This window comes from Panicum virgatum, chromosome 1N (genome assembly GCF_016808335.1).
Source record: "Panicum virgatum strain AP13 chromosome 1N, P.virgatum_v5, whole genome shotgun sequence".
Lineage (NCBI taxonomy): Eukaryota > Viridiplantae > Streptophyta > Magnoliopsida > Poales > Poaceae > Panicum > Panicum virgatum.
The window spans coordinates 58,492,193-58,553,179 of NC_053145.1; the positions used below are offsets into that span (position 1 = coordinate 58,492,193).

The following is a 60,987-nucleotide window of genomic DNA, read 5'->3' on the forward strand; positions in this document are numbered from 1 at the left end:
CTGTTCACCCGTTGTCGGGGCGTTTAGATACTTCGTGGTTCTTATAGATGTTTCTACTAGGTGGAGCCATGTATGCCTGTTGTCTACGAGGAACCATGCTTTTGCAAAACTTATTGCCCAGATCATCCGATTGCGTGCTAGTTTCTCGGAGAACCGCATCAAAGCAATTAGGATGGATAATGCTGGAGAGTTTACTTCAAAATCATTTAATGATTATTGTCTTGCTCTGGGCATCAACGTGGAGCACTCCGTGCCCCATGTACACACACAAAACGGGCTTGCTGAATCCTTAATCAAAAGAATAAAATCAATTGCCAAACCGCTCCTACAAGATAGCAGACTCCCCACCAGTTGTTGGCGACATGCAGTGCTGCACACTGCCGCCTTAATCCAATATAGACCATCTGCATATCACTCTGCTTCCCCTCATCAATTAGCGCGTGGACAACAACCAATAATTTTCCATCTGCGAAAATTCGGTTGCGCTGTATATGTACCGATATCACCACCTCAGCGTACCACTATGGGACCTCACTGGAAGTTGGGATTTATGTGGGTTATGACACTCCGTCCATAATCAAATATTTGGAGCCTAAAACTGGGGATCTTTTTACGGCTCGGTACGCTGATAGTATCTTCGATGAAGATAATTTTCCGGCATTAGGGGGAGGATTATACCTTAATAATAAAGAATGCCGAGAAATAGAATGGAGTGCCAGTAGCATTCAATCGCTTGATCCACGCACTAAAGATACCGAACTCGAAGTTCAAAGAATAATACACCTGCAACAATTAGCGAATAATTTGCCAGACGCGTTTACTAATATAAGAGGAGTCTCAAGATCGCATATTCCTGCGGTTAATGCACCGGAGAGAGTGGAAATACCCCTGGAGGGCATGTACTCTATCCAGGTCCCTAATCCTAGGAAAAGGGGGAGAAATCCAGATAACTTAGTACAAGCCAAGCGGGGACGCCGGCAAAGGCAAGTTACTAAAGAAAGTGCATTACACTCCCATTCAGTAGTCCCAGCAGCGACACACCATGAAGGTGAAAGTCCTAGTGCAACTGTGCGCACAAATATAAACAATAGCACTAGGACAACGGAACAACCAGACTCGAGATGATTCAATTGAAGAAATTGCCACAAACTATACGGAATCTGGAGAAGTACATAACATAAAGAATACAAATGTCGACATTAATTTCGTCTCAAAGATCGCAGGCGCGATTGATGATGATCCTGAACCAAAGTCCATGGCAGAGTGCCGGAAGCGCTTAGATTGGTTCAAATGGAAAGAAGCAATAGAGATGGAATTGCGCTCGCTTTCTAAGAGGCAAGTATTTGGGCCAGTCGCCCGCACGTCTCCCAAAGTATTCCCTGTAGGATACAAATGGGTATTTGTCCGAAAGAGGGACGAGAATAATACAGTGGTGAGATATAAAGTGAGGCTCGTAGCACAAGGGTTCACGCAGAGACCCGGCATCGATTATGATGAAACCTATTCTCCGGTTATGAGTGGCATAACGTTCTGATATTTAATATCTATGGTAGCAGGTTTAAACTTAAAAATGCAGATGATGGATGTAGTGACCGCATATCTGTATGGGTCGCTGGATTCGGATATATATATATGTATATATATATATGTATATATATATATGTATATATATGTATGAAAGTTCCAGATGGACTGAAAGTTCCGAATATTAAATCAAATCGCAACATGTACAGCGTTAAATTGCAGAGGGCGTTGTACGGGCTTAAACAGTCTAGCCGGATGTGGTACAACTGGCTAAGTGACTTCCTCCTGAAGAAGGGATATGTTAATGACACTGATTCTCCCTGTGTGTTTATTAGGCAATCCCAGAAGGGTTTTTGCATCATCTCAATCTATGTTGATGACTTAAATATCATAGGCTGCACAGAGGACATTGAGAAGGCGAGCACCTACCTCAAGGCGGAGTTTGAAATGAAAGACTTAGGTAAAACCAAGTTTTGCTTGGGCCTGCAGATCGAGCATCTCCCAGAAGGAATTTTTGTACACCAGTCGACCTACACAAAAAAGGGTCTTAGAGAGATTTAATATGTCAAAGGCTCATCCTTTAAAGACTCCTATGGTCGTCAGATCCCTTGAGAAGGATAAAGATCCATTTAGACTGAAAAGTGAAGATGAAAAACCTTTAGGACATGAAGTTCCTTATTGAAGTACTATTGGCGCACTAATGTATCTTGCGAATTGCACCAGACCCGATATTGCATTTGCAGTGAACTTACTAGCTCGTCATAGTGCAAACCCAACCAGAAGACATTGGGTAGGCGTTAAGACAATACTTAGGTACCTAAAGGGTACCCAAGACCTTGGCCTATTTTTCCTGAAGAACCAGAGCTTAAACCTGGTAGGCTATGCAGATGCTGGATATCTGTCAGATCCACATAATGCAAGATCTCAAACTGGTTTTGTCTTCCTCTGTGGAGGTACCACCTTATCTTGGCGATCGTGCAAACAAATTTTGGTAGCAACGTCTACTAACCACTCAGAGATCATTGCATTATATGAAGCCGCACGTGAATGTGCTTGGCTCCGGCGTATGACCAATCATATCCAGAAGTCATGTGGTCTTAGTGTTGTTGATACCCCCACCATTATCTATGAGGATAATACTGCATGTGTTGCACAAATGCAAACATGTTATATTAAGAGTAATATGACTAAGCATATATCTCCTAAATTTTTCTATACTCACGAACTCCGGAAGGAGGGTGAGGTCAATATCTTGCAAGTCCAGTCGTGTGACAATCTAGCAGATTTGTTCACTAAGTCTTTACCAACTACTACATTCATAAAATGTATCCATGATATTGGCATGAGACAACTTAGAGACTTGCGGGATTCAGGGGGAGATCACCCCTGAATATTTTCCCTTATTTCTTGGTCCAGAAGATACTAAGTTTATGATCCTGAAGATCGTAAAGTGTCCTGAAGATACTCGTTGCACTCTTTTTTCCATAAGCGGGTTTTTGTGAAGTTTTTTCTCGTAATGGTTTTTAATGAGTCAATAAGTGCAATACATTAAGCGACACCATGCACTCTTTCTCCATATTTTTCCCACTGGGTTTTTAGGAGTTTTAATGAGGTATGAGTAGATCGCGGTATTCGCCCAAGGGGGAGTGTTAAGATATCCCTTTAATTAAGGGATAATTATGGGCTCATACCAAAACTACCCCTGAAGGGTCATGGCTATAAATAGGACTTGTATATGATCAATAATAAAAGAGAACAAGTTCCATCTACAATATGTCTACTCTGTGTCAATCTTGTGTGCTGTTTGGAAGGGATACGGGTGATCTTCTACATCTTCCTCACGCCTCATCTGCTGTGGGAGGGAAAGGAGAAGGATCGGGGATCCGCAACAGCGCCGTAACTTAACACTTGAAACAATGCGCTTCGTAAATTTGCCATTCCAAACATCGACATCGTAAAAATAGAATTACAAACATGAGTCACTTGATTATACTGCCATTTAGTGTATTTTTTATCATTTGTCTTTTCTTTTGCATATATTTAGAGTATGAAATGTCCCGTTTGCCCTTCTTCACTCACGCGCTGGACCTCCAAGCGTTCTCCCTCTCCTTCTGGCATCACTCCTCCACTATGTAGCTGAGAGATCCCGTGGCGCCATCGGTCGGCCTCCCCCGCATGCAGGACTTCGAGGTCTACTGCGAGGCGCACCTTGGCGTCCACCGCGAGCCCTCGGACGACGGCGACGATTGGCCCCCGCCGCGCGGATCCGACCACCTGGACCCGGCGGCACGGACCTCGCCGTCTTCGAGCAGTTCGAGCGGATGGTGCTGGTGCGTTGTCGGCTTCGCTACCTCGCGGCTCTCTACGCGTTGCTGCAGTTGTTGATGATGGTTTTAGTTCGTCGTGTTGGGAGAATTCTGCAATTATTTGCTTCCCTTGTTTCGATTCGCAGGAGAGGAAGGTGGAGGCGCGGGGCGGAGGGCCGCGGCTGGGCGGCGTCCGGCGGCGGGGCGGAGTCCGGCGGCTGGTCGGCGTCTGGCGGCGGGGCGGAGGCTGACGGCGAGGCGGAGGCCGGCGGCTAGGCGGCGGTCAGCGTCTCGGCGGTGGGCAGCGGCGGGTCCAGGTCTTGGAGTGTGGGTATTCGAACGTTTTGACGGCATGTAGCCTAGTCTACCGGCATATATAATTTATTATAGAATTACATGCCATATCAATAATTTTTAATATTTAGGACATATAAATTGAGTATGCACAACAAAATCACAATACATTTAACATGGAATTGGACAAATCTTGAAATTATCCAACATACTAAGTACTAGTTGTTTGGCATCCTAAAGCAAAAAGTAACATAATGATAAGAAAGCTTAAAATTTATAAGACAACTTTCCCATCCTTGGTGCCTTGAAAATAAATGATGATATCCGCTTGACTTGCAAGAAGAATTCCTTTTCAATGACCAACAAGTCAACAACATAGAGCACCTTAAGTCCTTAACTAAAGCAATTATTCGTCAAATCGCAAAATAAATAAAGTAGGAAGGTACATCACTCACCACCGGTTGCTCACTGCTCACTTGCTCAGTGCTTACTCTACTGCTCTGCTCCCAGTCCCTGCACTGCGGTCTGCGGCACGGCGCAGCACGCCAGCACACAGAGGCAGCACCGCTGCACCGGCAGGCGGCAGCAGCCGAGGCGCCATGCGACAAGGCCCTGGCCGCTCTGGCCCTGCGCGTCCGCAGACCGCAGCGGGCAGCGGCGCGGCCGTGCGGCGTGCCGGTGTCCCTTCCTGCCTGTGCGCCCGACGCGGCCGGGCGACGGCGCCCTGGCCCGCGCGCGCGACGCGGGCGAGCGGCGGCGGCTGCCTTACGTGCCCGCGCTGCGGCCGGCGGCGGCCCTACGCGCACACGTTGCGCAGACCTGGCGCTGCGGCCGGCGGCGGCCATCGGGGCCTGCGTCCTGCGAGCTTGCGGCGGCGCGGCCGAGCGGGTTCTCGGGGGCGCGGTTTAGGGTTGGGGCGCTGCGGTCGGCTGGAAAGGGATGAGGATTAAGAGAGATTGTGGCCAATGGGCCTGCTGGGCCTCGTAGTTGCTACTGGGCCTCGCGGGAGAAGAAATGGATGCTGATTGGAAGCTTATTTGGCCCAAATATGCAGACGTCCAGTCTATTTCATATTTACCAATGTATACATAGCATATATATGTATATATAAAAATTTTTGCAAAAATAATGGTCATTCAGCTGAATACCTTGAATTGAGGTGGACCCGCCCCTGGCGGTGGGGCGCTAGGTCCCGACCACGAGCGCAGGAAACGGGATCGCCGGATCGGAATAGGATCGAACAGAATAGGATACGATCCATGTATAAGGGTAAAAGGAACATTTCACACTCGAAATACATGCAAAAGAAGAGATAAATGATAAAAAAATACAGCAAATGAAGTGGTTCACGATTGGAGACTTATTTTTACTATGTCGATGTTTGAAATGATAAATTTGCGAAACACATTGTTTCGCATCCCATTTTTACCATTTTCTTGTGGGAGGCGGGGTGCGCCAGAAGAGCGGCGACGGCGAATGAGACTTGGCGGCGGCCTAGCAGACCCTAGTTGTTGGGCCTCCCGTACTCCACATAGTGGGTCCTTTTTAGGGGGGCAAAAGTCTATTTTACCTCCTCCAACTATCACCAAAATTTGGTTTTCCTCCTACAACTATAACACCGGGTATTTCACCTCCCTCAAATTTTCAAACCGTCCATTTTACCTCCCTCGAGCGGTTTTGAAGACTGTTTGCTACAGTAACCGTAGTTTTGTCTTTTTCTTTTTAAAAAAAATTTCAGTTGAATCTTTGAAAAATCATAGTAAATCACAAAAAAATCATAAAATAGAAAATCCAATTTTGTTGGACTCCACATGAGTAGATATACGCAGTGAATATATTATATGGTATACTTTAGTACAATTTTTTTACTGTAACTTTAGATATAAACTTTTCTGTAATTAATTTATAGCTACAGTTTTCTTCGTCCCATTATGGTGAAATTTTTATGGTGGGCTAATCATTATATGATTGAGCTATAGTAAAAATTTTATGATTATTAGATCATGTATGACTGAGTTATAGATTTATCTATAGATTCGTCTAGATTTTTCTATAGATTTATCTAGTTTATATAGATAAATCTATAGATCAGTCAAACATGATCTAATAATCATAAAATTTTTACTACAGCTCAATCATATAATGATTAGCTCACCATAAAAATTTCACCATAATGGGACGACGAAAACTGTAGCTATAAATTAATTACAGAATAGTATATATCTAAAGTTACAGTAAAAAAATTGTACTAAAGTATACCATATAATATATTCACTGCGTATATCTACTCATGTGGAGTCCAACAAAATTGGATTTTCTATTTTATGATTTTTTTGTGATTTACTATGATTTTTCAAAGATTCAACTGAAATTTTTTTAAAAAAGAAAAAGACAAAACTACGGTTACTGTAACAAACAGTCTTCAAAACCGCTCGAGGGAGGTAAAATGGACGGTTTGAAAAGTTGAGGGAGGTGAAATACCCGGTTTTATAGTTGTAGGAGGAAAACCAAACTTTGGTGATAGTTGGAGGAGGTAAAATAGATTTTTGCCTTTTAGGGGTGGTCAGGCGCAGCCCACCAAAGCCGATGTGCAGCCCATCTGTCGCCGGCGCCGCCCGTCATCATCGCGACCTCGCCGCGGTCCCCTGCCTGCCCTCCGGTAGTCCGGTCCCCAGCGTCGTCGTCCCCTGTGCCAGCAGGCGAAATAGCGATCTGTGCCATATACGATCAGAATCAATGCTTCCTCCTCCACCCGTGGCCGATGGAGATGATGCGGCGTCGGCGGCAGCAGACGCAGTGATCAGTGATCGGAGCAGGCGGCACAGAGCCTGGGAGCCAGCCGCTTCTGTGATCGCTGCTTCTGATGGGAGCAGATACACATCGCGCAACACATGCCCGATTTGTTTGTTGTTGCAGCAGCTCCGAAAACAGTGGTGGCATGTGCTTCGCAGTCGCGACGCAATTACGAAGTTTCAGATCTTCCGTTTGGTTTTCTTAAGTAGGTGCCACGTCAAATATTCAGATGTCAATTTAAATGTTTGGATATCAATTTAATATAAAACTAATTGCATAAATTACAATTAAAGCTCTAGACGAATCTATTAAGTATAATTAATACATAATTAACGAATAGTTACTATAGCAATTAGTAGTCAAATTATGGACTAATTAGATTTAGTAGATTCATCTCGTGATTAAATCACTACTTATGAAATTAATTTGATAATAAATCTATGTTTAGTACTTCTAACTAGTGTTTAAACATGCGATGTAACGGGATTTATGATTGAAACTGAAAAAACCAAACCTGCCCTAAGCAGGTCCTTTTAGATGAGCTGTAACGTAACAAGTCTCCCAGCAGAAATTTGGTGGCTGTCGCGCGTCTAGCCGTCTAGCACCGTATATGCTCTGAAGTCTGAACTGTAAAATAATTGGAATCCAAGAATACACCTCGTCCCCCTTTGCCCATCAGCGAGCAATACATGCGCATCTGTACTAGCATCTGTGGAGAACTGGAATGATGGAGTATGTCTATATGTCACGGTCTCACTGACTGACGACGGAGCAACGCCAACAGAAAACGGGGGCTAGAATACTGCCACGAAGAACATGAGCTTGAGCTTCAGTTGTGCTCCACGGTCCACCACTCCCCCGCTCATCAGCAATTCTAAGACTGACTTTAACAACGCAAAGTAAAATGGAACATGCATTCCGGTGTTTGCATCCTCTACAGTAGATACGTTGCTCACGTATTTTTTGTCATCTCCAACAACTGACCCAAATCGGCGGGAGAGCGGCAGCCGCGGGCGCTGGGTGCTTGGGACGCGGCGAGGTAGGGGTGGAGGTTCTCCTGGTCCGCGGCGCCCTTGTAGGGGTGGAGGTTCTCCTGGTCCGCGGCGCCCTTGGCGGCGGGCGACGCTGGCGGCGAGGTTGGAGCAGAGGCGACGGGAAGGGAGGAGACGAGAAGGGGAGCGAGCTCCATGGACGCCGAAGCTCAGGCTCGCCGTCCTCCACCGCCGTTGGAGCCATCGTCCCGCCGCGCGCCGCCCACGAATCGAGCACTAGCTCGCACCTACGCCTCGCCTCCTCCCCGGAGGAGATGGAGGCCCGCCGCCGTCGCAGGAGGAGGGGATGGAGGCCCGCCGCCAAAAGAGATGGAGGCCCACCGCCGGAGGAGATGGAGCGGCCGGCGGGGGAGATGGCGGCCCGCCGCCGGAGGAGATGGAGGCCGCGCCGCCGGAGGTGAGTAGGGGCCGCGCCACTCGCCTACCGCCGCGCCACCCGCTCCCCTCCCTTCTCTCCCCCGTCGGCACCTCCTCCACTGCCAGCGGCGGGAGCTCGAGGCCAGGGCGGAGGTGGTCGGTCAGCCGCGGGAGCTCCACACACGGGCGGAGGTGGCCTGCCGGCTCTCCACGCGCGGGCGGCCCCATGGAGCGGCGCGACGGGTCCATGGGGGGCGAGCTGAGGGGCTTCATGGCGGCGGCCAGATCTGTGCCACTCGTCGGCTCCTCACCGCCCGCGCAGGCGCCAACGCCGCTGACCGCGCATGCCGAGCCACGACCGCCATCGCTGGCCCCTCACCACAACCCCGACCCACCCTTGCGGCGGCGACCGTCCCGGAGAAGATGGGGTTGCGCGCGGCCGCTCGATCCGCTCGAGCTCGACGCCATGGCGCCCGATCCACTCGCGCGGAGGGAGGAGGAGTGCGCTGTGGTGAGGCCCGCCGCCGCAGGGACCGACCGGGGAGGAGGGGCACAAATGCGTCGGAGGAGAGAGGGAGCGCATTTTTCCATCGTCTCTCTCCTCCGAAGCATTTTGTGTCTCCCGTTTGCCTCCTTTTGTTTGAGATGGATGCCTTCGCCACAGTAGCCGATGGTGAGACAAAAATGGCTTTGCCTCCCCCGATGGCTCAGCTGTTGGACTCAGTCTAACCCCGTTCTCTCGACCACCAACAACTCCCACGGTCAATACTGACAGGAACTCAGCTCGGTAAAAACAAATGCGTGAAACTTGAGCAGTGGACTATAAAAAGCTTGCAAAGTTCAGGTTTTCAGCCCTGGAACTCTGGATGGCGTTTTTCTTCTGAGGGTGTGTTTAGTTCCCACGGAATTTCCAAACTTTCCATCACATCCATCACATCTCCTATCACATCGAAACATTAAATATAGCAAATAATCCATGCATGGAGTACTAAATGTAGTTAAATAAAAAAACTAATTGCATAGTTTTGATGTACGTTGCGAGACGAATCTTTTGAGCCTAGTTAGGTCATGGTAGGACAATATTTACCACAAACAAACGAAAAGTGCTACAGTGTGCTACCGTGACTGATGTGACTTTTTCTCCCCTTTTCACCTCGTCTAAACACAGCCTGAAGGTAGATTGGCGTGCAGCTGCTGAAAAGCTCTACCTTAAAGCTAGGCCTATGATGAGCAGCGGGCGAATCATGACAAAATGTTCGAGGGCCACCACCGGGCTGCCGTTTGGATGATTGGCTCCTCCTTCCTCCCCCATGTTCGCATGTGAATCCTTTTGGTGCGGCCGCAGCTACCCCTTTTTAAGTAAACGCTAATCAAACATACACAGGTCAGCCACATTCCCTCATTCAATCAATTGGGGTAATCATCAGAACTTCAGTTGTTTTATTTTCCTGTTACTGGAATCCTGAAAAGGGTTCGGCAGAACTATACTAGCAATTGCTGAATTGTTGGAGGCACTGCGTCTTCAGGACACATTGTCTCGGAGCTCCTTAGGGCACCCGCACTGTATCTAGCCGGACTCGGCAAGAGCGTGGGCCCGAGGAATAGGTGAAGGAGTGATCTGCTGTTGGCGCAATGTTGATCCGGTGGTAAGGCGGGGCCTACAGCATGCAGAGTAGTAATATCATGGAGAGAGAACGAGGGAGGAGAAGTCTGCCGTACGCACTTTATTTTTTTATTTGCTCTTACCCGGCAGTAATGCTACTACCCCCGGTAGTAGTTATTGCCGATGCCCACGATGAGTCTGTTCGGCTGGTAGAATGAATAGTGTTCGGCTGATAGATTGAATAGTATTGTGTGAGAGAAAATAAGCCCGTAATAAGCCCAGTCAAGCCAAGTCTAAATCAGCCGAGCAGACTCAATGTTTCTTACCGGCAACAAGGTGGTTTTTATTCCTTCTTACCCCCTTCTTACCTCCCATTGCGGAGACCCTTAAAGAAAAATATGCATTTTGTTCCATCGAACTGCAGTAACAATTTCAATTTTCATATTATTAGCCCTGCCCGATGAACAAGCTTTTCTTACCACGATATCTGTTGCTGGGTTCACAACTTTCACATAGTGTTGGTGGCATTGGCATGAGAGATGCTGAACATGGTCAGAGGTTCCGAGCTGGTCGGAGAGCACGCCACTTGGTGCACGTCGAAGCCATGCCAGGTGGCTTTGTACAGGCATACATGACACACCGCACCGGCAGCTGCCACCCATCATTTTTGCCAACACGGCTCCAGTATATCTGAGCTGCCTGACTTAGAGAGAGAAGAAAAAAGAAAACCCCTAAAAAAATGCAAAAATGTTCTAGTAGCAGAAGTTCACAACCTACCGCGAACTTTCAACTGCACACCTCGTTCGTGTCCCCCTCATGCATGAATAAAGCCAGCCTGTCCAAGCGGGGCCGCGGCTGCTGTGGCCATCACATACACATACCTCGCCTTCCTCCTCCACCCCCCTGTCCACACCAAAAGAAGTGGGGGAGAGATCTGGAGAAGAGAAGAGGAGGAGAAGGCCATTGACCCGTGACGGCTTGAGCTTGTCTGCTCTTTTCCCTCTTCTCTCTCGCGTGCTTTCTTTGCTTCGCTTGGCTGAGGCGCCGGCCATGGCCACCATCCTGGAGAGCATCCAGAAGACGAGGTTCCTGCCGACCAGGCCGCTCAAGGACGAGCTGCCCACCTTCCAGGGCGGCCTCGGCGGCGGCAAGGAGAGCCACCTCATGGGCCTGAGGAAGCGGCTCTCCTCCTTCTCCGGCAAGATCCAGCCCATCTCCTCCGCGTCGGCCGAGTGGGCGTTCCGGCGCTCCAAGTCGGCGCCGTCGCTCGGCGCCGCGTTCGCGGCCGGCGGCGGCTCCCTGAGGCAGTGGTGGAAGTGGGGCGTCGGCTGGCTGCTCTCCAAGAAGCCCGGCTTCGCGGGGGACCTCGAGATGAACGAGGAGGAGGTCGCCGCGCTCGGCCGCCAGAGCCGCGGCAGCTGGGGCCACATCCTCTACAAGATGCGCGCCGGCGTCCGGCGCCTCGTCATGTCCTCGCACTCGCTCCCCACCACGCAGAAGCAGTCGCTGCCGTCGGCGGCGCCGCAGCACAGCGCCCACTGCAAGCCGGCGGCGGCCTTCGCCTACGCGCAGAGGCAGAGCTTCCACCTCAACGGCCACGCCATGGCGCACTAGGCAGCGTCGCCGCCGGCTGCGGACGGCCGTCGCCACCGGTCTCCATGAGATCTAATCCAAATGGGGATGCCCAAGAAGAAGGAGAGGATTCAGATTCCAGGTGCGTGAGACCGATGGTGAAGATATCGCGATACGAATACAAGTGGGAACAAAAATTAGCCCGGTGAGTTGAAGTTGATGAATGGTTCAAGTGAATTGTAGCGTTGCCGTCCCGTTCTGTGTAGATCTAGTGCCCCTGTAGAGGTGAATTTGTATGCTCGTTCTTTACGTTCTTTTTGGGTTCGCTGGAGATTGTAAATGTAAAATGTTTGGTTGATCTTTGTATTGCCTTTTTGCCCCACGCGGTAAATAAAACTAATGCAAAGTCGTGCTCCTCTGTTCTTGACCTTGAGAAGATGGCCTCCAGAGTTTCAGCTCAGATCTGATGGGTCTTTTCAGTGGCTGGCTGGCTACCAACCAATCTTTTATCGCCTATCGGTGTCGGTGCACGCGTTCGCTGGAAAACAGCTGGAAAAGAAGTTTCGAAGAATGGTTGCCAATGCAAATATCAGCGATTCAGTTTGACAGCTGAATGCATCTCGCTAGAACGCAAAACATTCGTCGTAGCAAGGGTTGACACGGCCCTCGAGACGTGGTTCCGAGCACCGATTCCGCTCCAATTTCGTTTCTAGGACGACGCGACCATTCCCTGTGTTTGTCTACCGGGAGTAGCCGAGGAGGAAGCAGACGAGAAGGTGAAGCGTCGCATGTGGACTGGTAGACGGTCAATTCTGTCACCTACGACAACGAGCCCGATGGGCCCTGCAGGTTCACCGAGCACCCTGAGAAAATGGGATGGTTCGGCAAAGGTCCAATGGGAAGAAATGAGTGGCGGCGCGCCCATGAGAATAAATCCGGCGGCCGGCGGCGCGGTCCAATGGAACGCGTGACCCAATCTCGCCACCGACGCTTTCTTATCAGGCCGGGCCACCGATTCCTAAAACTCTTCGCGGCCTTTGCTAAATCCGGCCCATCACTTCTTGTTTCACATGCGGACGTATATGTAGCGGGATGATGGCCGGGCCCGTTCTCGTCTTTCCAGCAATGTTTTAAATAGCGGGTTAAGCCATTTAGCTATCTATGTTTAAAAACAGACTATAGCCGGCTATAGCGGGTTATAGCGGCAGCTAAGAGCTAAATTATACATGAAAAAACTTAGCTAAATCTCTCTAAACAGCTATAGCCGGAGATAGCGAAAGCTATAGCCGGAGATTTAAAACATGCTTTCCAATAGTACAAGCAGCAGCAGCAGAGGAGGGGGGAGGCCTTGTCAGTGTCAGCTTGTTCACACTCCACAGAGATAAAAAAAAAAGTGCTGCTCTTCTTCTACTCTTGTTCCTTGTTCCCATCTCAGCTGCTGCTTTCATCGCAAGGGGAAAGAATGGAGGGAGTCTTCTCTTGTTCCTCCATAGCTGGGTTCTGCCACCTCTAGTGCCGGCCGCGTTCCCACTTCCCAGAATTGTGTGAGGCCGTCAGCTCGCCTGCGACGTCCGGTCAGGGCGCGGTTAAACATGGCTTCAGGCGATAGTGGCGCCAGCCATCACCTGAACACGATTTTAGATGGGTCAGCCCAATAGTTAAGCATGTATCTATATTGCCCACTAAATCTATGCATGCAAATTGAAGTGGACAACAATAGTGATGTCATCCACATGCATGTAAATTCAAAATTAAAAAAACTATAACTATTAAACCGAGCATCTAAATTAAATTTTGATTGCACCATTATCTTTCTTATGCCAAGATCTTCAAAACGAGATCACACTTGCCTATATTTGCACGATATTTTTTAAACACATTTTTCTAAAACTAAATAATAAACTTCAGATCCTGGGAACAAATAATTTAGCAGCACGAACAAATAAATATTTTCATGAACAAAAAAGCTAAATGTAAAAAACAAATAATAATGTACTACGAACAAAATATTACACATCACGGATATTTAATTCTATACGATATATATAATGAAAAGATATCACGAACAAATGAGTCAACGTTACGGAATAATTTAATCTACAAAGCGAACAAATAATTTGATGTTGGGAACAAATCAGTTACACTCAGATAAATAATTTTACATAAAGAACAAATGATTCTACATTGAACAAGTTACATGAAGGAAAAAATATTACATGCTGATGGTTGGAAGGAGAAATAAAGAAAAAGAAAAAGAAAAAATGTAGGGAAGAAATAGAAAAAGGTTACGAGGAAAAGATACGTTCAAAAAATGCAGGCAACAAAATGAAATACTAAGAAAAGACAAATAGAAACCATTGTTTCTCTTTTAGATGGTAAGTGAACTTCCATTAGACTCGCATGCATGATGCGCTGCTTGTGCACGCCTCCCTCCGTGCACATGCGCAAACGTGATGTGAGCCTACAATCTGATCTATTCTGACACAACCTGAGCCTATTTACTTTGTGGGCCTGCACGATTCCTTCACACGATGGAAGATGAAATTGTAACATATCGCTTCCTTCAGACGAGGGAAGATGAAATTGTAACTTGCGCGATATGTCACGGCGCCGATTCACCCATTAGAGCCCACTTTAATTCTTTAGGCGAATCCATTTGTAGCACGTGCGAAAATTACTAGAAACAAATATTGAATTACAATTTGAATCATGAATATCTGCATGAGGTTCAGATAAAGAAACAAGTAAAAAGAAAGAATGAGAAATAAATAAATAAATAAATAAATATCATGAGAGAGAATTAGACGGAAGAAAAAGGAATAAGATTGCACAGGAAAAGAAATAGAAAAGAAGAAGAAAAGCAACAAAAAATACTATAGGAATGATTAACGTTCATGCGCAGCAAAAGAAGAAAGCAAAGTAAAAAACTATAAGCAAGGAAATAGTAAGAAAGAAGAGCAAAGGAGGGAAAAAAAGTTAAACAATACATATAGCAAATCTGTTACGCTGCAGCATACATGGGTGAGTGTGTCACTGTCACAGTGTCACTATCGCATGCATGCGCCTTTATGCTACCACTCCATGCGCTATCAAGGGTTAGTAGTACAGGGCCCAATATTTTAACAAGCTACACGTATCAAGGTATTACTACAGAATACATCATCGCTAACGCCCCATCACCGTCGGTTTGTTTCGAACCGGCGGTGATAGTCTATCATTGTCGGTTCCAAATGGACCCGACGGTGATGCTTACATATCATCGCCGGTTCGTAATACGACCCGGCGGTGATGCTCTCACCGCCGGGTCGTATTACGAACCGGCGATGATATGTAAGCACCACCGCCGGGTCGTATTACGAACCGGCGATGATGTGTAAGCATCACCGCCGGGTTGTAATATGACCCGGCGGTGATGTGTTCTCCATCTATTTTTTTTCATTCTCCGCACCCCCTCTCTCTCCAGTCCTTAGATTTTTTTTCCTCCTCCCCCGCGCGGACCTTATCCTCTCTCCACTGCTCCCTCCGAGCTCCTCTCCCGGTCTCCCCCTCCGAGCTCCTCTCCCCCGGCCTTCTCCCCTCTCCTCCCTCCCATCCCCATCTCCGGCCTCCCTCCCCTCCTCCTCCCCGCCAGTGCGGGCTGCGGCGGCGCTCAGCTGCGGGGATTGGGCTGCGGATGCGCGGTGGCGCGTGACTGCCGGCGGGCATGGCCACGGCGGCGCCTGTCTTGCCCCAACGCATCGCCGGCCTTTCTCCCCTGCTTCCCTACCGGATCTGAGGCGGCGGTGGCTCACGGTGTGCGTGCAGTGGCGGCGGGAGCGGCGAGTGCGGTGGCGGCGGGAGCGGCGAGATCTGGCGCGGTGCCGTGCGAATCGAACTCCGTGAGGTGCGGTGCCCGTCCCCTCTCCTCCTCACGTTTCACAACTGCCCCTAACCTCGCCTCCCCTCTCTTCCCCCCGCAGGTAGGGACTGGCCGCGGCCGCCCTGGCCTTGCCCGCGGTGCTGCGACGGCGGCAGCAGCAGCGCGGGAAGCGACGAGCGGCAGCGGCGCGGCGCTGCGACGGCGGCTGCACCAGCGCGGCGAGCGTCGGCTGCAGCGGCGTGGCGAGCGGCGAGCGGCACGGCGAGCATCAATGGCAGCAGCGCAGCCTGTTTTTTTATTTCCTAACGGGGCATCACCGCCAGGTCTCAAACCGGCAGTGATGGTTCGGACTGTTACCGTCGGGTCTGAAACCGGCGGTGATGGCCCTGTCCATCACCAACAAATTAAATCCAACGCCCCCCAAAACCGATGGTGATAGCTATTTTGAACCGGCGGCGATGGGGAGCGCCGGAGTAGTGACAGAACCTAATATTTTAGTGATACGTGTCAAGGCCCAGTCGGATGAAAGCGTTATGAGCTGATTTTTGCTGGCCTTCAGGCGATGGAACTCAAGTTTATTGCGCGAGCGATATATAGTCCCCGCGGTCCGGGCAGGGCTCGCCCGCGCTCCCGGCGTCTGGGGCGGAGCTCCTCGGCGCTCCTGCCCGCGCCCTCGGCAGCTGGGGGATGACCAGCGGCAAGCTATATGCGCCTACACGCGGCCGGCGGCGAGCTACACGCGCTCGCGCAGCGCTGACCGAGGGATGAACAAAACTGACGGGCTGGTTCCTATATGAGGGCATTTTGGACTTTTTTCAACACAGTTTGACACCATTAAGCAGAGAAGTGGACGGAATGGCGTGAGAGAAAAAAGAAAGTTGAACTTGGATATAGATGAGAGATTGAACTTTTTAGTGCCTTCGACGAGTAGGCCATCTTTTTTAATGGCACACATGTAAAAGCCTCAAAAAACAAATATACTTTTATTATGGTGGACTGCCTACAACATCATTTCTCTACTACAACCGTGCTTAGAAAGATTTACAGTGCATACTAGACAATACAGAGAGGAAGTTCACCGAAAAAGGAAACCTGTTTAAGACTGCAGTGCTTAAAATGATTATTCTCTGTGAAAAGTTGTGCTTGTTTGCATATGCGATTTTCAGAAACTTATTTTTTCATCAAAGTTTGACAACATATATTTGTAAGATGATTATCTCACCCTTCTTTTACATGCAGAGTTAATACTCCCGTACAAGGTAAAAGGTAAAAAAGATCCAGCCAGACGTTCAATCATGTTGCTTACCGTAAGAGGTAAAAAGATCCAGCACTATTGCGTCGAGCAACCATATGATAGCTAGTATAGCTGATTAGTAATTATTTTTTCCTTTATGGGTCAGGAAAAGAGGAGGGAGGTCAGGACCAAATTATAGAATTTCCCCTGGAGAGCAGAGTGCAATAACCTGGGCTATTCAGATGTCTAACACAAGGAGGCATCCTCATATTTTCTATCTAGCTACAGGAACAACTTTCAACTCTTACGAAGAAGCTAAAGAGTTATACAACATGTATTCCCGGGAGATTGGCTTCGGTATTAGATGTGGCAAATCCAGAGAAAATGATCAGCAATATATGTTATGGGCTGATTTTGTATGTTCATGTGAGGTATGTTTCTAGAATGTAATAAACGGCTTTAACTTTTCGTTAAACCTAAAGCTGTGACATTATTTCAATAGGTCTTCAACTAATATAGATTTTGTCTGCAGGCTTTGAAAAGAAAATGAATGCTGCCTCATGCAGGACAGGGTGCAGAGCAAGGGTGCGCCTACATCGAACTGAAGATCATGGATGGTTCATCAGCACATTCATTGCAGAGCATAACCATTCACTATCAGAAAGGATATCATGAGAAGCAGCAGTGGAAATCACACGGGGATATAGACCCATCGACAAAGTTATTTGTCAAGAATCTGAGGGAGAATAATGTAAGCATGTGAAAAGTTTGCAGCATTCTTAATAACGATGCAAACTTAAGTTTGATGCCAGAATTCAGGAAAGGAACAGTGAAATCGCTCTGTGCACGACTTGCTCAGGAGAAATTGAAAGATGACATTGGCAAAACAGTTGCAGTTTTAGAACAACTCAAAATGACAGACCCTACACTTTTTGTTGCTTTAGATGTTGATAGTGAAGGAATAATAACGAATATGTTGTGGTGCTCAAGCAAGAACAAAGTTGACTATTCACATTTCGGCGATGTGGTAGCATTAACAAATCTTTATAAGATGCCGTTTGGCTTATTTGTTGGAGCCAACAACCACTTCCAGACAGTTGTATTTGCTGGTGTTCTAATGTCAGCTGAAACTACAGAAGCATTTGAATGGGTTTTCTCCAGTTTTGCTAGAGTTATGGGGAATGTGAAGCTATAAATAATATTAACTGGTTAGTCTGTTATTTTTGCTGTGACCAAATCAGTTATCACTACACGTACTTATCATTCCGGAAATGTTGACCTATCTAATAGGGTTTTGATGTTCTCATGTTCCAGATCAAGCATCAGCAATGGAAGCAGCTCTGAAAACAACTTGGCCGCACTCTAATCATAGATGGTGCCAATGGCATGTTCTAAGGAATGCAAAATCGAAAATTGGAATTAATATTCCAAGCACTGTGGGTTCAAAGCAAAATTCAATGCGCTAGTCACGGACATGATGCTACCATCAGAATTTGAAGAAAGATGGTGTGCTCTAGTTAAGGAATACAAGCTGACAAATAACAAGTTTAAAGAAAAATTCAATGCACTAGTCACGGACATGATGCTACCATCAGAGTATTGATTAACAGGCAATATACTCTAGTTAAGGAATACAAGCTGACAAATAACAAGTTTAAAGCAAAATTCAATGCACTAGTCACGGACATGATGCTACCATCAGAGTATTGATTAACAGGCAATGTAATTCGGGTACATATCATCAGTGTCCACTCTTAACCTCAAACACGTAGGAGGATAGTTCCAATGTCAAATTGATATGGTAACCATGAGAAATAATGTCCATCAAGCTTTGTTGGGAACCGAGGTGACCCTAATACCCACTATGCAGAGAACCTACACCTAAGACACACAAACTCACTTTAGAGTCGGTTAGCCTTTTCAATTTCTAGCTACTTAGTGTATAAGGTCCATTCGACGGCAAAGCCGTCTTCTCGCTTCCGGGTGGCAGAGCCTACCAACAGATGAAGCTGCCTTCCGGGAGGCGGAGCCTTCCTACGATGAAGCTCAGACCCTTTGTGATCCCGGATGGCAGAGACAACCTACGATAGATCACAACTTATACACTAAGTACTTAAAAACTAGGAGACTAACATTTACAAGGGAATTCAAACCTTTATTCATAACTCAACATCATACAACACAAGATAACACTTACACTCTTTATGTGGCTATTCTATGACTCACCATGACACACCTACACACTCACACCATGGCAACCTTGCCATGCTACCTAGGACTCAAATGGCACTTGAGGGAGGGGTGGCACGCGCCGTGCGGCGGCGGCAAGCTGTTCGGCCGGCGGCGACGTGGTCGAGAACGAGCGTGGAAAGCATGCGAACGCGAGGGAACGTGGAGAGCACAAGCATCAGTGCCTCACCTAGGTTCGATTTGAGCTACTGGACGAAGAAAACCACGGCCGGAGGTGGGTTGTCGGCGTTGAGGTGGATCTCAAGCTCACTGGTGACCGGCGGCCGCAAAACCAATGATTTCCGGTGCACTGGTCGAGGGGGCTCGCGAAGGAGGGCTCGAGGAGGAAGCTAGGAAGGTAGACGAGCTTCGGGTGAAGTGGATTTGGAAGCTATGGAGAGGAGCTCGCGAATCGGGCCGACGAGCGCGAGCAGCTTCATGCGTCGTCCATGGCGAAACTGAGGAAGGAGAAGGAGAGGAGAGCGAGGCGTAAACGGGAGTGAGGCAGGTGGCGAGCTCGGTAAGGCGTCGTGGACGACTTGGCGACGACACCGGCCGGGAAAACGGGATCGTCCTCCACGACGGCAACGCACAGTGGGGGAGCTTCGGAAGACCTCGGAGCGCCATACCGCGAACTGTGCGGCACAGGGAGAAGAGAGGGAGAGAGAATGACAGGTGGGGGCCATGTGTAAGAAATTTTTTTATTTTAATTCTAATTTTTGGATTGTTACAGTACACGACCTCAGGATGTTGCCACGTGGCAACATTCCACACTATTCTAATCAAAATATGCAACTCTAGAACATTTTCATACTTATCCTAATATCTAGATATTTCTTACCATACATAAATATCTAGGTTCTAGACTCTTCTTTACTTTGCCATGAAGAAACAATTCCAGATTCTTCCATGACAAATATCTTCTCTTTTATGCTTTCCAAAATATTCTAGAATGTTCCAAAAGTATGCATTGTCATAATTCAACAAGCTTAATATATAGTATTGAATCCTATGATCATCCAAAATAAACAATTATTCTCAGATCTGAATCTTTCCAATTTTATTATTTCAGATGATGGAATTATTATAGCATATATAATGATATAAACTAGGACAAGTTGTATTATGCGGAGTCTTTCACATTTCTAACAGAGTATACATACCACATTGTATACTTTTCAAACTCACAGGTAGTGAATATAGTTCCTTGAAAATAGTCAATTGCATTTTGGAATCATTCCATTCAAATGGAAATGGTGCTACTGTAAGTTTTAAAGAGCAACAATTAAATGGACAAAAGACTGATGAGCAACAATGCAATATCTACATAGCATATCAGAAGGAACTACTGTTCTAGTAAAATATATCTTTCAGAGAAGCAATTGCACATCCTACAAGGATAAACAATTAACACAAACAATCACGACCTATATCATCAGTACTCTATGGCGAAGTACATATTAACAGAGTATTCAGAGTATTGATTAACAAGCAATATAATTCGAGTACATATCATCAGTAGTCTCACCATCCAAACTCACTATGACCAAGTCTTAGCAGCAACTCGTTAAGCCAGAATTCTCCCTCACATAAGAAACGCAGGCAAACACTATACATTTGTGCCTAAGACGAACCTGAGGTGGACTCGTCGGTGGAGTCGGAGGCATCAGACGAACCTGAGGTGGACTCGTCGGTGGAGTCGGAGGCGTCAGACGAACCTGAGGTGGACTCGTCGGTGGAGTCCGAGGCGTCAGACGAACCTGAGGAGTCGTCGGTGGAGTCGGACTCGTGGATGGACAGGTCGCGGGATCTGAAGACATCGAGATCCCGGCGCAGATGCTCCGTAACCATCCTCATCTCCGGGGGCGGGAGGGGGCGCGTTCCTTTCACAATGAGATTGTCGCACATGTCGGTAGGATCGGACCCGGACGAGTGAGTTATGCCCATCGTTTATTGCGTACTTGGCACATCCCTTGATATTTATTTTTCGACAATTCTCTAAGTAACCATTTTTTGGAATTTCTTTTCACAGCATTGACCTAAGACTAGGCAAGCCTAGAAAAAAATTTCGGTAGGATCGGACCCCGGACGAGTGAGTTATGCTCGTTTTTGTGTGCTATTACCCATCGTTTTTTGCATACTTGGCACATCCCTTGGTATTTATTATTTTGAAAATTCTCTTAGTAACCATTTTTTGGAATTTCCTTTCACGGTGTTGACCTAAGACTAGGCAAGCTTAGAAATTTTTTTTGGTAGGATCGGACCCCGGACGAGTGAGTTATGTCCGTCTTTGTGTGCTATTACCCCGTTTTTTTCGTACTTGGCACATCCATTGGAATTTATTTTTGGAAAATTATCTATGAAAACATTTTTGGAATTGACTTTCATGCTGTTGTCCTAAGCCTAGGCAAGCCTAGAAAAAAAATTCGGTAGGATCAGAGCCCGAACGAGTGAGTTATGCCTGTTTTCGTGTGCTATTACTCATCGTTTTTGGCTTACTTGGCACATCCCTTGGTATTTATTTTTCAACAATTCCCTAAGTAACCATTTTTCGGAATTTCCTTTCATGGTGTTGACCTAAGACTAGGCAAGCCTAGGAAAAAATTTCGGTAGGATCGGATCCTGGACGAGTGAGTTATAGCCATCTTTGTGTGCTATTACCCATCGTTTTTAGCGTACTTGGCACATCCCTTGGTATTTATTTTTTGAAAATTATCTATGTAAACATATTTTGGAATTAACTTTCATGGTGTTGTCCTCACACCCAGCCCATGGGCACAGCCACACAAGGCGGGCGGCAATCAGGGAGCGGCCACCCACCGCAGGGCGCAGGCCACGGCTCACGAGCCACACGCCTCCCCTCCCCCCGGCTTGTCCTATTCCTCGGGCTTTCCCTTTCGTGCAGTACAGCGCAAGCCGAAAAGCTTTCCCCTCCCCTCCGTCGGCTTGCCCCTGCCGCCACCCCCGCTCGCGCACAAAAACCCCCAAACCCCGAGCGCGGCCAGCAAACGCCCATCGCACGGCGCACGCGCGTCACGCCACCCGCCCCACCCATCCGTCACCAGCGGCCCGCGAGCACCCATGGCGAAGGGAGGAGGAGCGCGCGAGGGCGGCGCCCTCAAGACGGCGGTGATCGTCGCCGGGGGTCTCGCGCTCGCGTGGGTCACCGTGGAGACCGCGTTCAGGCCCTTCCTCGACCGCCTCCGCGGCGCCGTCTCCCGCAAGACCGACCCCGCCCGCGACCCCGATCAGGAGGAGGCCCCCGCCTCGGCCGCGGCCGAGGCGGAGGAGGAGAAGGCGCCAGCGCCAGAGGAGCCGTCCGCGCCGCCGGCCCCCGCCGTGGTGGAGGAGAAGGTGGCCGAGCTGGAGGAGAAGGTGGAGGAGGCCGCCGCCGCCGCCGATGACGACAAGGCCGAGTGAAGGGGATGCTCCCGTGTCCGGTTACCCTTCTGAATAGTATGCTGTTGCCTGTTGGTTCTGTGAATCTGTTCTGTGATTGTGGAGCTTATTTTCGTCATGGATGATGCAAAGTTTGGACCATATAATATCAGTACAACCAACCGAAAAGAAAAAAAGTTCGTCACTTTTTCTCTTTCACATACACCGGGAGAAAGGGTGACGATAGCAATCCCCTTTGCCTCCCCGGCCGGGGAGCCTCCAGGACAGGACAAGGGGGGCGGCGGTCAACCATCAACTCTCGATATGCATATTGATCAATCGATCTCCGCGTCCTGCCAGTTCGCTAAGTAGACTCACTCTACCGAGGGGCAACTAAGGTTGGTTCCTGCCAATACCTGCATCTCAGTAATCGTCTAAGTTTGCCGGTGTGTCTGCATTAGTTTTTGGCCTTTTGCTACCATTTTGTACATGTTGAATTGTTGATGGCTTGTTGTGATGGTGCTTGTCTGTGTGACTGCTGACTGCTTGCTGCATCAGGTTTATTCGTGCTAGTGTAAGATGATTGTGTGCTATTACTACTTATTTAAAATTTTTCTGATTTGTTATGTCCATTTGCTGGGAAAATGCTAGAGGTTCACTATTTTTTGCATCATCATTTATCTGCACTACTACTTTTTCCAGGTGAAGAAGTTTTGGAAGCCTATGCTTTCTCACTAGTACTTTGTTGCTCTTTAATTCTGTTTCTATGCTTTGTTACTTTTATGATGTCTCATGGACAATGGCACAATGCAAATTGCAACAATCAAATTCTGATATCAGCATCCAGTCATCCACATATAGTAGCTCAGCTATGTGATTGGTGATTATATTAGTGTTTACGTGTTATTGATGTGATCCTTTATGTTTATACATGTTATTGATGCTTTTTTTTTGAACTGTACAGCAGGGGAGACCCCCACTGTGGTAGTATATTAAAATTAAAAAAAATAAGTAAAAAGCTGTACAAAGCATGGGGATGGCATGATCCCCATAAAAAAAAACAACTTCAGATGCTACACATGGTAGCTACTGTACAGAATTGACCCAATTTAGAAAGTCCTCTTGTCGTGGTGCTGCAAACCACAGCCGGGTGGCGGAAGGCACCCGCCCTAGCCCAGAGGGTGTGTACTCGGGGGTTAGCTAGTCTTAGATCAATCTTCCTCAAGAACACGATGAACACAGCAGGATTTAGAGTGGTTCGGGCCGCCGGAGCGTAATACCCTACGTCCACTGTGTGTTGTATTGCCTTCCCACAAGAGTGAGAAGTTCGCTAGAGCTTGAGTCTGGATTGTGGAGATCATGTGTGTGAACCTGTGTTCTAGCGGGCGTGCTCTCCCTTTTATATGTCCAAGGGGAGCACGTACACTGAGCGGGGCCCCGACATGTGGACCCGGCGATGTATTATAAACTACACTTTGGCCTTCAATGCCTCAGATCCGGAGATCTTTGTCGTTGGCTTCCGTGCGTAGCTTCTGACCAGGGATGGTCTTGAGTTGTCCTGTCAGAGTAGAGTCTAGCCTCTGCAGCCGCGCGTCGAGGTCATGATGAAGCGCCGAACTACTGACTCAGTCCACTGTAGCAGCGTGCACTGTTGCTTCAGTCAGTAGCTGGTCATCATGACTCGTCGCTCATGCGCGCAGCGCTGAGTCTTCAATGCTTGCCTTGGTAACTGACGAGCCGCCTCGATAACTGGCGATCCACAGTGTGGACTGACAAAAGCTGCCCCGTGCCCAGCGGCAGCAGAGCCTGCCCCAACCACTCGCACTTAATGCGGGTGGGTGAGGGAGCTTCCAGCGGAAGGCTTGCGCCCGCGCCCGCGTCTGCGTGACACGTGGCGGCTCCGGACCCCTCCCGAGCAGCTAGCTGAGCCGAGAGCTCACGGGGGGTCCGGATAGGCACGTGGAGGTCCCGGACCCATCTGCGGGAGTCCGGATGGCACGTGGAGGTCCCGGACCCATCTGCGGGAGTCCGGATGGCACGTGGAGGTCCCGGACCCATCTACGGGAGTCCGGATGGCACGTGGACACAGGTGCTGAGCATTTCCACCTCTGGGACACGTGGTGACACCGGACCCGTCCCCAAACGGGAAGCGGGTCCGGGACCGTTGGTCCGGTGAGATGGAGTCGGAACCCAGGAGTCCGGCTGCTCAGCTCCTTAGGGCGTAGTTACGGATAACTACGCGAGTCTTGGCACAGTAGGAGTGGGTACCCCAGTTGTAGGGTACCGACAGTGGCCCCCGGGCCCGCCTCGGGAGAGGCAACGAACCCGCAGGTGGGGCCACTACTGTGAGCAACTTGGCTGCTTTTGGCACCCAGCGGTGCGCGCCGCAAGGGTCTTGCCCTGCATCGTCCATCCCTTGGGTCACCTGCTGCATCATCACGTTTGGACCTGCACATGACTCAAGGTAGATGCTTAGTAGCGTGCCCACGGGTCCCAAATCCTGTTGGCTGTAATCCTTTGAGATGGATAGCTAGGTTCAGTGAACGGAGCTCAAGGGGCCGGCCTTTAGGTTAAGAGAAAGTCCGGACCTCCAGGTTCCCAGTCCTAGGTACTACGGCACTCATTCACAGGAGGTGGTGCGTGCAGGCTTAGGGTACGGAACCAGGCTAAGCGGCTACACGGCTCCGGACCTCCCCGGAGAATGAGTGCGCTTCCCTGAACCTGCAGGTTCCCAGGGGTCCGAACCCCTCTCTTCCATGAGGGGTCTCGAGCTAAGTCACTAACTAGCCAACTCAATTCGGACCACAATCACCGCACAAGAGTAAGAAGCCACGTGGGGGTTAGCGCAAACAGAATGCGTAGATTGAAATTGGAATGTAACATCCTTAGAGGCGAACTAAGAATAAACTTTTCCTTTATAACTAGATGTACATGAGATGTGCGATGTAAGCCAGAACACGGGTTTATGAGGCCGGAGCTGTCCGGACCACCGGGCCCCCAGTCTTAGGTACTACGGTACTCGTCCTAGGGAGGTAGAGCATGCAGGCTTAGGGTACGGAACCAGGCTAAGCGGCTACATGGCTCCGGACCTCCCCGGAGGGTGAGTACGCTTCCCTGAACCTGGTTCGCAGAGGTCCGGACCCCTCCACGGGGGAGGCTCACCGGACTGGACCACACGGAAGTACTACCTAGTTACAAAGGAAAATATTTTATTCCCTGCTGGGCCTCTAAGTGCAGGACTTACAGAGATGTAGAGTCGGGGGTGCGACCGGAGTCGGCTTTCCGCCGGAGAGAGCCACCAGAGTCGGCTTAGTGCGACCGGAGTGGGCTTCCTCTCATGAGTGAGGTATATTGCGAGCTGGTATTTGTCGCTCCGCCGCTCGCAGCTTGTGAGGGGGCCCTTGACGGGCGCCCTGACTCTTGCCGACGTGCAGCGCGCACCGCTGCCGACGGTGGCTGCTCCACGGGCACGGCTGCCCCTGGCGCAGGAAGACGAGAGGCGTGTGGCGCGGAGGACGCCACCCCCTCCGTCATCTCCACGTCGTCCACGCGAACCATGGGGACGAAGAAGATGATGAAATGCGACCAGCTAGCCCCCCTACCTGGCGCGCCAAATGTCGTGGTGCTGCAAACCACAGCCGGGTGGCGGAAGGCACCCGCCCTAGCCCAGAGGGTGTGTACTCGGGGGTTAGCTAGTCTTAGATCAATCTTCCTCAAGAACACGATGAACACAACAGGATTTAGAGTGGTTCGGGCCGCCGGAGCGTAATACCTTACGTCCACTGTGTGTTGTATTGCCTTCCCACAAGAGTGAGAAGTTCGCTAGAGCTTGAGTCTGGATTGTGGAGATCATGTGTGTGAACCTGTGTTCTAGCGGGCGTGCTCTCCCTTTTATATGTCCAAGGGGAGCACGTACACTGAGCGGGGCCCCGACATGTAGACCCGGCGATGTATTATAAACTACACTTTGGCCTTCAATGCCTCAGATCCGGAGATCTTTGTCGTTGGCTTCCGTGCGTAGCTTCTGACCAGGGATGGTCTTGAGTTGTCCTGTCAGAGTAGAGTCTAGCCTCTGCAGCCGCGCGTCGAGGTCATGATGAAGCGCCGAACTACTGACTCAGTCCACTGTAGCAGCGTGCACTGTTACTTCAGTCAGTAGCTGGTCATCATGACTCGTCGCTCATGCGCGCAGCGCTGAGTCTTCAATGCTTGCCTTGGTAACTGACGAGCCGCCTCGGTAACTGGCGATCCACAGTGTGGACTGACAAAAGCTGCCCCGTGCCCAGCGGCAGCAGAGCCTGCCCCAACCACTCGCACTTAATGCGGGTGGGTGAGGGAGCTTCCAGCGGAAGGCTTGCGCCCGCGCCCGCGTCTGCGTGACATGTGGCGGCTCCGGACCCCTCCCGAGCAGCTAGCTGAGCCGAGAGCTCACGGGGGGTCCGGATAGGCACGTGGAGGTCCCGGACCCATCTGCGGGAGTCCGGATGGCACGTGGAGGTCCCGGACCCATCTGCGGGAGTCCGTATGGCACGTGGAGGTCCCGGACCCATCTACGGGAGTCCGGATGGCACGTGGACACAGGTGCTGAGCATTTCCACCTCTGGGACACGTGGTGACACCGGACCCGTCCCCAAACGGGAAGCGGGTCCGGGACCGTTGGTCCGGTGAGATGGAGTCGGAACCCAGGAGTCCGGCTGCTCAGCTCCTTAGGGCGTAGTTACGGATAACTACGCGAGTCTTGGCACAGTAGGAGTGGGTACCCCAGTTGTAGGGTACCGACACCTCTCTACTGTTATCTTTTAATCTGTGAGATTGTAACTTGGCCTCCTCAATGAAGTGGAAGGTCCATGAGTTGATGGATGGCCTGATGCCCTCAAATATTAAAGCCCCTGTTATTAAAATGACGTTTTCACGACGTTTTCTCTTGTGAAATCGACGTTTAAACGTTTAAAACGTCCGTTTAAACGTTAAAACGTCCATCGTTTCATTAAAATCTACCCTCTATTCGTTTCGTCGTTTTATCGTTTTAATAAGCTTGATTAAAGCATTCCTCTGTTTCCATATATTCCAGCAAGCTATAATAAAAATCTCCATGAAGAAACTGTTGTTATTTAATTCTTGAGCTGTCTTCATCATTCTGAAGAATGGAAGGTTCTGATTCCATTGCATGCCAATCTTGCCCCAGCAAGCTCTACCAAAGTTGCAGTTGAAGAACAAGTGAAATGCTGTTTCTTCAATGTTTTCATTACACATTACACAACTATAATTTCCTCCATTGATATGAAAACTCCTTCTTCTCAATAGGTTCTTTGTGTTTAATCTGTCCATTAAAAGAAGCCAACAAAAGACTCTCAACTTGTTGCTGCATTTGGACTTCCATATCCAGAGAAAAGGGTCTGGTGGCTTGATGTTTCTAAATTGAAAGTTATAGAACTGCTTGGAGGAATATTTGTTGGAACCCCATATGTAGTGCCAAGTGTCTTGTCGATCTACTGATACTTGTATTCCCTGGATGATGCTTTGAAGTTCTTCAAACTCTTGGTAGGCTTCCATTGATAATGGTGTGTAGAATTGCTCTTCTATAGTGTTGGTTTGTAGGAATTGTGCCACCGATATATTCTGGTTTTTTGCAAAGCTAAAGAGCCTTGGAAGTGAGTCCTTTAGGAGCCTGTTATTCCAAACATCTAACCAAAAAAGAACACTTTTTCCATCTCCCACCGTATATGTAGCCACACCTCTGAATTGGTCACATAGCTTCAACAGATCTTTCCACCAAAATGAACCAACCTCCCCGGCTGCATGAGGAATTGTACCATCTGCATAATAGGTACTCCAGATGAGTTTGACCCATGGAATGTCCCTTTTATTGTAGAATTTATCTAAATGTTTTAAGAGCAAGGCTGTATTTTGGCTTCTTAAGTTTATGACTCCAAGTCCCCCCTTCGCCTTTGGTCGATGTACCTTTTTCCATGCCACCAGAGGTTTCTTTCTATCATTTACATTAGTACCTCTCCATAGGCAGTCCCTTCTTGCTCTATCCATATTTTCTACTGCTCCTAATGGGATCTTCAAGGTGCACATTGTGTATGTAGGAAGTGCTGAGAATACTGATTTTGTGAGTTCAACCTTGCCAGCAAGTCCTAGGAATGTGGCTGTAGCAGTTAGCCTTCTCTCCATTTGATTCATAAGGGGGGCGAAATCGTTTATTCTGGGCTTTGTGGTTCCAAGTGGTAAACCCAAATAAGTGAAGGGAAGGGATCCAAGTTGACAACCAAAAACTCTAGCGAGACTAGATGCTTTCTCTTGGCTGAGGTTTAGAGGCACCAAACAAGATTTCTGGTAATTTACTCTGAGGCCAGTTGATTGTGAGAAACCCTCAAGAATTCCTTTCAAGCAGAATAGTTCTCTTTCCAAGGCTTTCATTACCATGATAGTATCATCCGCGTACTGAATAATAGGGAAGTCATTGGAAGCTGAGCATGGTATTGGAAGACTGAAAATCCCTTGGGAGTGAGCTTTGTTCACAATATATTGGAGCAATTCAGCAGCAATGACAAATAGGAGAGGTGATAAGGGATCTCCCTGCCTGACCCCCCTTTTGCATTGAAATTCTTTCCCAGGAGTTCCATTTAAGAGGATAGCCGAGGTGCCTGTGTCCAAGATTCTTTTAACCCAGTTGCACCAGGTAGATGTGAAACCGAGGTGATGCAGCATGCACAAGATGGTGCTGTGCTCAATAGTATCAAAAGCCTTCTCAAAATCCAGCTTAAGAATGATAATTTCTTGTTTGGAGTATTGGCATTGGTGAATGTACTCAAATGACCAGGCAAGACAATCCTGTATTGTCCTATTTTTTATGAATCCATATTGATTTTGATGGACTAGAGGAATAATAACTCTTTGTAGCCGATCAGACATGATCTTGGTCAATAGCTTCAAAACTGAGTTTAGGAGGGAGATGGGCCTGAAATCATTGACAGAGCTTGGATTATTACATTTAGGAATTAGGGTGATGAATGAGCTGTTGATGGCCTTCAGATCAAGATTTCCAGCAAAGAATTCATTGCAAAGATCATATATGTCCTCTTTAATTATGTGCCAATACTTCTTGAAGAAAAGGCCATTGAAGCCATCCGGTCCTGGAGATTTATCTGTAGGCATTTGAGCTATTGTTTTGTCAATTTCCTCCCTTGTAACTGGTTCAGATAAGTGATCAAGATTGTTGTGTCTGTGTATCAGGTTCTCTAGATCAATTTGCATAATAGGATTAGTGGTCATTCCCATTCTCTTTTTGTAGGCCTCCAATAGCAGTGCAGCTTTTTCAAAGTGTTCAGTAATTTGTCTTCCATCCTCAGTCTCTAAACTAGTTATTGTATTGTGCCTGTATCTCTCAGTTGCTGCTGCATGAAAAATTTTTGTACTTTCATCCCCAAACTTTGTCCATCTCACTGTATATCTCTTTTTCCAATATTCCTTCTGATATTTGAGCAGTGTGAGGATATGCCTTCTTAGAATGATTCTGAAGTTTCTCTCTTGAATAAACAAGGGCCTTTGTTCCTCTAGTTTGTCTAAAATCAGTAGGACAGAGTTGCATTCTTTGATTAAGTTTGAAAGTTGTGCCATCCCTTTGGTCCATCTTTTAATGGCTCTTCTCAATAGTTTGAATTTTGCAGTAATTCTGGTTGCAGCATTACTACCTCTAACCTCAGAATTCCATACACTCTGAACTTGATCTATGAAACCTGGAATGTCCATCCAAAAATTTTCAAATCTGAAAATCTTTGCTTTTGGGATTTCTGTGCCAATTTGTACTTGACATGGTATATGGTCAGAAATTGGCTTTGCAAGGGGGTGCATGAGGGTGCTAGGATAAGAACTTATCCAATTAGCCGAGGTAAAGCACCAGTCCAGTTGCTCAAGAAGTGGATCTTCTTGCATATTACTCCATGTGTATTTCCTGCCCTTTAAAGGAATTTCTTGTATGCCAAGGTTGCTTATTATGGAATTGAAGAGGAAGATGTCATTCATATTACCCCCAGGTTTGTTTCTGTCACTTAAGTCTCTGTAGAAGTTGAAATCCCCAATAAGCATCCAATTCTCATTATCAGCTATGGATAAATCATTTAGCCAATTTACAAAGTTGATTCTCTCATCTCCTTGGCATGGGCCATAGACTGCAGTGAGTTTCCAGGAGCTGTTGTCATATTTTGAAGTAAACTTGACTGTTACAGCATAATTGAGACAGTGTATAACTTCTCCTTTAAATATACTATTGTTCCATCCCATTAATATTCCTCCTGATGCTCCAATAAATGGTGCATATGCAAATTTATCGAACCTTTTTGGTGCTAGCTTCTTGATGAAAGAGTGATCAAAAGTTTCCTTTTTTGTTTCTTGTATGCAATACACAGAACATGTGCTTTCCTCAATTTTGGCCTTGACAGCTTCACATTTGCCATCTCCATTAAGTCCTCTAACGTTCCAGTTTAGTACATTCCAGCTTCTCTTATGATTTGTATTATCCATTCAGATTCATTTGGGAGTAATTGTAATAGGAATGACTCCAAGAGTCACTTCTCACATTTGCACGCTGGACACACTCATTCATCAGACTGCAGGAATATTGATGAAATATTTTGAGGTCATCACAGTTTTTGCATAGTCTCCATGCCCAACATTTGCACTGTAACCATCTGATTCTGATGCTATCACATCCCAGCATTGAGAAGGTAATTTCACCAAGAAAATGGAGTACGTGAATAATTAAACTCGAGTTCGCAAAAGAAGGCCACACAAGACACCATTCAGGTTTAGGCTGCCACCACAATATCCAGCAATCACAGATACGAAATTTAACCCAAGATAAGCTTAAAAATAGACAACATGGAACTAGTACAGGGCATTCCCTGAGAGGAAGCTTCTTCTTAAGTCTTCTATCCATTGATCACAGTGTTGTTGCTTGATGCCCTTCCTTCTGCACCAGTTTCATCTTGATTGGCCTTCTGGAGGAGCTCTGCCGTCACATCCGAAGGAGAGAGGCCGCATCTATTGATAGCCACATTTTGAATTTCAATTATAGGGATCTCAGGGAAAATACCCTCTGTTTTTTCAAGAGTGCCTAAGCCAGGGAATTCAATTTCTTGATCAAGTGCAGGGAGGAGTAGTTTACCAGTCAGCTGGGAATGGCTGGCAACCTCCTTGTGTTATTGATGCTTAGGCCTACCTTTTTCCTTACAAGTTCACGTACCATAGGGTATAAGGATGTAGCACTAATGTGCAGAAGGTGATGGAGTGGTCAATTTCCATGTAGCTTGCTAGCAGTGCAGTGTTATGCATGTGAAATTATAGCACGAGTAATGCCAGGTAAGTTTAGCATGTTTGGATTGCATTTTCATGCACAGGGCATAGTTTGGAGTTTGCTAGCAGCACTAGTACACAGAACTAAAATTACTGAAGCACAATTTGTGGATAACTAGTGACAGAAGGCATAATGTACTTTGTACTTATATGATGGGGTAAAGCTGTTGTTCTATTAGGATGCTGCACAGGCGATATTGAAGTTTGAAATGGAAATTAGCTTATTATAGTAAGCTTATATTTGTCACCATGAACTTCCTGTGCTCCATTAGTCTTTGATTGTGCTGGCATCCTAAGACTATTGATCCATTGCATGATCATTTTAATATCCGGTTCTTGCATTCTTACATCATAAGATTATAGCTTCATGCATAGCGCATAGTTCATTAATAGCATATCTGGAAGCATAATTTCTGTGGCCCTACGTTTTCATAAAGTTGTGACCTTTCTGCTTTTTACAGAAGTTATTGGTGTTAGTGCACAGGAGCAGATTGTAGTAGATGCATCCAAGCAATAGGCAGTAGATGCTAGATATAAGATTTTGAATTGAAGCAGCATTATTTTACTAAACTAATAATTGATCTCTTTAGTTCTTGCTGCAATTGAATTAGTTGTGTTCGATGTGATGTCACAAACAGGTAGGGCTATGCTATGAACATGATTGAGTTATAAGCTTCAAGCTTCATGCACGGTGCATGGTCAATGGCTGTCAAGGATTGAACAACTCAATTGCTCAGTTTTTACCGAACCTGTAATATTTCTGCAATTAGATGCTAAATAATCTTGAAAGCAAAGTATTTTTGTGTTAAACCAAGTAATGGTTCTCAATGTCATTACTTTATTAAGCATGGAGATTAAGATTCGACTCAGTACATAGCTAGGTTCGGTACCAAGTGTAGTTAGTTCATATCATTTGTTATGCTAGTATGCGGTGATTGCATGTTGTTACCCTCTATTTACTTCTCCGATCTGGTGTGTCCATTTGGTAAGAGGGATGCTAGAGATTTATGTGCAATTTGCTTTGTTTGTAATGTCATCCCTGCTGTGTACTTCAGGTGATGAAGCTCCAAGTCCCCAACTAGCTTTGGTTTTGAATGATCGTTCCTCGCCCTTTAGTTCTGTTTCTATGCTTATTTCCTTTTGTGTGTGCCACGGATTATGCAAATTGCAGAGTTTAAATTCTAATATCACTATGCGCATTTATTACTAAGTTCATCTTGCCTGCGTGATTGCTGGCTATGTTAGTGTTTTGTCCATGTTATTGATCGTTTGTTCATGTTATTGTTGTGATCCTTTATGTCCATATACATGTTATTGATGCTTGGAAATAGGCTTAAATTTTTCCTTGCAAGTTCACCTACAGATGCTAAAGGATTAAGTACTAATGTGCAGAAGCTGATAGTAGTCAAGTTTCGTGTAAGTTGCTGATTGTTCCATGCCATACATATGAAATTGAAGCACAAGCAAAGCCAGATAACTTAGCATGACTGCACTGTAGTTTCACGCACAGGATAGGTTTGTTAGTAGAACATATGGAATTAAATAATTGCAGTACAATGTTTGGATAAAGATAACTAGTAACAGAAGCCATGATTCACTCATTATTTATATCATTATATATGTGCTGAGTCAAAGCTTGTGATGTGATATGCTGCACACATTAGACATTTACGTTTGTTACGGAACTAATGTTATATAAATATAGTTACCTCATTATAGTTTGTTCCTGCAAACTTCCTGGGTTATATTTGGTTATTATTGGATACGACATCCAAATATAGGCATATTACATTATTGCATGATCACATTTATTATTAGGTCTTACGTTATAGCTTCGTGCGTAACGCATTGTTCATTAATAGCATATCCAGAATTAAAATTTCTATAGTATTATGTTTTGATAAAGAAGCCATGACGGTTTCTGCCGTTTAGAGCAGTTAACTTATAAATGTAAATACAGAGCAGCGGACGCCCAATCAATATATACTAGTTTCTAGATGTTAAATTTTGGAATTGAAGCAGCGTTCTTTTAGTAACTGTATTAATTTGTATTGTTAGTTCATGTGATGCACTAATTGTGTTGGGTGTGGCGTCAAAACACAGGAAAATATTATTAACATTTTCAAGCCATAACTTTGGACTTTATGCATAGTTCATGTCTCTCTAAGATTAGTCCACTATCACTTAGTTTTTTGTGAGGTTCTAATATTTCTGCATTTACTCTGCTCACATGTATATTGACATTGTGCTGCATGCTAAACATCAAGTTTTCAAAGTGAAATAGTGTTATTATGTTAACTAAGAAACCCAATATTTTACTTGATTGAGGAACATGATTGTGACTCAGTGATGGGATCATCTTCCTCTGTTTGATGTGGGTGCGGTTCATCTGCAGTTTACATTTCTACTGTTGGCATTTTGCTTTAGCATGTCCGGTGGTTTCTACTTCCCACTTGACTTGTCTCTGATGATCTTGGCCTCTAAATCCTAAATGTTGCACTTTGATGATCTTTTTGTAAGAAAATTGTGTGGGCAGTTACATCCAAACTTTAGATTCAGAACAATATGATTGAATTGTGAAATTTTACACAAATTGTTGCACGACTGTGATTTACATGTGACATATGTGTGCAGAACTATAAAAAAATGGCAGATAGGTATGGTTTTGGCATTTTATTTTACCAGTTGAGCATGTCGTGATGAAGAATCATGCTAGCGTTTTTTTAATTCATGTAGCACTATTGTAAACATAATCATTGACTTTTGCATATTGTGATAAATGATAAATTCTTTTGATTTGTATTGACAGCTTACGATATCTGGTTCCTCTGTTTTAACATGAGGTGATTGTTCCAAATGCATGCATACGCCGACAAGGTAGTACAAGCCCATAGGGAATTGATGGCAGTTTTATAGTGAAATTTATTATACTTGCATATGTTCACTGTCATGTGTTCCTTTTTATAAGATGCAATCCCGTAAAAAAATGTTCAGTCTTGCAAAAAATATCAATATCTTCTGAGTTCTGAATTTTAGTTATGTTTCCCTGTTAATTCAATTTATCTTGTGATTTTCATGCTGAAAGCAGAAAAGGCTGTTAGTCTTTGTCTCATCCTGTTGGATGTTGCTGAATATACCTTTTTTTTTTGTTCTTTGCACTTGTATCATCATGTTATATGCTCTCGCTGTCAAAATAGCTAGATTCTCCAATGCCAACCATTTGAGATTTGCCAGATGGAGGTGACTGCCTATATTGTGATTGTTGCCTTTTTTATTTATATTATGGACTTGCACTCTGTTGAATTTTATATTTAGTGAACTCTATATATTGGTTATCGTGGTTAACTTTGTAGAAGATGCTAAATGCTGGTTAAGTGGATTTTGATATTCTAGGTGTTTTTTTCCTAAGAAATGTATTCTGTTAATTTTCGTATGATGGCATTTTCCCATCATTGGTGTATATGAGAGAGCATCTCTTGTTCTCCGTTGTGCATTATTTGTAAATTTGGATTACAAGGGTTTGTTGTGTGGTTCTGTGCTATTGGCTATTGCTAATCATTCTGATTGAATGGTTTATTAGTCCTATCGTTAACTTGGCACGCAATTTCCAGAGTCTTTTCATGGTTCAATTTGTTTGCGTATTCAAGGGCTTTTGTCCCTGTACTACGGCATGCTAGATATGACCTGAACATTGTATTGAAATATGCGGATTCACTTGGTTAACATGGTTATTGAATCCAAAGATCATTGGAAATTGTTCCTCTACAATTTCATGGATGGTAGGGTAGCAAGCATTCGACATTTCAAATCTCAAACTTTTTTGCCTTTTCGAAACAAGGATTTGACGCCCAATTCACCGATTCTTAGTAGACATGGAATTGCCTTGCCATCGACGAGTGATCCCGTTCGCTTGTGCTTAACTTTTCCTTCCAGGTGACATCTTCTACGTAAAATGGTAGCTACATACTAAACACCAGAGTGAAAAGAGGGGCGGCATAATGTCGATGACAAGCTGTGTTTGATTTGAAGCACAATTTGTTTTCAAACCACCCACCGTTTACCAGAAGGGAAACGGTTTTCTTTTTACCGTTTGGATTGGCGTCTACCGTTGTCATCAACCGGCGCCTCTACAGTTCATTTCTCTGAGCCGAAACGTATCTGTATTTTTTTATTACTTTTTTTTTCTGAAAGAAAGTGTATCTGTATCGTCTCCAGATCATTTATACTTATACATACAGCTAGGAGAAAGATATGGCCCGTTGGATACTTGGCCACATCCTGCTGGTTCCGAATAAATGCCTGCTGAACTTGCAAAGATTTGCTGGTTTGTATTCAGATATCTGGTATAGTGGTATTGGAGAGCGAGCCCACCGTTTCGGCCTTAAAAAAATGAGCACCACGCGCCCCGTGCCCCCAACCTCGCGTTTTATACGTGCATGAGCGCCACCGCTCTCCACGGTCTCATTCGCATCCGCGCCGCCGCCGGCCACGGTAAGGAGAGGAGCACTTGGTTCCGTGCAGCCACCGAAGCCGTCGTCGTCGTCGTCGTCGTGAGCCGCGGAAGATGGGCAGCAGCAGCAGCAAGCCCGCGCCCGCCGAGGCGAAGGTCGCGCTGATCCCGGCGCTCGACGGCTCCGGCTCCGGCTCCGGCTCCGGCCCGTCGTCCGCGCTGGCGCTCGCCGCCTCCAGCTCCTCCCCGTCCGCGCTGGTGCAGCCGGGGAGGAGGACTTACTCCATCTTGCAGGTAGTCCGTGCCATGTTCCACGGCGCGCCGGCCATCCCGCTCCTCGAGGACGGGCACCCGGCCGGCGCCGAGGAGGCGCTGCGGCTGGCCTCCCGGGGCCGGGTCCGCGGCTTGGTGGTGGGGACGGCGAACAGCTACCTGCGCTCCTGCGGCCGGATCCCGATGGTGTTTCCGGAAGGCTCGCTGGACCTCAACGCCGCCGTGGCGCAGCCCCCGCCGGAGCGCGGCCTGCTCCCCGTCCCTGTGACCTGCGCCCACTGCAGCCGTGGATTCTGCTTCGGCGTGTACGAGGTCCCCTGTCTCATGCCTCCCCCGGGGTACACCTACCCGGAACCCCCCGTGCCGGCCACCGCAGACCTCCTCGCGCCGCCGCCGGTGGCCGTGCTGCTGACCTGCACCTGCTCCAACCAGCACCACTTCATGGTCAGCATGGGCATGCTGAGGCTGCCGCACGACGCGCCGTCGCTGGTGTGGAGGCGCCGTCCTTCTTCTCTGGGCGTCGCGGGCGGCGCTGGTGGTGGCGTGCAGCGCCGTGCTACGGTGCCGGCGCCGCCTCCGGGGCCGTCGGCCTCCGCTGGCTCTAAACGGAAGAACATCGTGATGCCCGGGGACGAGGACATGGTCCGTCTCAGCTTACGCTACAAACATGATCCTCTAGCATTAACTCTTGGCTGATGGTGAAAGAGGCGGCCGGAATCTTGCCGGAGTCGTCGTCTTCGATCGACCGGTGGCGTTTTGTGAACGCATGCATCAAATAAATCAACATCCTGCGCGCTAGCTAGCTAGCTAATTATCCAGAACCCAGTCTTATGGCAATCGTAGTGTTAGCATGCATCTCATGTTCGTCGATCTCTGCACTCTCCGGCATTTTAATTAAGCTTTCAATTTCTGTGGTTCTTCTTTTATTTAATGCTACTATTTGGTAATGTGTGTGTTGTCATCTTCCAGTCGAGTCGTGATTTGTGAGAGGGTTATCAAGCATGCATGTATCAGACTATATGTCATCAACATCTATCGTATCAATTATTATCATGTTGCTTATCAGCTTTATAGCGATGAAATATTATTGGTACCTCGCTCTCAGGTCGAGAAAAAAAAAAAGGATTGATCTGGGCTTCTAAATGAAAAGTACTAGCTTTGATGTTTATTTGCATGCTGTATGAATTATGGGCATGGCACATCAAGCATCAAGCTAGTTATATATACACAAATCCAATAGTAGCAAAGATCAATTTGACGGCGACCTAAGAAATTTCAGAGACGTACGGCACATACAGACAGAAACACTGATATGAGTGATATATACGCATAAAAATTCTGATGTGCCATTGCAATCATCATGTAATTAAAGTGTATTTGACGATGAGAGGGAATACAATAATACATATGACTGAGCCCAGGTCGATCATGAAACAACAAGAAGAGGAAAAGCAGGTCCCTTTTTCAGAGGGGGGTAGCCTCAACAAGCATATGTGTATTTATTCCTCCTGGCATGCAGCCGATTATGAAGAAATAACACATCAACGACGACAACGAGGTTTGCCCATATATGTTGAAACAGCATAGTGGGAGTTCACGTACCGCACTCATGACTCATGAGATTAAACCAATTCGATCGTTGGCCATAATAAAACACAAATAAAACTATGTACCAACTACGTACCAAGCCACCGAACTGAACGGGCAAGGGAAAAAAAACTATCTGCTGCTCTTGACGATTGAATTAGTTCGCTCAAGAGCCTTTATTTGCAGAAATTAGATGTTTAAAGATAATTATAGCTCCGTGTCCAGGACCCTTTGCTCTGTTACAGCGGTCAAGAAATTCTGACAGATGTGAAGAAGATAACATCTAATGAAGTCGCATCTATTCCAACCGAAATGAAATACTCTGTCATAAAATTTAAGAGAGATTCTGCCTATGCGAGTGGATGAGTACTTGTCTTGCATAAGCTAAAGTTGAGTACTAAACTTTAGCGCATATTGTCACTGTATATATGCTACAATTTTTGAGTCTTTGTACTACCATTTGGATGAGCCAGTTCTAAAAATTAGCACTTGGATCCAAAAGGGAAGTGTATATATGGTTAGAATCTCTTATATTTCAGGATGGAAGCGGCAATATATAGTAGGCATTTCAAAATCACCACTATATAAAATATAATATCAATAAGTGAAATTACTGCCTTACTATCCAGATATACGCCAAAACATCATTGCATTATACCAAGATATTTCCTAAGTTCATGTACATCGTCATGTACATGCATGTTTCCTAAGTAAGTTTGTCGAGTTCATGTACATCGTCGTCACAGCTATTCGTTCATGTACATCACCGTCACAGCTACCGTTCATGTACATCGCCGTCACAGCTATCGTCGTGTGTAGAGTTTGGCGAGTGCCGCATTCGGCAAAACCTTTGCCGAGTGCAATATGAGCTTTGTGAGTGTTTCGGACACTCGGCAAAGAAGACGAGTCATGTAGTGTTTGGAACACACACAAAAAATGAGATGCAAGTTCTTCCTAAATAAGTTTGCTCCTACCTTTGTTGAGTGCGATATGGGTTTTGTTGAGTGCATTTACCTTAGCACTCAACAAAGTGACCATTCCCAGGTTCCTGGGAAAGAACTTCGCCGAGTGCCAAGGCAAAAAGCACTCGGCTAAGTAATGGAGTTTGCCATGTGCCAGAAGGCAGGCACACGGCAAAGTGCCCATCTTGGCCGTGTGCCAGCTGGACGACACACGACAAAGTAGAGGATTTTGTCGAGTGCCTTTCTGTTTGGCACTTGGCGAAGTCGCTGTTACCGGCAGTTTGGCCTAGCCCCTTACTTTATTTTGCCGAGTACCTGATAAAAGGCACTCAACAAAACCTTCTTCGCCATCACAACTATCGTTGTGTAGAGTTTATCGAGTGCAATATGGGCTTTGCCGAGTGTTTCGGACACTCGGCAAATAGGACGAGTCCGATAATATTTGGAACACACACAAAAAAAAGAGATGCAAGTTCTTCCTAAGTAAGTTTGCACCTACTACTTACATAGAGGAACAGTATTTCAAATTACTTGGTTGCCATCGACACGTATACTCGTTCGACACATGTGCCTTTGGTCGGTCAGAAACTGATCGATGAACAAAGGCAAGCAGGAGCCGCACCCAAGCAACGGTCGTCTGATCATAATGGAGTTTGCCGTGTGCCAGACACACGGCAAAGTATGTCATGTGTCAGCTGGATGACACACGACAAAGTAGAAGACTTTACCGAGTGTCTTTCTGTCTGTAACTTGGCAAAGTTGCCGTTACCGGCAGTTTAGCCGGGTTCCTTACTTTATTTTGCCGAGTGTTTTTTTGGCATACGGCAAAGGTTTTGCCGAGTATCCGATAAAACTCGCCATCACAGCTATCACCGTGTAGAGTTTGCCAAGTGTTTTGCCGAGTGCATTATGGGCTTTGCGAGTGTTTCGGACACTCGGCAAAGAGAACGAGTCCGGTAGTGTTTGGAACACACAAAAAAAAAGTGATGCAAGTTCTTCCTAAGTAAATTTGCTCCTACTACCTACATAGAGGAACAGTACTTCAGATCACTTGGTTGCCATCGACAAGTATACTCGTTCGACACAGGTGCCTTTGGTCGGGAGCCGCACCCAAGCAACGGTCGTCTGATCGTATGGAAGACATGGCACACACGCCATCCACGCAGCATGCTCCGTCCGAATTCTGATAGAAAAACGAATGAAACGGCATGAATCAATGCTGGCGAATTGATAAGCCCCAACATCAAAAGCTGCTAAAATTCTCGCAGCAAATAATCACAGCTCAGGCTGGCTGCTAAAATTTGGCGGCCCTGCGTTTCATGATCGATGCGAAGCTGCGTGCATGGCGTGGCCCCTTCCCCGACCCCCTCCCGTCTCCGCTCCTCTATATAAACCCACCCCACCAAACGTCCAAACCACACCCACTGCACAAGCGGAGGAAAGCCCCCTATACGCATGCCATGGCCTTCGTCTGCCGGCTCTGCGGCGTGGTGAGGCCCTCGACTGAGCTGCTCACCGAGCACTTCCTGGAGCACGGGTGGGCGCCGCACCGGCGCTCCGCAATGCCGCCGGCAGCCCCGCGCCCAGTGATGCCACCCGTACTCCGGGCGCCACCGCCGACGATGGCTCCGGCCCAGCCTGTGCCGCCGCGCCCGACACCGCCGCCCGTGCAGCGTCCTGCCTCGCCGCCGGCGCCGGTGGCATTCGGCAGTCCCGGTAGCACGATCCGGATGGTTCCGCTTCGTCCGAACCCTGCCTTCTGGGCGAGGCACCGCTTGGGCCTGGAACCCTTTGTGGAGTACCTGAGCATCGATAGGCCGAGGCCGGCGTCACCGTCACCCTCCTTTGAGGACTGGATCCAGGCAGACCTGGAGTCGTCCGAGGATGAGGATTGAGCTCGCTGCAGATCGAGAGAGCAACTTACTTTGGGAGACTCTCTCTCTCTCTCTCTCTCTCTCCCTCTCCCCTCTCCCTCTCCCTCTCCCTCTCTCTCGATGTGTTGAGAACTTGAGATCTGATCGTGCGTGTATGGTAGAGCTATCTTATATTTGTACTGCATTTCGCCAAAAGGATAATAAAATAAAATTTTTAGATGTGGTCTCGTACTATTTAATTAATAATTATATATTATAATCAATAAGTTCAAGTTTAATAATTATATATTATAATCAATAAGTTCAAGTTTGTCATGTCACATTTCTACAAATCCAATTTTCCCCATTTGTTACTGGAGGATATATAAGCTATCCTTGACACTAATAACGCTTCAAGTTTGTATTCTTCAGCACAGAGAAGAGAATCACATCTTTCACTCATCACTAGACTCTTTTGTTTGTGTAGTATGATTAATTTCCCTCAAGGCTACCAGATCCATTTCTCATCAGTCAATAATGCACAACCTCCTTTAGTTAACTACATGCTGATTTCTTCATGTGATGATCAATTAATCCAGCTAGCTCACTTCAATAGTTTGTGTCCATATATATGTTCTTCTAAGGCTACAAATAATTCTAGTTGTCTTTTTTGTTGTCGTGTGCATTTAGGGGCAGTAAATTAAAGAGTCTTAATTTTTTGCCTAAATAATTTAAAGGCCAGACTTTAATATTTTATAATTTTGAGTTAAAAAATTAAAAATAAAGTAGAATTGTGAAAAGAGCATTAGAGCTATGGCTCATCACCACCCCTGTGTGCATTTGATGTGACAAGAAGTGCGTCCGCCTCACGCAATGAAGCAGAGCCAAATGCCATGTCATCCTTGCCATACAAACAAATCGACCGAGGCCAAGCGTCCACACATGACACGACACACTCCTCCATTGCTTTCCTCTGCTAATAATACACACCCTTCTCCTTCGACGGTGAGACCGGTGCCAAGCAGTGCCCTTGATACTGTGCCGCTGCAGCTGCACGCTGGCTCGCTGCCCACCGTGGCGGTGCGTGGCCAAGGAGGACTGCTGACAATGCAGGATGCACCGGCCGATGCCTCGACGCCCGCAGGAAGAGCTAGCATCGAGCTTCATAACTCCAATACCCCCTCATCATTTAGAGGCTGGGCAATATCTCTGCGGCGAAAGTGCTTGCCGTCGTCAACGGATGGCAGGTTAGGAGCTCATCCATGAAGTTGTTGGAGAGGCAAACACCATGCAACAACGCGTATTCACTGTTGGCAGGTTAATTTGCACTTGCATACTTTGTGCTCGACTCTATGTCTCTCTGGTGTGGTCGTAGTTCGCTTTGTCGTCTGTCCTTGGTTTTGTTCAGTTTGCATGGAATTTTTGGTCCAGTTAACTAAATTCCAGTTTGATTCAAACCTGCTAATAATAAGCACTTCTGATGTTTAACATGGGTGGATCTATTCCCTTTTCAGATTACATACATGATGGTTGCTGTAGTGTGATGAAGAAGATGCCCTGGGTCTTTTCTCAAACATGCTGGTTCTGTGGTTCATTTCTGCTTTTCCCCCTACATTATATTGATTTCTAATACGGTCATTGATGGGGAAATATGAGGCGTATTTTCATCATCAGCATGGACTCTAGGGACTAGTGTGTCCTGAGCTCATCACGCCGTTGTTCTAGCTCTACAAGGATAGGATAAGTTGCTAAAACAAACGGATGGGAGGATCGACCCATTCAGTAGAATTTCGAAGAAAGACTGTTGGCAACATGCGGAGACATTGGCCCCCTTTCAAATAAATGCGGGCAGGGTAGAGCTCCGTATACTAAACTGAGGAATTACTTAAGCTCCTGGCTTCCGACAACTCAAAGCCGTTGCACCGACAGATACCGCTCCTAAACATAAGGGAGGGATTGGGGGAAAGGGGCCAGGCCTATCATCATATAAATAGGGTTGTAGAAAGACCACCGCTTCCTGACACGATTGCCTCTTTATTTATATAGATAGATATGTGAAATTAAGAACATCTACATGACAGAGTTTGTTGGTTTCACATTTGTTTCGTTTCTATGCACCCAGTCTTATTTTGTATATTTCTTGACTCATTAATACTCTCTTAGGTTCAAACCTTATTATCTTGCAGTTGATGGATAGCAGCAGAGATTTCTAGAATTATATATAGCTTCCATCGGAGTTCAAGCAATTATATATATTGTTGGATCAACCAGCATAGCACAACAAAAAAAAAATGAAAAGATTGTGACTGCTTACAATCTTTTTCTCTATCTAGTTTATGGGTGAGTCATGTGTCGTTGCATTTCCTGCTCACTGCCATTTTTTTGCTATAAGGCGTTTGGAGCTCTAGACATGAAATGATGAAAACACATGTAAATGTAAATTAAGTTTCATACATATAGTCTTTTTCACATATATATACATACTTTTGCCATACCAGCTTTAAGGCTCTTTGCTGTGTCATTATTATGGATGGTCCAAAGTATTCCCTATCTGGCACACGCCATATTTACCGGCGCGGCTAAGCACGGCCAACGTCCTAGTATTCTTGACAACAGCCATTGCATAGAGCCACCCCTCATTCATCATAAGTCTATCGCAAAAAAGTAGATGTCTGTTAGACATCTACTTTTTTTTTCTCTAGCTTCACAAGCCTCATTTAGGGACACTGATGATCGTTATTTTGAGTATTTTGATTCCTAGCTTCTTTGAATTTCATGATGACGTACTCTCTTTAAACTTGTGTAACTTTGTTTAAGCTAAAATTTAGTCATGACTAAAAAAACTTTAGCACTAGTCCATCCAAAAAGAAGTGCTAATAGGGTAGGCTAAACTTTAGCCAAGATTTAAAAACTTTAGCAATGATATAAGTGATAATTAATAGATGGTAAAATTTAGCATTCAATTTTAGCCTATCCAAACAGGCCCAATTTATGATTTGTCGACTGGAGATGGGAGTGTATCAAGGAGCGGTCATCGCTAGGTTGGACGCCAAGCTTTCTTATATTAGGCGATAAAACTTGGCGATGGCATTGACCAGGATTCCTAGTACCACCAAATCATTAAGCGGATCAACTTCAGGAAATTGTGTCGATGATTAGCTTGCGCCCAAGGAAACATTTCCAAATAGACCATGACAGAAGAAACACATGGTGATATATGATTGTATGTACACTTAAATAAATAGTAATACAGATCGTGTGTGCCAAGTATCATAGTGTTCATTGTAGACTTGAGCAGAATGAGCTTGGCTCAACCCGACACAGTCCAAACGCCAAACGAGACGGGCTAAGCTCGTCCCTATGCTCATTTAGGGCCAGGCATGGTGCTGGTTTTGCAAGCCAAAAAAATCTTGCATTGTCAGCCCAAGCCCAGTCTAAACATTGAAATTAATTATTTTCACACTGAAAATTAGTGGCCAAGGCAAAAAAATTGCTCTGCACCTAGAACTGAAACCCAAGACCCTCACACATAGCTTCTTTACCACCCCACCTATATAAGCACATATGACTTTTAATGAGATGCCTTCCTTTTAAACTAACCTGTGAGCGTGAAGAACCTTTTAGTCCCGGTTGGAGCCACCAACCGGGACTAAAGGGTGATTTTTAGTTTCGGATGGTGCCCCCAACCGGGACCAAAGCTCCCCGCCGCCCTGTTGGACCTGGGACTAAAGCCTTCATTGGTCCCGAACCCAACAGCGTCCGGGACTAATATGCTGGAGCAATGATCCTTTCTATACTAGTGTGGGCTTGGGCGCCGATTTTAGGCATGAAAATATTCAAGTTTTGTCAGACCGGCCCGCAAAATGCTCATGTCTAGTTTGGTACGATGAGCTCAATGCCTATATTGTGATGTTTCAGAGCTGTTTCTATGTTCGAGTATCTTACATGTGATGGTTCTAGAAAATTGTATGCAAATGCTACAAAATATATGTGCACACAAGTTGTTATATCTAATGTTGCTACATTCGACAAAACTACTAATAAAAACACCCATTAAGTTATTCCATGGTGTCAACATTAGTTGCAACCAAAATACACTCTAAAGACATCTAAAGTCGCAACCGATACCAGGCAAAAACTTTTGCTTAATATGTTATTTGGCAAATTCAGTTATTTTGTTGGATATGCTCATAACCCATCAGATAAGGCAGAATTCTCTTGGATGGGTTTTTTTAGTATCTTTGTTTCCTATGCATCTCTTAAGAGAATTAAATGGAAGTGGTATTGTCATTTTAGTAAGTAATAGATCACAGTGAGATCTACCCTAGATAAAGTTTTTTCTAAGCCTTTTCAGAATCAACATTATTTTGGTGATTCATACGTTAATGAATATCGGGTCCGATATAACAATCAGGAGACCTATGAGAGAAAAACCCTAGCTTCATATTATATTTGAAATGGTATAATTAGGAAAAATTCAAATAAAAGTAGCGGAGAATATACAATATAGTTTTTGTAGTACATCAAAATGAATTGAAGAAATTGTATAGCGATTGAGGTGCTAATCTTGGGGATTAAATGAAAATAAACAAATTATTAATGCCCTATAAAGGTGGTACTGCACCTAAACTCTCACTACCAAACATAGCTATTCGCTTAATTTGATATGTGGTGATTTTATTTGCTAGTGAGAAGTCCTCAGATGAGGCGAAATACTCTTCGGTGGATCTTTTTTTATCGAAAAATCCAGGAGAGCTGCTCGGTGGATCTTTTTAATAGTTTTATTTGTGATGTGTCTCTTAAAGTAGTTACACATAGGTGGTTTAGTCATTTTGATAAGTAATAAATCATAATGAGATGTACCTTGGATGATGTTTTTGCTCCACCTTTGTGGGATCAACATTTTGGTGGTTAACGGGTTACGTTGCCTCAGATTATAACACTTTTAGTAGACACACGCGAATATAAGGAAACCACCTAGCTTCATATTTGAAATTGTATTGTTATCAAAGAAGGACAAGTAGCGGAGAATTTACAATAATTTTGGAGATATATCAAAATCATGAAAAAATTGTAATGGTTGAAGGTGTCAATCTTGCGGTTCAAATGAAAAGAAAGAAGACAAGAAAATGCATCTTAAAGATGGTACAACACTCTTCCTTAAAAGAGATGGTATACAACACCTAAAATCACTACCAAACATGAATTTAACTTAATACTTTCACTTAATTTGTTAAGCATCCATTAAGTTACTTCTCAGGATATGCTCACGAGAAGTTCTAAGATGAGGTGGATTTTTTTAATAGCTTTATTTCCGGTGCATAGTGATGGGGGTGTAAACCCGGGGTCCCCAACGGGCCCGCCTCAAACAGTATTGGCCCAATAGCCCATTGGGCTCACTGCAGCACAGCCCACCAACCGGTACGGGCGACTGCCTTTCCTCAGCACCAAACACAGCCAAAAGCCAGCCCTCCAGGGACACGTGGAGGCCTCCCGACCTAGCGCCCCCGGGTCAGCGCCGTACTGAGCAATCCGGGCCGTGCGCTCCAAGACTGCCGCCCTGTACAACGGGCGTACCGGTCAAGCCTGGTCCCATACAGGCTCCCACGATGCCCACTCCTCTCCTCACGCCACGTGTACGTAATCCACAGGACCCCTTGACAAGGGCACAACGCCGGCCGTGCAGGCCGCACGACGCAACGGGAGAGAGCGTCAATGAGCATCGCCTCCCATGCTGTAATGATGGCCTACCCTGCGCACCACTCCATTACGCCAGCGAGTGTAACCGGACAGCACCGCCTGACCGTGGCAGGGCACCCCTCAGCGGGTGTACCGTCCTTCAGACAGAAGCCATGCTGGAAGGACGCGCGCCAGCACTACGGACGGAGGGGCAGGTACGGGCGGACATGATGGGCCCCCTAAACCATGTTTCTAACAAAACATATTTTAAGGACGCACAAACCACAGAGGGTCGGCTCCAGAATTAAGTTGCATAAGAATATTAACAAATTAATTAAAAAGAATCAAGTGTGTTATAGCGCGGCATCTAGCACAACTAACCAAAATGCAACCCAAGGGATATATAAAGGATATAAAGTGGCTAGGGAAGTCCTTATAAGCATACAATATTAAAATGCAGTATGAAATTGTATTTAAAGGTGATAGGTGGTGTTCATGTTATACTTGCCTTCCTCGAACTGCTCCTGCTGCTCAAAGTGCTCAGAAGGTGGTGGCTGCTCCGGGTACTGGTGCTGGGGCTCCTCCGGTAGATCAACGTCTACTCACGAACACATGGTCAGAAACAAGGCAACAATATAAACATACATGCAAACAAGAGCAAACACTAAGAAACAGTACAACAATACATGAAAACAGCAAACAAAACTAAGCTAGAACTATTCTATGCATTACAACGATCGCGTGGACATAAAGAACGCCTAAAACGGAGCTAGAATGTGAAAACTACACTTAAAACAAGATCTAGGGGTTTATCTGCGAGAAAAACTGAGCTACAGGGGGGTCTGGGCAAAAAAACCAGGGACTTATATGTAAAAACTAAAAAGATCTGAGGGCTAAAGCGTTAAAACAACCGGGCTGGACTGCAGGTTAGATTTTTAAAAAGGTCAGGGGCCTAAATGAATAAAACAGGACTAAACTGGAAATACTTTTGAATAAAGCTGGACCGCGGGTTGATATCAAGGAAGCTGGGGGGCTCTTTGGCAAGATTACCAGGCCGAACCGGTATCTCCGGATGTGGGCCGTCGGATCACGATCTGGCGGATCAGATCGAATTGGCCCATGTTCTAATCTGGGCCGTTGTTTCCAGATCGGGCGGCCAGGGGGAAAAGGGCGCGCGGGGTGGCGGCGGGACTCGCCGGCGACGTGCTCCCGCGGTGGGGGCTCACCTGACATGGCCAAACTTGGCCATCCGGGGGTCAAATCGACCCGAACTTGGGTCTGGGGTGGCCTACGCGGCACGTGTAGTCCACCTGGGGCCTTTGCGGGCCTCGGGGAGGTTCGTGGAGGCGCTTACTGCGACGGCAGCGGCCCTGCGCGGCGGGGCTCACCGGCGCGTAGCGTGCAGGCTGTCCCAGGGCTCAAATCCGGGTGCTATCGGGGCTGTGCGTGTGAGTGATGCGCTTGCAAGTAAAACCAGAGCATGTGCGGGGCTGTGCAGGGCTCGCCACGGCGAGCTCGTGGTGCGGCGGCGGTGCTGCACCGGCGTGCCGGCGTTCTAGGGCCTAAGGCACGCGACAGGGCATACCTGCTAGTGTAAAAGGAAGAGGAGGTAGGCGTGTGGCTCACCGAGGACTCGTGGTGGCCGGAGCTGTAGCGCGGGATGATCGGCGACGAGGTCCGGCGGTGGAGTTCGGTGCTGCGTTCGCGGTCCGGGCTCTGCGGGGGTCCTCCGGGCTCCGGATCTCCACGGGAAGGTGCAGTGACATTGTGCAAAGGTGAGAGGTGGGTCAGGGAGGCGTGAGGTTCACTGGCGGCGAGCAATTGCTCGGGAGACCGAGCTCACCTGCGCGGCAGTTCCTGGCGCAAATCCGGCGAGACACAGGCCGAGCTCGAGGCAAAAGAGTTCGGGTAGGTTCCTGGTGCACGGGCGAAGCCGCTACGGTGGTTTGCAGGGGTTCCGATGCGGCGGGGTGGCGAGAGCACGGCGGCGCAGGGGTTCTGCGCGGTGGAGCAGAGGCGGGGTGTGTGGATTAGGGTTGCAGGCGGCGCTGGAGTGCAAAGGTGGCGGCGGCGTGGCGTGTGAGGGCGCCGGGGGGTCGCAGGCGTTTAAAGGAGGCGGCCGGGATCTCGGCGTGCGCTCCCGGGAAGGAAGGCCAGCGGAAATCTCGGCCGGGGATCTTGGGTCGTTGTGCGAGCACGGGAGATGCGCTGCTCGGCGTGATCCCGAGCGGCTTCTAGAAGGAGGGCGCTGGACGGTGGGTCCTGCGGGTTGGGGAGGTCCATAGGGTAGCGGGGTGAGCGGAGCTCGGGCTGGACGGAGCAGAGGCGTGGGCGTCACAGCGGGGAAGGAGCTGCCAGGTGGGGTCGCGTTGTCGGTGAGGGGAGGGGGCGAAGCGCGGGGTCTGCGGGAGTGGGCCGAGCGCGCGGACGCGGCTGAAGCGGGGGAGTAGAGCTGGGCCTCGCGCGGGGATGAGAGAGAGATGGGCCGCGGGAAGGGTTGGGCTGGCTTGTGGGTTGGGCTGGTTTGCTGGGTTGGGTTTTCTTTCTTCCTCTTTTCTTTTTCCTTTCCTATTTCAAACTGACTCAAATCTATTTGAATTCAAAAGAATTCAAACTCCTATGTATTCAAACAAAATAAGACCATGCACCAGCATGAATGCACAACAAGTTTAAACCTAGAAAAATTTTAATTACTTTATGAAGCAAAATAAATTATAAATGCAAGGCTAAGCAAATTAAATCCTAAAAATTTAAATAAAGCCAATTAAATTTATTACTAAATGATGAAATTTAAATTAGGGTGTTACATGCGGGGGTCTGATCCCTGGCCGTAGCTCGGCCAGAGGCGGCCCGAGGTGGCCTAGCCACTAGGGAGGGCGGCGGTGAGCGGCGGCGGCCGGGGTGGCGCCGCTGTTGAGCTCGGTGGTGGCCAAGAGGAGAGGGAAAAGGAGGAGGGCACCGAGGGGGACCAATTACCCACCTTGGCTCGGGCTGGGACGCTGCGATGGGCTCAGTCCATGGTGGCCGGCGGGCGGCTAGCAGAGTTGCGTGCGGCGGCGGCGCTGGAGCTTGGGAGGAGGCACGGCTCGTGGTGGTGGCAGTTGCGGAGCTCAGAGGCGGGGCAAGGGCCTCTTTATAGACGTAGGAAGGTGGTGGGAAGGGTCGAGCGTGGCGGTGGCGGCCGGCGAGCAGCGCGGAGTGCCTTTAATGGCGCTTCGGCTGCTTGCTCGTGTCGCGACGCAGCGGCACGGGCGGCGAGGCCGGTTCGGGGTGAAGGGACGGCTCGGGCAGGCTTGGCGAGCGGGCCAGCGGCACTGTGGTCGATGGCAGGCGGCGCGGCGAGCAGTGCCGCATGTGGGCGTAGCCGGCGGTGATGGCGGGGCGGCGCACGTGGGAGCAGTGTCAAGGCAGGGCGGCGGCAGCGAGTGGCGCGGCGTGCTGCGTGGTCACGCGGTGCGCATGCGTGCGTTCGCGGGCGAGGAGCAGGGCCGGAGCGCGGGAGGGCGGCCGTGGCGCGGTGCGGGCGTCGCGGCGTGCGCGGCGAGCGCGTGTGCATGCGCACGCGCATGTGGGCGTGGACAGGCCGAGCAGGGCGCGCGCGTAGTGGCAGGGTGCACAGCCAGGAGAGGGCACGCGCATGGAGGAGGGAGGCGGCCGGTGTTTGGCGTGGCGGGGTGCGGGTCAGGGGGCGGCGAGCAGGCCGTGATGCGCGGGAGGAGAGAGAGGGAAGGAAAGGAGGAGGGGAAGGAAAAGAAAATGTAGAAAATAAAATGGGAAAAAGGAAAAAGAAAAATAAAAAGAAAAGGGGAGAGGGAGAAAGAGAGAAAGGGAGAGATCCGTCGGCGCCGACCGCGGCGAGCGGTCGCACGTGGCCGACAGGCGGCCGAGTGGCGCGGGATGGAACGGCGATTGAAACCAGATGTCAGGACAGCGGAAATTTTGGGAGGGGAATTAGGGTTTTGGGTTAATTGAGCTCAACGATGAAATAATTTTTGAAAAAAAAATCAGCGAGTGTTTTATTTAGTAATTTTTTTCCCGGGATGTCACACAAATGTGATGTTTCTCTCAGAAGAATTTATGAGGAATTTTGAACTTTGAAACTTGATAGATATAAGCCATTATTCCAAGGTTTCAAGGTTTTCTTGATACTTCCAAGAGAATAGAAGAGATATATTTGGATTTTATGGACTTGTGCTAATTTCACCATTTGTGACTAGCCAACAATCAATCAAGGAGAACTATAGTCACAAGTGGCTCAATTGGGTCACAAAGACCAAAAAAACAAATTCTATCTTATACACTCACACTTCCTATCCTGCTAGTGGAATTTTGAAAGACAACTATCCTGTGTCACACAAGACACATAAATGCACATACTAGCAAGATGAAGTGGCATAGATGCACAAAGGTAAAAACTTGAGTTTCCGGAACATACCTTTGCCATTTTAGATAAGCATTGTGCAATATTTATCATTAGTTCCAAGTTCCTTTGCTCTCCATAGATTTTACAATTATCCCCTCAAGAGAGTAGACAAAGTTAATTGCACATGCTCCTAGTTTCATTTTAGTGATCCTTTTAGTGTGGAAGGGTTTTGGATCAACAAAGATGAAACATCACAATATAGGCTAAATTCCTTAATTATTAGTGCATATGTAAAAGATAAGTGGAAGACAAGTTCATATGCACTAACTTGGTCATAGAAGTCCATCTCAAGGAATTTAAACTATATTATGGAGAATAGCTATGCAAGTGTTAGTAACAAACCAAATAACAAATATAGGAAAGTTATCACTTTTCATATCAGGCATAAGATAGCATACTCCTCGAGAGTTTTTCTATCTCTTTTTCATGAGACTACAAGTTCACTAGAAGAAAAGTGTTAGTCCCAAGGGTGACACAAATTTGAGAATGAGCTCCCCCTTAATCAGTGCCTAAGATTTTGAATATCTTAGCTAGGAGGCACTTTATTCGATAAAGAATATGAGGAGGCTTATTTACAAATTTGGTCAAAGCACACAAATAATTTACAAATATTGAAATTGTGCTTGAGTTGCTTACTGCCACTTTGAATGTACCCAAGTTTGTGCCAAAGGTGATAGCTCACTTGTATATATTCTTTAGCAGACATTTTCCTCATGACCACAACACCTCTGCACTGCTCTGGGCTAGACCGGTCAGACCGGTCCAGATCATCCGGTGTGAGGCCAGATCATCCGGACTTGCTCAGTACTGAAAATCACTGTTTGCTCGGATCATCCGGGGTAACTCAGGATGATTCGACCCTGTGCAGAAATATAGTGCTAAAGAAGTGTCTCTCACGTATGTCATCTTAAATGAGGTATTGCTTCTGAGGTTTTGTCTTGTTGAAAGCAAATGACATGTCCTTTGTTTTCTACAATTCATTATAAAACGAACTCTCTACTAGAGAGATATTAACAGCATCATATAGCACGTAGGGATTTAATGACATGAAAATTAACCTAAGTCACTTTCAAATGTATCACAACAAGAGTAGTGATACACTTTTGTTCACGAAAAACTGAAAGTGACTCAAGTGTGACAATTAGTACGAGGTACCGAGATGCCATTAGAGTTGAGATATGCAAATTAGCTTCACACTTGGTTGTATCTTAAGTTATGTCATTTCTTCCCACAAACCAAGTCTCCAATGCATCTCCATTGTCCTACAAGCTCAGCAAGTACCTTTTGGTACCCAAACCTTGTTGGGTCCATACAAGTTAGACACAAGATGTTTAGGAACCCAAATGACCCTTATGCTAGTTCAAGGAGAGTCAATCACTCTAATAGCACAAGTATCTGCTTGGTCCCTCCTAAGCTTAGTGAAATCATAATGAACAAGGTTTGAGTTGGGTGATTTACCTTTGGGACAATCTTTACCCAAATGTCCCTTTTCTCTACATGTGTAGCAAGTGCGATTTTTGGCTTTGCTTGACTCAGAATTATCCTTGACATTCTGTACTTGCTTCACTTTGGGCCTCACCCATGGATTACCATCTTGATTGCTCTTGTAGGAGTGAAATTGGGCTTTCTGAGCCCCAACCAGTCTGACCGGTCTTGGGTGACCGGTCTGACCGGTCAGGTCAGACCTGCCTTCACTTTGCTGAACAGGGCATGCTCCAAATAGGTGACCCTTATCTTTGCATCTGAAGCATACCCTAGTTCTTGCACGTTGCTTTTCTTTTCTTGAAAGCTTTGTCATGTTCTTGTATTCCATGTTTGATCTTTTGGCTTGAACAAGACTTCTTCTTTTGCTTGATCTTGTTGAGAAGCAAAGGTAGTGAAGTTTGAGCCCTTCTCAAACTTCTTCACCATGTTATCACGGTTATCTTGAGAAGGTTGCACTTGACCCTTGCTCTTCAACTTGATCATTTCAATTTTGAGCACTTCGACCTCTCGCTTGAGTTCATCATTTTCTTCCGCGATGAGGTCATCACATGACTCTGCAACAGCATGCTCACCACAAGAATTAGTTACTTGGGAGCAACACGGTTTATCACAAGATAATATAATTTGAACTTGTGAGCATGTGCATGTGTGTGTGAGCGGTTGATCGAATTTTACCGAAGTTATCACAACCTCATGAGCAATGCCTAGCATAGCATGTGATTCAGCAAGCTTCTCATAGGAGTGTTCAAGTTCCTTATGAGTGCCTTGCAAAGCCACATGCTTGCTAGTGTGACTCTCAACTTGAGCCTTGAGCATTTGGTTTTCTTTCTCCAATGACGCTACACAAATAGATAAGTTAGTAGCATTAGCATAATAATTGGACAATACATGATACCTTTGTGCCAAAGAATCTTGTTCTTGTTTGATCATTTCAAGTTCTTGAGTTAAAGCCTTGATAACTTTAACTTGAAATTCATCTTCCTTGGTCATTTCATTGATTCTTGCCATCAAGCACTTGTTATCAACATCACTGGAAGATGCTGACATTTCTAAAGCTTCTGCTTGTCTTGATCGCCTTCGGGAGCATTTCTTGCTCTTCTTCTTCTGGTTCCTGGTCAGACCGGTCAGACCGGTCACATGGACCGGTCAGACCGGTTCCAACTGAGAACCAGCAGACTCTATAGATTTTGCTCCTTGTTCTTCGGAAGGAGTCACAAGAGGATGAGGGTGTGTTGCTGTTGTAGTACACTCCTCTAGTGACTCCTCTTCTTCTTCTTGATCTTTATCATCATCATCTTCTTCACAAATTGCTTCAATGAACTTCCAAAGATGATGGCATCAAATCGTGTCTCTTTCAACTTATCATCCTTGTGTATAAGATCTGATAGATCTCTATCCATATTCTTAAACAAGAGGTTAACGACATGACGATTGTTGATTAAGCATTTCATCTCGTCATTTGACAATTTGAACAAATTGTCAAAGTCATTAGGAAGAATGCTTTCTTCAACAATCTGCTCAAAGGAAGGACCCATGGTCCTTAAGACATTAAGTACATGAGCTGACCAAGAAGAGTAGTTTGAGCCATCTAGAGATAGCGGCTCAAACGGTACCTCACAAGTAGTCGACATTGCGATTCTCCAAGCGGTGAAGCTTCAATCCGGAGACCGAAGCTCTTATACCAATTGAAAGGACCTTGGATGTCGCCTAGAGGGGGGTGAATAGGCATTCTAAAATTTCTACAAAATTCAACACTTAAAAGCACTATTAGCACACAGACCGGTTAGGCAGACCGGTCAATGACTTAACCGCAGAAACAAATAGGCAACCGGTCAGACCGGTTGTGTAGACCGGTCAGACCGGTCCTATGCAGAACCTGCCCGAGATCAGAGTTTCTCCCCTCTTTAACTCTAGCTCAAATGTAACTTGGTGTAGTGTCTTTGTAGATGATATCAAGTATATTTCTAGTACCTGCACACACAAAAACAACACCACCAAGTAGATCGAAGCGGAAGCACAAAGTAATAGCTAGAGAAATGAGTAGTGAGGCAAACCACAAAGGAGACATAAGGATTTGTTTCCCGAAGTTCAGATTCACCAACGTGAATTCTACGTCTCCATTGAGGAACTCATTGGGCTTGAGTCTCTTGCAACTCGATCCCTTGAGTTGGGTCTTTTTCAACCACTCCTCCTTTCCACTATCTTGATCCTTTCCACCAACGGGGCAAGATCACGCCCGCACAAACTTGCCACTGCTCACCACACCGTCGGGAGCTAGCTGGCGACACCTAGCCGTCTAGGAGGCAAACCTCCAAGAGTAACAAATGAAAATTGAATCCTTGACGAAACCAAGAGTGCTCAAGCTATGGTTGCTCTCAATAGCTCGAAATGGAGCTCTCACAATGCTCAACAATCTAACACACGCTCAATCTCTCAACCCAATCCAAGGATATGCAATCTAGTTAGCACAACTCACAAAGAGTGTTGGGGAGAGCTAGCTGGTCAAGAAAATACTTCAAGAAGCTCAAAAGAATGCCAAGAACCAGCAGCCCTCAAAGGAGAGGGCTGAGGGGTATAAATACCCCACTCCCAAAAACTAGTTGTTGCTCTATCAGTATAGACCGGTCAGACCGGTCCCCCAGAACGATCGGTTTGAATAAACTAGCCATTGGACCCAGACCGGTCAGGACCAGAGAACCCGAAGACCCTGTTTACAAGACTCCACTTGATCCACCAAGTCAACACTTGATCATTCAAGTATTTCTAAGTTAGTTCTCAGAGGTTTTCTCTCAAGGTCCTCTCATGGGTTATCTATGAGCACTTTTGACCGAGTCAAATAATCAATGTTGCATCCCTCTTGATAGTACGGCATACCTATACTCAAGATTAAATTTAAAACACATTTCATCCATTTGAGTCTTGAATCACTTCATATTTGCCATACTTTGATTTTCTCGAACTTGGGATTCCAATATTGCATAATATTCTCTTTTGAGCAAATCCATACTTGAGCTAGTGACTTAGAGTTCCAATAACTTTGCAATTCTATCCTTGGATCCTCAAGTTACTCCAATAAGATATTTGATGCATTGCATCGCTTCTCACAACAAGGCTTGGATATGATTCTTCGAACACCCCACAGATACTAGAACGTCACCTTAGCAATACACACACATGGTGAGTCGTCACTCCACCAAAGTTTGCTTAGTCTCTCGCACTAGTCATCTCGGTTGGTTTCTTCATCACTTACCCTTGCCATATTGAGTTAAGCTTTGCACACCAACAATGAATTCCATATTCCATTCTCATATCTTCATTTCTTTGTCTTGAGTTGTAATCATGAATGATAACCACATTTCATGCGTTGCAAGCTTCTATAAATAAGACCAATAAATCTAGCTCACAAGTGTATGTCTCCTTTTATTTTTATCAACCCATGAAGCCTTGCAATAGTGCTTTCAACACCTAGTACCTCAATTGTGTCAAGCCATATATACATATATATATATATATATATATATATATATATATATATATATATATATATATATATATATATATAAACCACTTGTTGTCAATGCATGAACACTTGTCTCTCTTCACAACATGCTTGACTTTCACTAGTATTTGCTTTTTGTTTGATTCTATATCACAAGAGCTAATGACAATAATTATTTTGCAAATAAATCCCTGCTCATGACAACTTCAATAAAATTGTTAGTCCTTTAATCATGTTGTCATTCAACTCACCAAAACCCATTAGGGCCTAGATGCACTTACAGTTGCTCTTGCCAAACAGGGCTGCCGCCATACCCTGGGCTCTGGGCACATGCGCCCCCACGCGCACAGCGGCCGCCGAGCCCCTGGGTGAGGGGGCATCTCCGCGCCCCTAGGCTCTGGGCACGTGCGTGCCCCCGCGACCTGCCGTGCACGCATGCAGCCATGCGCGCACGGGCGCCGCTGAGCCCCTGGATGAGGGGCTTCACCGAGCCTCTAGTCTATGGGTGGGCAGATTACCCGAAACCCAAACCCGAAAACCCCAATCCCGAACTCGAAAAATCTGAGCCTGAAATACCCGAACCCGAAACGAGCCCAAAATACCTACCCATGGTACCCGAAATTATTACGGGTAATTCGGGTACCAGACCATGATACCGAACTACCCGAAAAACCCGAACAACAGCCTAGCCCAAATATGTCATTCATTCCAGCCCAGCCAAAATTACACCAAATACTACCATGCGCTTGTAGTTTCAGCCTAGCAAGCCCACAATCTCATAGCTCCGTACGGCCCACCAAGACTATAATGATATTTCCTTCAATCTCATCCTAGTCCTCTCTTCTCATCGTCAAAAAATCTTCCATCTCTCATCTGTCCTCTCTAGATCTCTCTCTAGCTCTTCGCACAACGAACCATCAAGTGCCCTGCGAGGCTGTGACGTCGCGGCCTGCTGCTGTCAGGCACCTATGTCCCCGCCAACCAGCCCCGGCCACCCACTACTGCTCCCCTACCGATTCCTCGCGCGCAGTCCCATGCTCGATCTGAGCATGCTCAATTCAAATCCATGGCGTCATCACGGCTCTCAACAACATGACTGCAGGAGCAGGTCGAAGACGTGGGCTGGGAAGCTCCGGAGGCTTTCCATCGGTGGGGAGGGTGGGGAGGGGGACCACTGGATCTCGACGAAGCAGTACCCCACCGGTCGCCGCCAGACACCACGAGCATATCCCTGTTGTTGATGAGTTTTTCGGGTATTTCAGGAATACCCGAACCCGAAATATCGGATACCCGAATCGTCGGGTTTTCATTTTCTTAGGAAATTTTCAAGTTCTAGTTTTTGAAACCTGAAATTTGAAGAACCCAAATTAACCGACCCAAATTTTTTGGGCTACCCAATTGCACAGTCAGGCTCTAGCCTTAGCCCCCCCCCCTTGCCGAACCTGCGCACGCATGCACCCCTCCGTGCACGGCTGTCGCCGCGCTGTGAGGGCCCACCACCGCCACAAGATCTGGGCGTTGGGGTGTCGCAGGATCGGCGAGCCTATGTCAGGTCCAGGGCGTCACAGGAGAGAGATGGGGGCGTTGGGGCCGAGGGGTAAGGAATGAAGGGCTAGTTCTGTCCAAAAATTTTGCTGCTCACATCAAATTGGAAACCCTAACAGATTGGGTCTATGATTGTCTCCAATAGCATATCGATCACGGTACCCAAACCCAAATACAGATCATGCACGATACTTTTGGGAGAAAATCAGCATCCAATGGAGAACCCAACTCAGAGATCGAATTTGGGTCCGAGTTGAGAGAGAACCCAAAAATGCCTCCCTCTCTCTCCTTGACCAAAATCTCGGCTGGGGCCGCCCAACCGTTTCGCAGAGAGGGGAAAAAACAGGAGCCGCGTGCGCTCGTCCGTGCCGCCACTGCTGAGATCCGCGCCACCTCGTGTGCCCGCTAGAGCAGCCATCTCGATTGTCTACTGCCATCGTGCTTGCTCGTTCGCGCCTCGGAGGGTGCGCTCGGTGGCAAGATGTACATCGAGCTTCGCAGGTATGGATATCGCTCCAACCCCAGCGGATCCACCACTAGAGGCGACCTATGCAGGATTAGGCGTGAGCCCGCAAGGGGAAGGGACCTACTGCCGCTCGACTGTGCCATGTGTGCATTGTAACACCCTAGTTTAAATTTCAGCAATTTATAATAAATTTAATTGGCTTTATTTAATTTTCTAGGATTTAATTTGCTTAGGCTTGCATTTAATCTAATTTTGTTGCTCAAGTAATTAAAATTTATTTTAGGGCTAACTTGTTTGTGCATTCATGCTGGTGCATTGTTTTATTTTGTTTGAGTGTTAGGGTTGAATTCAAATTCGAAATTTGAATTCAAATAGTTTGTTTGGTTTGAGTTAGTTTGAATTAGAAAATAGAAAAGGGGAGGAAACCCATAGCAGCCCAAACCCAGTTTCCAGCCGCGGCCCAACACCCGCGTCCGGCCCAGCCCGCACTCCTTTCCCTCCCTCTCCCCGTCACGCGCTCGGCCCACCTTTTCCCTGAAACGGCGCAGCTCGCCCCCTTCAGCCCGCGCGCCTCTCTCCGACCGATAGCCTGGGCCCACCTGTCAGCATCTCCCTCTTTCCCCGCTCCACCGGCCGCGCAACGCCTCCCGCGATCCCGGCCGTGGTTCTCGCCGACATTCTTTGGGCATGCCTGCCCCGAGATCCCCGGCCCCCCTCTTTAAATGCACCCGCACCCTCTCTGCGTCCGTGCCTAGCCATCTTCGCCGCCCAGAACCCTAGCGCCATTGCCCCCGCTCTGCTTCACCACCCCAAGCTCCCTGCTCCATCACACAGGAACTCCACCGCCGCGATTCGCCGCTGCCGGTACCGCTCCGGCCGCGCCGCCCCGTCCCCCAGCACCGCCAAGTCCCACTGCGTCGAGCCACCGGGACCAGAAGCCCCAAGGCGCCCTCCTCCGGATCCCTCCATGAACGCCGCCCACCTCCACCGCCGGTCAACGACGCCAACCTCCCTACACGGCCGCCCTGCTCAATTTCGGGCCTCGGTGAGAACTTCCCGACGCCCCTCTCCCTTTTGCGCATGCTGTAGGGGCGTGTAGGCCACTCTGGTGGCCAGAACGCCATCCCCAGCGTTCCGCCGCCGCTGCTCCGCCACGGCGATACCTCTGCGGCACAGCCCAGCACCACACCAGCCTTGCCTCACCTTTATTTTGCACCTGCACGCGCACTAGGCCCTGTGCCCCAGTTCCTGTGCCCAACACCGCACGCCAGCACGCACGCCGGCGAGCTCTGCTGCGCCGAGCCGCCCTCCACACCCGGCAGCACTGCGTAAACCACCCCGGTGGGTTACGCGTTCCGCGGGCTACCTCCCCGGCCAGTCCCGGCCCAGAATAGAGTCCGGATGGCCGAGATCGGCCGTCGCCGGCGAAGCACCGCCACGGGATGGCTCACCGGCGACTGAGCGCCGCCACCCCGCGCGCCCAACCGCCCGTGGCCGTTCGATCCCAGATCCACGGCCCGGAATAGATCAAGTCCGAGTCAAACAAGGAGTGTACCGGTCAGCGCCTGCAAATTTTGTTAAAGAGACCCCCGCCTTTCCGAATATCAACCCGCAGTCCTTGCCTGTGTAAACATATTTACAGATCGGCCCATATATTTACACGGACCCCCCTGAGTTTCTTTAAAATAAAACCCGCCGTCCAGCCTGGTAGATTTTGCATGTTAACCCCTGGATCTAAGGTTTAATTATGTTTAGGTCCTCGGTTTTTGCTCAGAAACCCCCTGGAACTCCAGTTTTCTTACAAATAGGTCCCTGGATCTTGTTTTTAGCCTAGAATATGCGTTTTAGCTCCGTTTTAGGCGTTCTTTATGTCCACGCGATCGTTGTAACGCGTAGAATAGTTTTAGACTAGTTTAGTGTGCTGTTTTTATGTATTGATGTACTGTTTCTTAGCTTTTGTTAGTGTTTGCTTGTATGCTTACTGTCGTGCCTTGTTTTGGCCATGTGTTCGTGAGTAGACGCTGATCCATCTGAGGAACCCCAGTACCAGTACCCGGAGCAGCCGTCTTCTGACCACTTTGAGCAGCAGCAGGAGCAGTACGAGGAAGGCAAGTATAACATGAACAACCTATCACTTTTAAATACAATTTCATACTGCATTTTAATACTGAATGCCTATAAGGATTTCCTAGCCACTTTATATCCTTTATATATATCCTTTGGGTTGCATTTTGGTTAGTTGTGCTAGGTGCCGCGCTATAACACACTTGGTCCTTTTTAATTAATTTGATTAATGATATATGCAACTTAATTCTGAGAGTGGCCCTCTGTGTGGCTTGAGTGGCTCACGTCTCGTTAAAATTGGTTTTGTTAGAAACATGGTTTAGGGGGCCAGCACGGTGCTTACTGCCTGGTTGGCCACTCTCCATAAGGACCGGTTCATAGAGCGACAACCTGGGACAACAGCGCTACCACAAGACTGGAATGGGACGGTCTTGGCGTAATAATTAGGTCTTTTTGGTTTGGAGTAACTTACCTGCGGGGCAAGGGTGGTAAGCTTCTATGTCCCTCGTACTGAGTGGCCTCGTCTGTGGTATTCTTGACGCCCACTAGACCTGCTCCATAGTCGCCGATCCAACCCTTGCGGTTATTCCTTACCAACGAGATTCTTTGTAAAGGCCTCGTAGTGAGTCGCTAGTCATCTCACCTAAGGAAGTGTGATGAACAATTGGCGTAGCTCACGACTTGTGGGTAAATATGTGCAACCTCTACAGAGTGTAAAACTGGTATACTAGCCGTGCTCACGGTCATGAGCGGCCCAGATCCTCCTTTTGATTAGTGGGGTTATCTCCTTCCGACGAGGGAGGTGCCTCTCGGGGTTACCTTGGTGGTTTTGGGTTTTGGTTCTCAGTAGTAACAAGATTGATTTTGATTAATTACTATGTAACTGGGTTTATGGTAATTCATCAACTCGTAGTAAATAGCTTTAATAAAATATTGCCAACACTTAAAAGCTAATGCAGTTGAGTCAGCCAACCTTAGAGCCTCATAGTTTGTGTTATACTTGTTGAGTACAAGTTGTGTACTCACTCTTGCCTCTTCTCTACTTTTTCCTCTGGGATACTCTACTGCTGCTCAGTTCCTGCCGACGCGAGGGAGTTCGCTCAGCGCTACCAGGACTACGAGGACTTCTAGGCGTTCGTCTCC

The 60,987-nt window shown here is 47.2% G+C and overlaps 2 protein-coding genes and 2 long non-coding RNA genes across 4 annotated transcripts; 2 read left to right on the forward strand and 2 right to left on the reverse strand.

The window, feature by feature from the left end:
* The first annotated feature begins 10,773 nt into the window (after positions 1-10,773).
* LOC120657021 lies at positions 10,774-11,931 on the forward strand. The gene has a single exon (XM_039935268.1). The coding sequence runs from the start codon at positions 10,980-10,982 to the stop codon at positions 11,541-11,543; it is 564 nt and encodes a 187-aa protein (XP_039791202.1). The 5' UTR covers positions 10,774-10,979; the 3' UTR covers positions 11,544-11,931.
* Positions 11,932-21,719: 9,788 nt separating this feature from the next.
* On the forward strand, positions 21,720-22,705 carry LOC120657023 (outer envelope membrane protein 7-like). Its single transcript, XM_039935269.1, has 2 exons — positions 21,720-22,374; positions 22,615-22,705. The coding sequence occupies exon 1, from the start codon at positions 21,905-21,907 to the stop codon at positions 22,241-22,243; it is 339 nt and encodes a 112-aa protein (XP_039791203.1). The 5' UTR covers positions 21,720-21,904; the 3' UTR covers positions 22,244-22,374; positions 22,615-22,705.
* A 457-nt stretch (positions 22,706-23,162) lies between these two features.
* Positions 23,163-27,088, reverse strand: LOC120657024. The gene is made up of 2 exons (XR_005668060.1): positions 26,984-27,088; positions 23,163-23,320 (listed from the first exon to the last, which is right to left on the reverse strand). It is a non-coding gene; the product is annotated as an uncharacterized LOC120657024 (long non-coding RNA).
* A 3,846-nt stretch (positions 27,089-30,934) lies between these two features.
* On the reverse strand, positions 30,935-31,402 carry LOC120657025. Its single transcript, XR_005668061.1, has 2 exons — positions 31,371-31,402; positions 30,935-31,246 (listed from the first exon to the last, which is right to left on the reverse strand). It is a non-coding gene; the product is annotated as an uncharacterized LOC120657025 (long non-coding RNA).
* Positions 31,403-60,987: the final 29,585 nt, after the last annotated feature.

Coding starts and splice junctions, on each gene's coding strand:
- LOC120657021 (XM_039935268.1), top strand. CDS start 10,980: ATGGCCACCATCCTGGAGAGCATCCAGAAGACGAGGTTCCTGCCGACC.
- LOC120657023 (XM_039935269.1), top strand. CDS start 21,905: ATGGCGAAGGGAGGAGGAGCGCGCGAGGGCGGCGCCCTCAAGACGGCG.